Source organism: Phaseolus vulgaris, chromosome 2, assembly GCF_000499845.2.
Source record: "Phaseolus vulgaris cultivar G19833 chromosome 2, P. vulgaris v2.0, whole genome shotgun sequence".
NCBI classification, from domain to species: domain Eukaryota; kingdom Viridiplantae; phylum Streptophyta; class Magnoliopsida; order Fabales; family Fabaceae; genus Phaseolus; species Phaseolus vulgaris.
The window spans coordinates 9,306,295-9,368,547 of record NC_023758.2 but is presented as its reverse complement, the minus strand read 5'-3'; the positions used below and the strand labels follow the sequence as shown (position 1 = coordinate 9,368,547).

Below are 62,253 nucleotides of genomic sequence, written 5' to 3'. Positions count from 1 at the left end.
GAGTAATATTATTTTAACATTAAAAATAAACATAAAAATAAAATCATGATATTTAGGTCTAAGTTTTAACAATAGGAAAAAACATTTTTTTTTCAACTATAACAAGTTTAAATTTAAAGTTTAAATTTAGAATAGAATACAAAAGAAAATGAAAATAATTTAGATATTTTTTTAAAGGAAAAATAAAATAACATTGTATTGAGGATTTTTACCAAAAACGTTTCTAGATTAATATATTTTCCATAGACCCAAATCCTATCTTTTGGGTTGAATAAAAAAGTTTACACTAAATTTTACCAGTAAGTTATTCAATTATTTATTTTATTAAATAAAAAAAATTACGTATTAAAGGATAATATGGCACTAAGGGAGGAAGTTATGAAATGGTGTTCTTTATATGATTGTATAAATAACCATTAATATAAAAAATGTTAAATTATCATGTTGTAATATTTTAATATTATAAATGATAAAATTGAAAACAAAAATTGTGTAAGTTTTTCTTATCTTTATATAGATAAATTTGTCTTAAATTTATATATTTTTAAAAAATTCTTACAATTAACAAATTTATCTCATAAATATTTATTAACACACTCTCCTATTCATATTATTTAGAAACATTATAGGATAAAAACAATTAATGCAAGAGATATTATGAATTAAAACATAAAAACTTATCACTGTATTTGCAAGCTAACTTATCAAAGTGGATAAGTTACCGATCAAGGTTTTGTTCCTGCACCCCATTTTTGAATTTGTACCTCTATAATTTTTAAAATGATTATTCTACTTTTATTTAAAGTTAAAAAAAAAAATAGAACAATCTTTATGAAAATCATGAGTATAAGATTTACAGAATAATTTTTCAAAATAAAATTTCTGAAACATCATAAAATACATTTTAGAATAGGTTTTTTAGAATAATTTTTTCTTCTTCTTTTAACTGCAGCGATTATGGTGCAACAACGGGACCGTGGTGGTGGTGCAATGAGGGAGAAGAGGATAGGACAACTTATTATTTCACTCAATTTTGGGGTGCAAGTTAAAAAAGAGGGGTGTTGTAAGAAGTAAAAGCCATATAATAAAACTATTGTTAAAATTTGTGTTTAGGCATTTTCTTCCTACACCTCCGTACTGTCTTCCTGCACCTTCATATTTTTTTTAATTTCAAAACTATCCTTTGACATAAAGTGTTGGATTTGTCTTTTTTATTTTTGAATTGTATAATTTGTGTAATCTTTCAAATTTTACAATTTGAAATATAATTTTATATTTAATTGTAGAATTGAAAATTTATTTTTGAATTTAGAAATATCTTTCAGACTTTATAATTTAAATATAAAATTCTACAAATCTAGAAAAACAAATTAAAGTTTTCATAAAAAAAATGAAGATAAGATATGAAGATAATGAAAGAAAACACGTGTTTAAATAGGTAAGAGGCAGTAACTTAAAGCCCAATTCAATAGGAGGAGCCCACAACGGGTTTATACTTTTATGTTTTCGCGGTAACCCGAGATTCAAGGAGACAAGCATCACAACACAAAAACCAACATGAATCTATGCAAACATGAATTCAAACTAACTACCTAAATTCATGCTAACGAAGAATGCATGTTCATGACTCTAATCCTTTTGCATTTGCCTTTTGCAGTGCCCACCGATTCTCCATTTTTTTTCTCTTTCGTTTCCGACGCACACCACACACCACTCTCTCTGAACGCGTCGTCGACGCAACGTGCTGCCAATTTCGTTTTCAATTTCAACGATTCGCTGGCCAAGAAGACTTCATCACCCCTATTCAATTCAATTCCATTTTCTAAACAACAACATCCCATGTTGTTGTTTTTACTGCTCTTTCTGCTTTGATGACTGCAACCTCTGCTCTGAGAAACTGGTTCAAGTTATAATCTCATTGGTCCCATAGCCATTCCCTCTTTTTTCTTTTTTTTTAACTTTCTTGCCATTTCTGAGCATCATCAAAGTTCAGATTTTATAGAGAATCAGAAATGGCTGACGAATCCTCGTCAAATGGGTCGTCTGTGTCGGATTCCATTTCGGCTCCGTTATCGTCCTCGTCGCTGCAGGCATCGGACGCAGAGTCTTCGGTACCCTCGAATCCGCCGCCGCCTTCACCGTCATCGCCGTTATCATCACCACCACCCGCGGAAAATTCTTCTCCTCCCCCGACAACACCTCCGCCAGCGTCGGAAAACTCTCCTCCGCCGCCAACTCCGTCTAATTCTCCGCCGCCAACTCCGTCTACTTCTCCACCACCAGCTCCGTCTACTTCTCCACCACCAACTCCGTCTACTTCTCCACCACCTTCCCCTTCTCCGTCGCCACCAGCGCCAGTTGAATTTTCTCCCCCGCCAACACTTTCTCCGCCTCCTCCGTTAACTAACCCGCCATCAGAAGGTTTAAATCCACCACCTTCCCTGTCACCTCCGCCACCTTCAGAACCATTACCATCGTCGCCACCTCCACAAAATTCACCTCCATTACCACAATCTTCCGATCCTCCTCCACAGCCCCTTTCGCCTCCAACTGTAACTACAACCCAACCTTCACCGGCTTCTCTTATTAGTCCGCCGCCGCTGCAGACAGCTTCAGCGTCAAAGCCCCCTTCACAACTGCGATCAACACCAAGATTAACTCCGACTTTCAAACCAAAACAAAAGTCTGCTCCCCCGAAGAGCCACCCTCCGACGGCATCACCAAGCTCCTCCGGTAATAGTAATACAGGAGAAGTTGTTGGTCTTGCTCTCGCCGGGGTTTTCATCGTTGGCTTTATTGCTCTAGTTATTTTCTTTATATTCAGGAATAAGAATAAGCGAGCGAACATCTATGCCGTGCCACCCCCTAGGAAATCTCATATGAGAGGAGCAGGAGCAGCAGGAGGTAGAGCATATATTTTCTGTAATCATCTTTGTTGTTGTTGGTGTTATAACCAGTTCTCTTCTGCACAACCAAAATCAAAAGATGAACATCAAAACTAAAAATAAGAAAATTACTATTCTCTTACAATTACCACTTCAAAATTGATGTTCTTTTGCATGACTTTTTAAATTTTTATTTTTCAACTTGTATATAACAATTTTGAAGTTTTTCTTAGAGAAACTCATTCCATTCTTGTTTTTTATTCTTTTTTTTTTTTCTAGAAATCCTTACGGAGAAGAACCCAAACATACCTGTTGTTATCATGTCTAATGATTTTGGTGTGGCTTTCATCAAGTGCAGATGTACTTTACTATGTAGAGGAGCCTGGTTTTGGGAATGGAGCACAACAAGGTGGCATGCCTATAAAATCTCCTTCAGATCCGGCTCTGAGCGGTGGTCAGTTAGTTTTTAGCTACGAAAAGATTGCGGAGATCACTAACGGGTTTTCCAGCGAAAACATAATAGGGGAGGGGGGATTTGGGTATGTTTACAAGGCTTCCATGCCTGATGGTAGAGTGGGGGCGCTTAAGATTTTGAAGGCTGGTAGTGGCCAGGGAGAAAGGGAGTTCAGGTCTGAGGTTGACATCATCAGCAGAATCCATCATCGACATTTGGTTTCACTAATTGGTTATTGTATATCAGAACAGCAAAGAGTGCTTATCTATGAGTTCGTTCCTAATGGGAATCTCAATCAGCACTTGCATGGTAACGTGAGTTTCTCTTTTTCTTAAGAAATTCATTTCTTGTTTTTCTGTGTTTATTAAATGATTATCATATGTCCTTATTGCTTCTTTGTGCCCTGCTCCTCACAGGAAGTGAATTGCCAATTTTGGATTGGTCCAATAGGTTGAAGATAGCAATTGGTTCTGCAAGGGGCCTGTCATATCTTCATGATGGATGTAAGTTTATCTTGCATTTGTCCTTTGAGATTATCTTCTTACATACAATACATTAAAGCAATTGATAGAAGCCATTTCTCTAGAACATGGTGCCTTTTTACTAGAACAATTGATAGGGAAATGATTTTTCCTTGTGTACAGAAAAACCTAGAATAGTTTTAAGTGGGTCCAATACATCGTAGATTCTGATGTGCATGGCGTTCAAAAGGTTGTGCAAAGGGCATAACTAAGTTGGATATGCTGTTATCCTTGTCAATTCAGTCAAAATTTTCTTTTGGCCCAAGAAACTCCTTTTCTATCCTTTTCTCAACGAAACTCTGGGGCTGACAATTTATTAATTTTTACATTGTTACCCTCTTTGTGCATTATGTTTGACGAAATTTACTTAAAGGGTATCAAAGAAATGGAGAAAAGTTTTCTACGGCAGAGAACTGGCTGAAAGCTTAGGAGATCTTAAAATATGATTTGATTTTAAATCTGTACACTACATTATGAAGTTCATATGAAACTTAAAGAATTTCGTGTTATTTTTTGAGTCTGGTCTCTTTAAGGTTCATTAGTCAAAAGATAAGAGTGATATTGACCGTGGTAGATTTTGTGTACGTTTCTTCAAGCACAAGTAACACTAAGTGATTACTAATCTTGGGCAGTTTTTCCATTTTATCTTTCAATTATTATCTCAGTGGTAATCTTGTATAGATTTGAAAAAACTAAAGTATTTTATTTTTCTAGGTAACCCAAAGATTATTCACCGAGATATTAAATCGGCAAACATTCTTTTGGATAATGCTTATGAGGCACAGGTTGCAGACTTTGGACTTGCAAGGCTAACCGACGATGCTAATACCCATGTATCAACTAGGGTGATGGGGACCTTTGGGTAGGTTTTCTCTGTCTAAAACATAAACAAGTACATTCTAATATATGGACTTTCAAGAAGGCTGACACTTGCTATCAAAGTTGTATTCTGAAAATACTCAGAATTATTCTCAGCTGAAAATTGAAATTTTACTTTGATCAATGTTGTTCTTTATCACTGTTAATTTGGAGGCCAAGTGACCTATATCTTTGAATTAGCCTTTTTAATTTAGGTTTTGAAGCCACACTTTACGGTTTGAGCCATATCAGAGAAAACCTTCAATGGTGCCAAATTCTAAACTGCCAATCTAACTCATTCTAGCTTCAATATGCAGGTACATGGCTCCAGAGTATGCAACAAGTGGAAAATTAACGGATAAATCAGATATTTTCTCTTTTGGAGTTGTCCTCCTTGAGCTTATAACTGGAAGGAAACCTGTTGATCCGATGCAGCCCTTAGGACAGGAGAGTTTGGTTGAGTGGGTATGTCTGAGCATTATTCTTAGTTTATGATCATCTACTTGTTTGTTAATTTTTCTTACCAATTGCCTTAAAAAGCGTTCACCTCAAATGATGTTTTCCTCTCTCCACAGGCTCGTCCACTTCTCCTGCATGCAGTTCAGACAGGAGACTTTGGTCAACTAGTAGACCTTAGGCTTCAACAACAATACAATGAAAATGAAATGTTCAAAATGATTGAGGCAGCAGCAGCATGTGTTCGCCATTCTGCTCCAAAACGACCTAGTATGGTTCAGGTGATAACAATACTAGACACTTTTTACTTATTCTGTGTTCACCGAAACCTCCTTCTACCTATTATTCTTGTTTTATTTATTTTCAAAATAATTTTGGCACAATTATTTGCATTTGTATCATTTCTACCTTAACTTGTTCAAATTATTTGATAACATGTCCATTGGTTTTTATCAGGTGATAAGAGCCTTAGACAACGGTGATCAACTACACGATCTATCAAATGGGGTGAGATATGGTCAGAGCACAATTTATAATTCTGGTCAGTATAATGAAGACATTGCAAGATTCAGAAAGATGGTTAATCCAAGCTTTGATGATTCCGAGTTTGATAACAACAGCTCGGAATTTCGTTCAACTGTTTCAAGAGGAACCACTGAATCCAACCCAGCAAGGATGTTAGATAGTGCAGCAACTAAGTGATTCAGAATTAGTTTTCCACAACCAAAGGAACAATAATACCCAGAACATCTCTTAAGGGAACACACATACTATGAGCATAGGCATAGTGGAGTTTAGAGGCTGCTGGTTTTAATCAAACTAATTTTGCCAAACTTTTCCTCTTGAAACCAAAACTAATTTCACCAAATTCCTCTTCATTATGCCAGCATCATCTTCCAGAGTACCAAGCAAATTTTTCGCTTACAAAGATGGGAATCATGACCTTCCAAACTTCCCATCCTTACCACCATGAAAGTTGTGAAGAATGTTGAGATTGTATTTGTTTGACTTGTGTTGTGCCGCAAAAACATTTTTTCTTTTGTACATCTTAGATTTTCCTTTGTTTTCTTTCCCCCATTTTTTTTTTCTATAGCGGGGGACATTGAAAGCTTGTAAAGTATAAGTTTGTCGAGTTTACTTTTTAATACCGATTGTTGTAGATATTTATTAGCAAGAGTGAGTTTCTTACTACATTTATGTTTTACGGCAGTGACCACCAGTGAACATTTGTGAGTTGCGAATATGGAGCAGTTCTTAAGGAGAGTTCAAGTCAGAGTGTACTATTTATGCTTATAGTCCTTTTTTTTGTGAGTTGTGGGATTTGTAGAACTCAAATGATATTTCAATTTAACAGAACGATGAGTTAGCTGATTACTGTTTCATATACATACAAGTTCTGTAATTCTCATGAGCCAAAATTCAGGGAATTAGATACTGCGTTAAATAAAGAAGCAAATGAATTTTCTCTGTATGACTTTGTTTCAAATGTTTGTAAATGATATGGAAATGATTTACATTATGGTCGGTTTAACCATAGGAGAGTGTTTTTTTTTCCTTTGTGAAAGTCTCAATAGAAGAAAACGATTCCTTTTCAGAAAACATTGGAAAAACGAGAGATTACTCCATTTAAGGATCAGACCAATAATAGAAAAATCAAACCTTACTCCATTTGAAAATCATAACAATAGTGTATTGGTAGCATAAGACTTGCATTTTTTTGGCATATTCAAGAGTGTAAGATGTTGTGAGCCCTGAAAACTACTCCACCTAAAAGGCCTATATCTACAAAGTTATTGGCTTGTCTCAAAAGGCCTATATCAACAAATTTCTTGAAAGGTTTAGAATGAAAGTTTGTCCAATTGTGATAAGTTTAATTTAGAACAATGTCCCAACAATGAGTTTGAAAGAAAACAAATGAAAAACATTTCATATGCTTTCCTTGTAGGAAACTTTATGTACTATCAATTTTGTATAAGACACATGACATTTCTTTTGTGGTTAGAATGTTTAGGAAATAGGAATGGAACACTAGAAAACTAGAAAGAAAGTGTTAAAGTACCTTCAAGGAACCAAAGATTAAAAGCTTATGCATCATAATAGTTTGAAGGTTATTGGTTACTTAAACTCAGATTTTAAGTATTAATTCTGGTAAGTAATACCTTGGAGAAATGAAAAATAACCATTAGTTGCCACTTTTACCGTGGAAGCAAGTTTGTCACAGTATTCGCGGCAACATCACCAAGTATTTGGTTGAAAAGTTTTATTATTGGACTACATGTAATTGATCCATGATTAGATTATTGAAGATATATTATGATAAATCAAGAGTTTGGACAGACACTTGTGAGAAAAACCTTTTTCACCAAGCTATTTGGTTTAATGTTGGATTCTATCTAGAATCATAGAAGCAAAGCCATCTTTGGCAATGCAGCTCCGTTTCAAACACCTGCAAAGTATCATTTAGAACTAGAAGCACAAATGCAGGGCCTAAATGCTTCAAACTTAATTGCTGGATCCTTTCATAAAATTGCTTGAGGTCCGTTGATTCTACATCTCATCAATGTATTGCTGGTTGTCATTGAAACCCTCCTTTCACATGTTGGATTAAGATAAACTTGAATGGCTCTGTTTCAAGCCAACCTCACAGCTAGTGGCGGAACTTTTAAACACCACCATGGCCGATTCATCTCGGTGCTTTCTCCAAGGCTAATATTTTGCATGTGGAAATGTAATATGAAATATAAGCTTTAAAATGGCTTTTGCATTTGACATTAGAAGATATACTAAAGTTAACTCTATGCACATATTTAGTAACGTGAGGAATATATCCACTTATGTCCTATAACTTGACTTTATCGATTAAACTTGACTTTATCTCTAATCGATGTAAGATCTTCAACATTTCTTTCACAACAAAGCATATACATCTTAAGAGTATAAAATAAGATAAAAGTGAGTTCTCTAACACGAGCCCGATAACAGTAGTATAATTAGTTTTTCTGCTATTTCTATTAATTCTTGTTTAAAAGTAAATTGATCATTGATTCAGGTGTACTCGTGTTACTCATTATTTGTCATGTTTTCAATCATACATATGTGTCTCTTATATAAAACCATTGTGTTAATCAATTTGTTGTTCCTGTAGTAGCTATTCATGTTGTTTAACTTTCTCCTACATTTGTACTTAAATAATGTTTTTTTTTATTTCAATTCAATTTTAGTTTGTTGTATGTTAGTGCCTTATTGGCCCAGGGTGATTTTCAATCACCTTTCTTATATAATTTTTATCCAAAAAATGTTTCACTCCAATAAGATTTTCCTTGATAATCTTATTGAAGGATTGTAAGTGTGGTTTCCCTGAGTCTTTTCACATGATAATTGTAATTTTGTTTTCTTTAATACTAGTACAAATATTTCTTTTCATAATACCAATTTTTTAAGAATGCTTGTGTTTGGCATTCAAGATTTGGACATGTCTCACATAAAGTCCTTCGATTTTTTAGTAATAGCATTCCTTTTGATATTTCACATATTTTTTCTACTTCCTATTGTCAAATTTGTCCTTTCGCTAAGTTTATAAGATTTTCTTTCATTTCACTCAACAAGGTATCTCAATCATTATTTGATATATTACACTGGGACATTTAGGAGCCTTTTGATAAACCTACTTATGATGGCAAACGTTTTTCCTAGCCCTGATTAATGATTGTAATAATTTTACTTTGATATTTTTGCACACACATAAATTTGAAACAACTAATACTATAAAACATTTTTTTCAAATGGTTAAAACTCAGCTTGGGACCTAGGTTGAGTGCTTTAGGTCTGACAACCCAAAAAACTTGCTCTTACTAATTTTCTAGCACAATGAGGCACCCTTTATCAATTTTCTTGTGTGGAGAGACCTAAACAAAACTCAATAGTTGAGAGAAAATATCAACATCTATTGAATGTGGCTCGGACTTTATTTTTTCCATCCATGTTGCCAATTCAACTCTAGGGGGAGTGTGTGTCCACTGATGCCTTTCTAATCAACAGGGTTCCCTCTCTAGTGCTACAACAAAAATCACCTTACAAGTTATATATGGATCCAAACCCGATCATTGAAAGCCTTTGGATGTTTGGCTTATGCACCAACTTTTCCATCTTCAAAAAAAAAATTACTCCCCATATCATTTCATCCATTTTTGTTTGTTATCCTAGAGACTACAATGGATACAAATTATACAACTAAAAACCAATCAATTATTTATTTCAAGATGTGTTCTCTTTCATGAAACAATTTTTTCTTTCAAGGATATGACTTATTCTAAATATTATTATTCTTTCATTGTGATGGGAAAAACGCACGCGGAAACAACACACACAATCACGAATCAACTGCAGAAAAATAAAGGACACCATATTTAACGTGGTTCGGTTGCCAACTGCAACCTACATCCACACGGGCAACTATTAGGTTTTCATTATATCCTGTTGCACACCAGTTACAAGTACAATGATCTCTTTAAATAGAGATAAATAAAGATAATAAAGGGACACAATGATTAAGCCCACTCACTAAAACATGGTGTCTACTAAACCCAACCCAATTGGTCCTGACTTCATACCCAACAATCTCCCACTTGAAGTCACGGAACAATGTTCACCTGCGCTTCAACTGTGTACATGGTGTCTTGTCAGCCCAACCCAATTGGTTTTGACTTCATACCCAACAATCTCCAACTTGAAGTCACGAAACAATGTTCACTTGCTCTTCAACTGTGTACATGTACTTCTGTAATATGTCGACGGAACTCAATGTTCCACCTCTAGTTGCCACCAGCCTTCTTAATCATTTTGAAGACTTCGTTAAAACTCCCCTGAGTTTCAACACGTCAGTCACTGACCCATTCTCTGTTCCTACCGACTCCCACTTACAGGAACTGCCGGATCCTGGAACAACCTGAGAACAAACACTCTTCATATTCAACAAGAAGTTTTCTTGAGAAGTTTCAATCGCTGGAATACTGGTTCTCCTAACCCACTATCATCTAGGAACCTTAGCTGAAGCACAACCCGTGTTTCCACTGCCACAAGTACCTCTGACTGGTCTACCTGAACCTTTCCATGCTCGTTCGTCCTGAATCTGACCTGTGGCTCTAGGTTTTCTCTCTTGTAAAGACAACCATCTTCTGCCCACGAGATTCTGTGAACCGGACTTTGTTTATCTTCTGAACTGGGATGGTCACTCCCTCAGACACGGTAATCCGACCATATACAACTAACCTCTCTCTCTTCCGCAGACCATGACAAGATTTCCCTTGACGACATTCCACTGCTGATTTCCGAACTTCACTTCATGTCCCTGTTCGTCCAACTACCTAACAGAAATCAAACTTTTCCTCAAGCTTGGAACAACTCTGACATCCTTCAAAGTCCATAAACCAACTGGTGTCTTCAACACTATGTCACCCATGCCCGTAACATCAAGAGTTCTGTTGTCTGCTAGTCTTACCTTTCCAAAGTATCCAATAACTAGATTCTGCAATGCTTCATAATCCATGACCCAGGAATCCACACTGCTATCCACGCAACAGACTAAAAAGTCCTCGTCCGCGAAGTCTTCTGCAATGTTGACTTATTTATCATTGGGGCATTGATTCATGAAATGTCCCACCTCCTTGTAGTTTCAACATGTTACACTTGAGCAATCCCGAGTCTTTGACTGACTCCTTCTTTTGTTTTTGCTCCCACTATCTCTGATATTTCTCTTACCTCTGATGACATATAACGATTCACTAGATAATTCCCCAAAAATCCTTCTTCGGACATCCTCGCCAAGAATGAGATCACGAATCTTCTCAAAAGTGAATCAATCAGATCTCGTTGAACTGGTATTCCGGACCAATTGTCAGGCAAAGACAATAGCAGTAGTAAAGCTTGAACTTCATCATCGAAATTAATGCCCATTGACGTAAGTCTGGCTAAGATCATATTGATGTGCTCAGTAACTGAACTCGCAAATTCTCAATTTTCATTTTCCCCCAATTGAAATTTGTACCATCGAATTTTCAATTCGGAACCTCCCGTCTTCTACTATCTCAAACAACTAGTCAAGATACTCGGTACAACTAATTTCAGATCTTGGCAATCTTTTTTTTAAAAAAAAAAAATCAAGACCATAAAAATTGAATCACCCAAAATCAGTCGCTAACAGACCTGGTCGCAGTCCCCAATGCACTGGCACTCCGCCGCACTGGACTGCAGCTGCCAAGACGCGCACCGCCGCTATTCGCGCTTCGCACAACCACCGTCGCTGGTCAGCGCTGTCGCACTGCACTCTGTGCCGTCTCAGACCAGCACACCTGCAGAACGCACATGCAACCCTAACTTTGGGATGTCGTTGTCACCCCTGTGAAACCCTAGCTTTAGAATGTTGTTGGCGCCTTTGCGAAACCCTAACTTTAGGAGGCTATTGCAGGCTCTGCGAAACCCTAGCTTTGGGACGCTATTGCAGTCGCTATTTTTAAGTCTCGTTGATTAATTTCTGCTGATCGGATCTCTAGTGTGTAAACGAATCAAGGCTCTTGATACCACTTGATAGGAAAAACGCATGCGGAAGCAACACACATAATCGCGAATCAACTGCAGAAAAATAAACAACACATGATTTAACGTGGTTTGGTCGCCAACTACAACCTACATCCACACGTGAAACTATTAGGTTTTCATTATATCCTGTTGCACACCAGTTACAAGTACAATGATCTCTTTAAATAGAGATAAATAGAGATAATAAAGGGACACGATGATTAAGCCCACTCAGTAAAACATAGTGTCTACTCAGCCCAACCCAATTGGTCTTGACTTCATACCCAACACATTGATGATACGATAGTTCCTTCTCCCGTTACTGATATTTTTCCTTCAAATACTTCTTTTGTTTGTCACTCTTACAAGTCCTATGATGTATCTGAAAAATCAATGTCTAATTTTCACTATGAGTGCTCTAGCACCTCACACCCATATCCCATTCAGAATTTTTATTCTCTAGACAAGCTCAATCTAGAGTACAAAACTTTCATCAATCAAATTTTCACCACTTATGAGTCTCAATTTTATCATCAAGTAGTTTCTTACACACTAAATGGAGAAATGCCACGACTCAAGAAATTAAGACTTTGAAAGATAATGACACTTGATTTTTTCCCTTTACTGGAAGACAAACATTGCATAAGATGCAAATGAGTTTTTAAATTGAAATACAATAATGATGACTTATTTGATAGATACAAAACTTAGTTGGTAGCCAAAGGCTACACACAACAGGATGAAATTGATTTCTCATACACTTTTTCACCACGACTAAACTTACTTCTGTAAGAGTCTTATTAGTCGTTGTTGTTGCAAAAAGTTGGAGGCTATAATAGTTAGATACTCTTAAATAATGGGTTATTTGAGGAATGATACATGGATATTTCCCATGGTTATTGTTCTCGTTGAGCTAAAGGTCATAAGCTTGGAGGTATTTTGTCAAAAGTCCCTTTATAACTAATCCGGTGAGCTGATATGACAAGGTCAAACATCGCTCGGTATTGTGACCGCATGATGAAATTTGCACCAAGCTTCCTTTTGACTTCCCAGTGTGCAATCATTCTTTTTCAGGAACTGTAGTGTATCAATAACATCTTATTTCGTCATTAGTTACTTATGCAACGTGTTGAATTTCGGACGAAGCGAGTCATACTCTGACTGGTCCTTTCTTGCGTTGTCCTTCTTAGCCTCATACGAAATATATCTTTGATCATATTGTCGACCAGATGGAGTCTTATTACTCTTCAGCCAATGTTCTCATCTGTTGTCCTTGTTTCTGCTATTCATTCGCCTTTTTTCTTCGAATCGCCTCCTCTACCTCAATATGGGCTAAGGCTTGTTCTCGTACTTCCGTCATGGACTCTGCTAAATTCTAAAGTAAAGAATCACTGAATTGATTGACTCGTTGTCCTTTCACAAACGCGTCCACCACCATCTCTTCATTTGAGTTTTGGAGGCGTACCGAAACAATGCAAAAATGGTTCAGATATTCTATAAGGGGTTATTTCCCGTTAAGTCAAAAAGGTCGGCCAACCGAGGGGGTTTCACTTTGTCGACCAATAACTGTTCCTTGAATACCCTGAAGAATTCCTGAAATGAGGTAATGTAACCATCTAGGACTCCACTAAACTATTCGAGGGTTGTTCCAGTGAACATGCCCATGAATATTTTATAGCGTACAACATCTGACCCACCAAATGTTATCATTTGAGCTCAGAATGCTTTCAAATGACTCTTGTTGTGACTCTTGTTGTTGTATGTGGACGACACCCTCCTAGTAAATCTTTATTCTTTTTGTGTTGATAAGATACAATTGAATTGAGTTCTTTGTTCAAATTAAAGATTATTGGAAATTGCCAAATTCCAAAAGGGTGTCTCTTTGAGTTAGAGAAAATATATTTTATCTTTGTTTGATGATACTGGGTTTTTAGATAGTAAATCAACTACATTACCTATGGATCCCAATTTAAAACTTAATCCCAATGATAGTGACCTTATCGAGGATCTCTCTTTGTAAAGAAGATGAATTGGAAGACTTATATACTTGATAATGTCCAAACCAGACATTGCTTTAGCAATTCACAAGTCAGTACATGTAGAATCCATTAACCACATATTTAGCTATAGTTAATCACTTTTTATAGTACTTGAATTCCAGTTCAAGGTCTCTTTTTCCATACAACAACAAACTTCATCTTTCAGCATATTTGATTTAGACTAGGGCATTTGTTTAGATACCAAAAAATCAACCACTAGTTTTTGTGTTTTTCTCGGTGATTCTTTAATTTCCTGGTCTATCAAACAAAGTGTTGTGTCCAAGTCTTCAGCAGCAAAATTGGAATATCGTGTTTTATCTTTAGTGTCCAACGAAGTAGTTTGGTTAAACATTTTGAAGTTTCAATTAACACAGCTATATTTTTTTTCGATAATATATTGTCACACATCTTGCTTTTAATCCCTCTTATCATGATAGGTATTGACTTTCATTCTTGAACTTGTTCAAAAGTAACTCTTGGCTATCATTCATGTCAAAACTGAACATCAATAGTTGTTATAAATCAAAGTAAATAAATTTTGTTAAAAATCATGGTAAGAGTACATCGACAAATTTTACACTTTCTCGTTATGTGCACTTGAAGAAGTTTCTTTAATACATAATGAAAGTTTATAAATTCACCTAATATATGGATGAGTATTAACTCTGTTATAGATTAGTTTCTTTTAACCTGTTATAGGTTTGTTTGCAGCACAACTTCTGATTGTGTCTAGTGTAGTTATTGCCTCTCTAAATAGTTGTTTCTTTTGCTTTGTTAATTTTGATCAGTTCAAACTGAATTTCATAAAAAAATTCTAAATCAATTTAATTAGATATAAAATCATTCAAAACCGTCATTATTTTTTATCCAATCAATCCATCATTAAATTGAGTCATTTCTATTTTTACACTCTTTTTACTTACACAAATCCACATTACAGAGAGAACACAAGATTTTGTTTCAAATTTCAAAACAAGGGCATAAAAGAGTTGAGAAGATAATTATACATTTCATCTTGCAGCTGCAGATCTAATAAGAGACAGAAAAAACAGAGAAGATAAATAGAAACACAGTGTATAGAGAAGGAACAGTTTCCAACAAGAAGATGGGCTTGTCTACATAATACTTTTCTCAAATGATTCCCTTCATGGACCTGGTCTTATTTTACCTTGGTGGCCAAGCTTCATTTCAAAGGTTTTCATGTCACCATGAGGAAGTGGCTTCATTCCTCTGCCTGCTCCATGTCCATTAGGCTTGGAAGCTGCAATTCTCTTGTCAAAACCGAATTCAATGTCCACTTCTTTTGGACGGAAGTTGTTGTGGTTCTGCTGCTGCTGCTTTTGAGGTTTTGCATGTTTCTGGCTATGGCTGTGGCTGTGGCTGTGGCTTCGGCTGCGGCGGTTGCAAAGCCTTCCAAGGCAGCAAGCAACTGCAGAAATGACTACTATTATAGCCAAAACAACAAACACTGACCCAAAAGATCCGTTTGAATGGTGGGGTGGTGACTGGTATGTGACACTGGTAGGGTAGACCTGGACAGGTTGCTGTTGCTGCTGCATCAGTGGCTGGGGCTGTGTCTGTGGCTGAACTTGTAAGGACATCTTCAATGGGAGAAATGAGAAGAGAGAATAGTTGTGTTGAGGGGTGTGAGAATTGTGGGGGATAAGAGGATTTGGTATTAAAGCTGCAGCTCTTGTTCTTTGAGTGAAGACCAAGGTAGAGTAGTGTTAACTAACCAAGCACTTAAGGGGATTTGGTGTGAGAAGTGGTTATGTAAATAGGCTCTCTAATAAGTAGGAATTTTTAATTTAAAAAAGGAGGAGAGGGGAACTTTCTTTAATAAAGAAGGCAAACTAAAGATATTCTTTGTGCTCTTTAAACTTATTGGCTCCTATGATTGCTTTGTAAGGAGAGAAAGCAAGATCTTGCAGCATAAGGACACATTACACTCTCAAGGCCCCATGAAACTGCAGCTTTTGTTTACTGAGCTGTTCCCAGTCATAATCATTGAATGACACACTCTGTGACCCTATGTAGCCAAATAGTCATCATATTTTGTTCATAAGTGCGCATTACTTTTCTTCCAACAAATTATAAGGGGAGCGAGGCCAGAAAACAGATCATTATGGTCTTAATTAATCTTTATACATATACTTGGAAAATTTTAAGTATATACCTTACATTAACAAAGATCCTAGACACACTATTTGATGAAAGACATTTTGTAAAGCTTAAAAAACTTGTGTTGTGATACATGTTATGTGCTGCAGTGGTCATGCTGTAGTTTCTAGGCCATAGACAATTCTGTTGTCGTAGACATTACTATACGGTCAGTTATACAGACCTAGGGTCTAAACAAAGTAATTGTCTTTAGGAGCAGGATGATGTTCCAAACGTGATGCATAAAGGAACATCTAGTCAAGAATTTCTCCGAAAACTGTGAAAGGGGGGACACAGGGAGAGACCAGATTTGTTTTATTAATATTGGGATCTGTGCAAAAGTATCAAGCACTAACCATTCCAATAACAATCTTGTAAGCTTGATGGGGTCACCCTGCCCTTATTGTTGTCCCTTTATTCCCCTATGAAATAGGGAATCTCCTTGAGAGTGTTGAGTTGGTAGAGATATTAGTTTTAGATACATTAACTTTGTTATCATTATATCATACACTTCAGTTAGTTAAATCAGTGACTTGATGATTCTTTTCTTAAGTCAAATTCTACACTTGAGTGTTATAGAAAAAAGTAAATTTGTTATCTTCCATTTAGACCCAGATAGTATTGAAAGTACTTTTTGTTGTTCTCTTTTTTGTACATGGAATATGGAGAGTAAAATGTAAAAACAATTGAGTTGGAATTTCATTCTTTTCTTAGCCATAGCACATAGCACATAATAGGATAGCAATATGAAGCAGCAATGAATGCATGGGTGATGAAACCCTGACATCTTTTCAATGGAGAAAGTCACCACCGTTCAATAAAGGGAAAACAGTATATATGAAGCAATGGTTAAACAAATGCATTAAGGAAGCCAGCGAGGGTTGAAGAAAGGCGAATAATTCCACTTCCACGAAACAGAATATAACTGTTCGTGCAAAGTGGGGTTCTGTTTCTTCCAGCGATGCCTCTGGTTGGCATCATGTGAGTTCTTGCAAGGGGAGTACTGCAAGAATACAACTTTAAACTTTCATTTCAATTTACCCATTCAAGTTTATTTAATTTTCATTACATTTAGAGAATGCTAAATAGCCTATAATGAATAATCTCAACAAATGATAAAGCAAAAGATAAAATTACAGGTTCAGAGATGTAGTCAAAGCATGCAGCATCACCATCAACGGCATTTGTCAGCAATAGCATATTTGTCTGCAAAAGGATTTCATACTTGCTTGTCTTTGTGAGTGCAAGAAGTCAGAAATTTCAGTGTAACGTCCAAGTATAAAGCACTTTTTTGGGGACCCAAATGCTTCTATAATTCTATTTTATCTCCTCTTTTATCATAAGAGAATTAGCCTTGCCCCCCATTTATCAATCAATTAAACAACGAAAAGAACCATGTAAAATTGACAAATCACCTTAAATCACTTAAATTCTTCTTCTTTTTTCATATATTTCTAAATTTGGATTTCCAGAACATATCTCTAAATTAAAATTCTTTTTCAAAATACTTTTTCAAATTTTGTGTTTTGGATTTTCTTTCTATGTATTTTTCATTTCGAATTTACTTTTTTAGAATGAGATTTTAATTTTTAAATTTCAGATTTTCAAAATTTATAATAAAAAATATTTTTTAAAAAATTAAAAAAATAATAGAGTGCAGGTTCAAATTGTCACCGCGACAGAATTTGCCTAAAAGAATTCGTGATATATATATATTTTTTTAATTTTACATTTTAAAAAAGTAAAAAATAATCTGTCTTTTTGCACCCCTACATTTTTCTTCCTGCACCCCAAAAGGTTGCGTAAAGACAAAATTATCCCTATATAAACTGTACATTTTTTTTTTGTATTCTGGATTATGAAATCTGGTAAATTTTCAGATTGGCACTTCCGTTTAATTTTCAGATTGGCGCATCCGGTAATCTTCTGGATTGATGCTTCTGGTAGTACATGAATGATAGTGTTAATCCAAAATAAAAAAAATGCAAAACATCCATAATTGAAAAAATCATTCTGGATCTACCAATCCGTAATTCAAAATATGCATTCCAGATTTAGAAATCCATAATTGAAAAAAATCATTCCAGATCCACCAATCCGTAATAGAAATTAAACTTCCAGATTCAGCAATTTGGAAATCAAAATCAATTATTTATGCAAACTTACTTTCGGAACATCCCCTCATCCGGAATGCAACATTATTCACTTCCGGATTGATAAATCTGTAGCACACTCCCAGATCCCGAAATTGTGGGAGTCAATTTCGGAATTTACAAAATTGTGGGGTGCAAGAAGAAAAATATAGGGTGCAGGAAGAAACTGCCAAAGAAATTTTCCATTCATGGGTCACTTCATAATGGACCACCATCCATACGTTAATGGGCCTGATTGTCGGGTTGCACCATGGGTTCACCTTGTTCAGAATGATTTATAATTTTGATTTTCGAAACCGTTGCTTAGTTTTGCGCGCGAATTCCAGAGAGAGTTTTGATTCCGAATGGAGTTTTCTGCGGTTCAGGAATTGTGCTTACATGTGAGTTTCTTCTTCTGCGAAATGTTCTTATATTGTATTCATTTGTTTTTCTATTACTTTCTCTTAGGTTCGTTTATGTAAATTATGTTCACATTGCATGCGAGTTTCGTGATTTGTTCGGTTATGTATGTAACACGATTCTGCGATTATAGTTAATATCTTCAGCGTATCAGAGATGCCGATTATCTGAGCAGATTTGCAGACTCGCAATCATTCTCACTCGCTCTTCATCTTCGCATCCTTCTCTTCGAATTTCAAGTAGGAAAAATGTTTGCTAGCATTTCGACACGATTTCTCTATTGCGCATTTTATTGTTAGATAGAATCTATTCAATTTCCCGGAAATTTTCTAATTAATGGAAAACAAAAAAAAAAGAACCAAAATGATGTCGGTTGGCTCACTTCAGGGATTATAGTTATCAGAAGAATGATGCTAAAAATTAATAAATCTTGTTTGGCTAAAGAGTGCTGAAATTTTTATTTGTAATAATATTTGACTTTCATGTGAGAAGTCTCTGATACTGGCATTGGAAGCTGCTTAGAGGAATTTCAGAACTTGAGATTTTCTTCCACGGATGTTGCTGACAATTGGGGTAACAACAATTCATTATTACCATCTCAGTTAAATAATATTTATTTATTTAATTGTTTATTTAATTTTCCTCTTGTAAAACAGATGGAATGCTTTCTCTCAAAACCACCAGTAAGTGATAATGCTCTCATCTAATGTTAGTTGTGGTTTGATCTTATTGAAAATATAAATATCCCACGTGCACAAAATACAAAAAAGATAACAATTCTTGTATCCGCGTCAACTGTATTGCTCTTGCTTTGATGTGGGAGGCAATATGCCAGGCCAGCTATTTTGTCTAAGGGAGATGGTTTTAAGTTGTCCTCATATTATTTTAATAGGTATAGGTTCTTTTGAATTTTGATATGAAATCATTTTATATTACTATCAACCTGTGGAAATTTGTCAAATGTTTTATATTTCCCAGTTGCTTGTGTAATTATGCTACGTCACTACTGAAGGGTGAAGTCAACTATAGAGTATATTGCCATGTTTAGTTTAGTTATTGTATCATCCCGATTCTTATTGCAATCTATGGAAATTGTAGGCATCAGGGATACCGAGATACATAGTTATCAGATAAATCTGAAAGGAAGTGGTTCCTCTAGAATAACTAAACTACCTTCAAACACCAAAAATGGGGCAAAGTTCAGGTAAAAGAGTTATTTGAGCTACATTTTGAGATTAATTTGTTGGTTAAGTACCTTTTAAATAATTTTTTCACGGTATTATTTTGCAGTGGTAGTGAAGCTTATCTGTCTTCTTTTGTCAGCCGTGATCTCTTACTGGCTGATATTCATACCTTTATACAGAAGGTATGCTAATTTGTCCATTCTTTTTTGTTGTGAAAAATAAATTACTTGAGATACATGAAATGTTTACGAAGCTGATTTTTTCAATCTAAATGTGTTCGATCAAAGAGCTCAATTATCAGTGCCTTGGTCATCTGACAGTCCATCTTAATGACAATCATTGCATTTTACCCTCATAAAATTTAAATCATGAACCAAGATCAAAACTGGTAGGCCATATTTTTTGGTGGGCATTTGGAAATACACTGATTAAGTTAAATGCTATTGAATGAAGTAATTCAAATCTACTGCTTTGAACTAATATGGGTCTGCGGTAATCAAACGTTTCATTATTAGAAAGCACTGGCAACTCTAGACAGTTAGTAAGGCTCTATATCAGAAGTTTGACATTTTTGCACTTCTCCACTGGGGCAGAGTGTCTAAAGCAATTTGGCTTATCACAATTTATTATATTGAGAAATCAAAAGAGTGCTAGTGCTTCTATTTTGTGCAACCCACGCCAAAAAAACAGAAAAGAAAAATCTTCACCTGATATGAAAAAAAAAATAGCAAGCAAAAATTTGGTAGGTTTACCATGCCTGAATGTGCCAAGTTTGCTGTTGTTTTGGTCTTCAATGCATATCAAAATTGATCCTATATTATTTAAATGATTTGAAGTTGTAATATCTGTTTATCTACAAAATACTCTGTTGTTTATATTCATAAATCACACATTTCATGTTCTTTCTATTTATTGATTTTGCAGATACAAATTTTAAAGATTCCTGTAAGTTAAACTGACACAAGTGAAGAATTCTCTGCTGCATTAATTTCTTTCAAACAACTGTAACTTGAAGCGTGTTAATACTGTGCTGGAGACCATTTCCATCTATCTCATATGCCATAAACAGTTAATAAGTCCACCAAATCAGATAGCCAAATGGCACTTTCTTATCATTGACATTGTTTAAAGCAACCTTACAAGTTTAATTCAGTACCCTTGACATGACACAGTTTTAATGATTCTCTTATGTTTTTGTCCAGAATATTGCAATTCAATTGGTAGCAGAAGATTGCGATGTTCCTGAATCACGATATGAAAAGGTTTTTCTTGCAAATGAGTGCAAGCAGTTACCAGTGTCGGCATCAAATCTAGAACTTCTTAAGTCAGGCATAGAAGACTATGTAGTTAAGCATGGAAATAATTTAAGTAACAAGTGTAACACTTGCTTCCCAAGTTGGTACGTTCATAATCTCAAATCAGCTTCCCATTTATCATTTAGAATCTTAATCTTTTTTGTCCTAAACGTAATAGATTGATTGATTTCCTTCAGTTAAGTCTATGGAAGATATCTTTTCTACTTTGACATTCTCTTTCATCATACGTAGGTTTCATCCTTAAAGTTCATGAGATATGTTGACTATCTCTTGAATACGAAAATTCCCTCTTTAACACTTTTTCTATATAGGCAATGAAAGCATAGTAGTTTTGAGTTATTTGTATGTTGTCATATTCAGTTAGGTAGCATAACCTTAAAGTATGATAGTATCCAGACAATTCTTGGTTTCTAATATTGATGTCTGTCGGCAATTGGGCATATGAACTGTAACAGGTTATTGTTAATTGGAGCCATTTTAAAAAAAATTCTATTACATTTTATGACTGACTGGCAGAAAAACATATCACATCTAGAAGCTGATGCAAGAACTTGGTTTGCATGCTTACCTACTTTTTGAACCTTTATTTAGGGAGCAGCTCAAAGTTGGGGTTGGGGTTGCTTGCTGCACTGATAATCGCTTACACACGGAACTGGTGATGGAGGCAGTCATATTGATAAGTAATAATGTATCAATGCAGAACATTACGTGCTTCCGGGAATATGATAATAAAACAGAGGTCCGTCAATAAGTCTTCAATTTTATGCTTTAGCTGTCTTCTTATATTTTAGATTTATCTATCCACTACTTAATCTGGATGATAACAATGTTTAATATCAGGTTTTGTATTTCAAAGACTTTTCACCTTGTACAATCTCCCGATCATCTATGAAGGCGTTGCAAAGCATTGACTGGAAAACATATGGCTTGAATTTAAGGGGTGCAGTAGAGCAAGATGGCGTTACATTACTAGAATGGGAAAACTTGCCTACAGATATACACATTGATGTTGTGCTCCACATATACCATAAACAATATCCAGCATTAGACAGATCCTTTTTATCTTTATCAGAGACAGTTAAAAGTGTTTTGCACACCTTTTTTTATACATTTATTGTATGCTTTGTTGTCAGACCTTTCTTTGGATTTTGTTTATATTTATTTGTTGAACAAGTGACGATCCAATAGTTTCAGGATCTTAAGTATCATAAGCAGTTTGCCTTTTGTTGATAGCCAACATCGTACAACCAAGCTACAAGTCTACATTTCAGTGTTAAAATTACATTTAATATTCTTCTAGGGCGTACATATTTCCCCTATATGTTTATGAACATTTTCTTTTTGGGTATAAATAACTGTTTAAATCTTCTAAATTTTCTGAACTTTCATGTAATTTATACTTCCTTGACACATTGGTAAGACCGTGATACCAGCTCCAAGGAAAATGTCTCCACTTGCCAGAAACCTTGTTAAGAGAGCAGTTAAACTTTCACTAGATGACTTGAAGGCGAATCATTCCCAGGCTTTTTTAAGTTCACGTGCCGTTCAGGTGAACTCTTCTTTATCATTCTCTCTCTTTCCCTCTCTAACACATTTGTGATCTGTGTGCCTCGGTATTTTTACTTTTGAGAGTTTTCCCTCCAACTGAGATTTTGCATTAATGTCTTAATTCAACACCTTGATTTCACATTGAATACGCTGAATGTTTAATGTAAATTTCTGGATTATCTCTTCTGGCCTTATATTTAAAATTGGTTGGCCAACTTTGTGGCCTAACATTTTATAATTCGGTTCCTTCACTTTCAGATTCGCGGTTATGCCCCTGATCTCGCAAAAACAATTGCTGGGCTGATATTGTCTTCCAGTGACTTGGATTTCCAGGGAGAATGCTTTTCTCTTCTTGGATTACAGTCCCAAGAAGTTGGAACTGAAATTGTGGAAAGCTGTATTGAAGAAAGGATTGTTTCAGTTATAGAGATGAACGACAAGAAGCCCCACAATTATCAACAAGTCGCACCTTACCTTTTCGAAGAATTAGAAAACCCTGTCCAGGAATCAGAACTTCAAGAAAACGATTTCAGCCCCTTCGACTTTTAACTGTTATAAGGTTTTCATCCCTACTCCATCTTTCAAAATGGTAGTAGCTGATATAATGGCATATTAAGTTTTGATGGCCTTAGTACATAATATACGTATATTTGTAACAATGTGACGTCTGATATCAATGAAAGCTTCAAACTCAGATTTTTTTGTGTATAGATGACTCAAATTCAATCACGTAAACCATCTTTCAACCTTTATGCATCTTTATAAATTTTACAATTTTAAGGAAAGCATTGTGGACCTCCAACAAAGCCGAACGATCATAAAGGGGAAATGGGAAATCATTGACGGGTTAATGTACCAAACTTTCAGCAGCCTTACTATGGTTTGTTTTTAATTAGGATTATGATTCTTTTCAAGCAGCATTGGGAGCGGGAGTAAAGGTAACAATTATGGGCTCAGGAATAGAAACCATAACTAATAGACTGGAGCGGGGATGAAGGTAATTATGGGCTCAGGAATAGAAATCATGACTGATAACTTCCTTGCCAGTATACATCCACGGTTTTAAAACCTACTTGTGTTCCCGAAATATGAACCTAACTTTTCGAATTACACCTGTTAGAAGCCTGTAGTCTTCCACTCTAGAATTAGACTGTTTCTACCTATGTTCTTCTCTCACTATGAATATACATTTTTATCTTGTTTTGTCTTGTCATCTTCATATTCTAAATTCTAAATTACATAACTTGTTTTGTCATCTTCATATTCTAAATTCTAAATTACATAATGAAGTTAATCTTACGAATTATATTCTAAATTATATAATCCAAAGAATGATTCAAAAATAACTTACGGAATATATTTTTAAAAATTTGAAAGTAGATTATTATGTAATAAAAAAAACTTCCGAATAATGTAATCCATAAACTAAACTATTATGCATCTAACAAAAACTTAAGATTATATGATAGGAATTTAGAAAAAAAACTTTTAGATTATATAATCTAAAATATTACAGATTTTTGAAAATCCAAAAATTTACGGGAGGTGAGAGAGAGGTGGAAGAAAGTCACAGAATCATTATATGTGGTGTCCCTAATTTAAAAACCACTTGACAAGAGATAAAAGGCTTAGGAAGTTTCACAAATAAAATGTCGATAGATGTTATTTTTTCTTTAATAAAAATTAAATAAATCAAAATTTAGAAAAACTTGTTAAGGTCGGTTAGTCCCAGCAATCCTTGTAAAATCGCAATCTCTGTTCTGCTTTTACAAGAAAAGTAGTAATCCTTTCCCATGCCTTACATATAAAAATTTGATGGCGAATCAATAGAATGCAAGCCCAAAAAGCAGAAAATAGACAATAGAGTTTAATTACGAGATTTTATATTAACTGATCTTATGAACAATAAAAAAATTAAAAAATTTAAAGGATAGAATTCGACTTTTAATTAAAAAAATGGGATAATCACTAGAGAGCAAAACATTCATTTAGAAACCCTCTTTTATCATGAATGCCCCGCCCTACTGGTTATGATTTCTATGCAATTTCCTCCTTCACCCATTCTTTCTTCGTGGACATCCATGGAAAGTTAGAAAAAATATAAATTGTCATAGTCAAAATTTGGAAACATATTCTTAAAATACAATCTGATACGTGATTTCCAGGTCTGAAAATACTTTCTAATATGTTTTCATACTATACTATTAAAAAAGTATACCAAATTATACAATTCTAAATATATTTTTTAATTCTAAATCTGAATTACAACAATTTGAACTTTTCCCACCCACACCTAAGAAGGTGCCCGAAGAAGAAAATATGCTGTTGAATGAAATTGGCGGATTCCCAAGTTTAGAGAGAGTAATCTCATAATAGAGATCGGCCAAGAAAATATGATATAAACAGGAATCTAATGAAAAACATTGTAACTACCACCCATTGTATGTTATAGAATAAATAGCAAACCACAAAACTTCTCTTGCATACAAATTCAGCTATATCTTTCAGGTATAATAAGTTCTAATAAGCTCATTCCCCAAACTATCCACGAATCGAACATTATGCCTAAGCCTAATCCACAATGGGTACTTCAATAAACACAAATTTAAGCATGGGCATATCTTTAAAAGTATGAAGTGAATATAGTTTTTAGGGTAACTTACAAAAAAATAAACAAAATCCCCATTTCATACTCATTATATGAAAGATACATAACCAAAATAAAACTATAAATCAGAACCTGGTGACGCATTGAATTAGTATCTCCATTACAGTTATGGACATTGCATCCAAACCCAATAGAAAGCTCAGAGTATTACACATCCCAAGAAACAAATTCCTACAACATTTAGCACCGAGATGTCGATGTCCTAAACCACATTACATGAACACATATTCGAGTTGTCTCGGAAGAGGACCAAGAAACAAAAGCTAGATAATGTTCACCCCTGCATCCAGAATACCAATCCGCAAGACTCCCAAAGGCATTAAGCCTGTGAAGGAAAAAAAGGGAAAAATCAGCCAAGTCATTCAAGTACATCTTTCCATTAATTTTTTAACGAACTGGTAACTTGGAAGGGCAACAAAGAATTACTTCTAATAATGCCGTTTTTAGAAGAAAAAAAAAAGGAAAATATACGAGAGGCATACTTTTGCTACCACTTCTAATGAACTGAACATATACAAACTTTTTATTCACTATGCATTGTTTAAAATATTTTTTTCACACAATAAAAGAGAAAAAAAATCATTAGCTACCTTATTGGCAATGTTGTTGGAAAGCCAGTCCAGACCTTCATAAAGGCCCTCCCCAGAGGTTGCACAGGTGCTCTGAATGTACCTGGAAAACCACAAGTGAGTTATATTAAAGTATGATACCTATCAATATAGAACAAGGGCTTTGTTCTTAAAATCATTGTTACCAGTGGCGCTGTCTGAGAGAGTGGAGACCCAACTTGTCCGTAATCTCAGCAGCATTCATTGCATTTGGAAGATCTTGTTTGTTAGCAAACACAAGCAATACTGCTTCTCTCAGTTCATCCTGAAAATTGTCATTTCATCATGAGAATACATAAAACAGAAAGTAAAAGAACGAGACTAATAATTCTAGTCATGGATAATGATCCTAGTAAATAATGAAGTTGAACAGAAGTCTGTTCAATTAGAAGCACTGAATTTCCCAGGAGATTGACTGAAAATGATCATTCAATTTCCAAAAGATGTCATAGTAACGTCAATATACAGAAATAATGGTCCAGCAAAAAACAGAATATTTAACAGCAGTGATAAATGCTATTTCATTTTATAAGAGTCATATAGATACAGCAAAAATATTTGCATTTCCTGCTTAAAATAAACATTGATATCAGTCCTTCCTCAAAACCACAAATGAAGTCTCAGAACATTTTGAGAATACATTAAAGAATATTATTTATAGGTAAGATATGATTCTAAAACCTTTCTATCTTGACCAATTTACAGGCCCTTTCTTTCGGCCCCTATGTGATCCCAAACATTATGTAGAAGAATGAATTCCTCCCAACGGCAGGTTATCATCTAACGTTAACAAACTTAAAAATTAAGACATAGCATAAAAGGCCAAACTAGATTAACAGAAGTACCTCATTCAACATCCTATGCAACTCATCTCTAGCCTCAACAACTCTGTCCCTATCATTGCTGTCTACAACAAAAATAAGACCCTGAGTGTTCTGGAAGTAGTGCCTCCACAAGGGACGAATCTGCAAAGCAAAACATAAGTATTCAGCCTCTGACTACCAGCAATCTTTGCCAGCTAATGTTGTGTAATTTTCAGGGATGCATAAGAATCAAAATTTTCACCTTGTCCTGACCACCAACATCCCAAACAGTGAAGCTAATGTTCTTGTATTCTACAGTCTCAACATTGAACCCTGAAACAAAAAATCGTCAACACCTATATCCAACATAATCATAGCATTCCAGCGGTCTGACAAACTAAACAGTAAAACGATATCCTCATCACAAAAATGGTTTGCCGTTGAAGATTATTTACAGCGGCTAGAACTTAAGACAAGTTAAATCCAGGATCCCACATTAGGCATCACACAGTCACCAACACAATTTAAGATCTCAGTATTCAATTTTGAAGGTTTCGTCACAGATAGGAACCATGTTGATCACACTCCATCATCACCTCGAAGTCAGACATTATATAAAAAAGAGTATCTAACCAACCGATAAAGAATATATACGCAAGTAATATAGCAACAGGTTAATAACATTTACAAAACAGAACCAAGCGAGGAAAAAAGAGAAACAGAATCCAGAAACTCACCAATGGTAGGAATTGTTGTAACGATTTCTCCGAGCTTGAGCTTGTAGAGGATAGTGGTCTTACCAGCCGCATCAAGACCAACCATCAGAATTCGCATTTCCTTCTTGGCGAAAAGCCGACTGAAAAGCTTCGTGAATGTCAGCCCCATTTCTCCTTCAGCTTATGGATCCCTAATTTCACCGTTGAAACAAATTTTCAATTTACAAAACAAAAACAAATCTCCAAACGGAAAAAGAGCACCAAATCAAACAGTACAGTTCCTTCCGAAAATCAATAGACAGTCACGTCAACAACACCGGATTCAACCAGATCTCAAACTAATCGAGAAAAAACAGCAGCATGCAAATGGTAACAGATCGCACAAAATAATAATATCATCAACAACAGAAGGATCTGGAGATATTGATCCAGAAACTCTCGGATCAAAGCAAAGAGAGAATAACCGCAAATGAAGAGGCGAAAGCGTAACGGAAAACAGTGATTGAATCGGAAATTGAAGTGCGAAGTAAAACTCGGATTCCGTTTGCATGAAACGATTAAGAAAAAGGAAAGAAGAGGATCAGAGGTTTGAGATTGTTACCTTCGGAGATGAAACGTTCGTGTATACAGAAATCGCTGAGAGAGAGAGAGAAAGAGAGAGAAGGAGAGAGACGAAGAATGCTTTGCAGCAACGCGAGATGGGGTGAGTAGCGTCAACGAGAATAGATCTTATAAGAGATTATTTCCATCTTTTTACTTAAAATAAAATTTAAAATAACAAAAGCACTACTTCTGTGGATTCTTAATTCTTTCGAACCTTCCAATCCCTTGTATTCACATTCAAATCAAATCGAATAAATATATATATTGTATTATGCTGTTTTGCTTTTCAAAACAATTATTATTATTTGTTTTCGTATAAAAGTATGTTAGCATGCAATTTTAATATAAGTTTTAGAAGTACAATAGCATAATACAGTTAAATAATTAGAGCCTTTAAATATGTGATTAATTATTTGATATCCACGTTCATGTGTCCATCAAAGAAGATGAACGCAACCACATACATATTTCAAAAATGGTAATGGTTGGTTTTGCTATCTTTTTCTTATTTATGAGTATTAATTGTTAAAATAAATATAAAATAATTTTTAATTTATAAATTTATGAAAAAAAAAATATTTTATTTTATGATTTTACTTTAAATAAGAATGATTTATTTTCAATTTCAAGATTCTAAGAAATAATGAAAAGAATTGAGATAAGTGGACAAAAGGAAAATATACAAAACTAGAAAGAAAAAGTTGGAATATATCCACATTCACCAAAGTAACCAAATTTGCAAAATGTCAACATGTCACTAGTGGATCTCGCTTGAACAAGCTAGCACTTGGGTCTTTTTATGTTTTACTCAGTGAGTCCATTAACACCCAAGCAAAAAGTCACTTAAGTTCACGCAAATTAGGTTAAATAGAGGGTTTGATGTACAACCCTAGTGTGCATGATTGAGAGGAAAACACCATTGAGTGAATTGTAATCCAATTGGGAGAATAAAAGGTGTTAGAAGATGTGTGGCTAATTCTATCATTTAGGATTTGGAGTAATCTATTTAAACTCTTATGTATTGAGGTGATCTCTAAGCATAATATTCGGTTCTTGATTGATTATTAGTATTATTGTTTTACTTCTAATTCTTGATCTAGAATCTTAAATCTGACAAATCTGACTTGAAAGTATTTTTAGGGTTCTGACCTAATCAATAATACTTGACATATTTGAGTGTTAGGAATAGACTTGAAAGGTTAATTGCTATCAACGTTTTATCTTAATACTAAGTTGTTTTTATAAATATGCGGGGAATCGATATTTTAGAAGCATCTTAAGAATTTTATATGCGAACAATCGATATAAATGATTTTTATATGCACATCAATATCAAGGACATAATATTATTAGGCTAATCTAAATACAAAAGAGGAAAAAATATGAAACTCAATCCCTATTTTTCCAATTGAGACAACAACTGTTTTGCATTGTTTTCTAGTTAATCATTGATAATTTTTAAAATATTTGTATTCAAAATAAGTATCGTAATTTATATATGTGTTGTAATTTTATATAGAAGAAAAAAAAAAGATTTGAATGAATTGTATTGTGGTTGAGAAAAGTTAGTAGGTGTACGTCTATTTTAGCATGAAAAGTGAATCCTTTGCATGCCCAATTTTTAGCGTGTCCCTGCAAAGTGAAGTGTAGACAAATTTTAATTGGTAATGTATTGTCTATGTTACCATACTAATAGCATTTCTTGCTTTGTATTTACTTAATACTTTACAAACATTCCTTTTGGGATAGAAAACTGGTAGATCGATCGGTTTTATTCTTTTGTAATGCTATGTGGTCCATCTCATCTTGCTAGTCCCAAGAGCCCTATAAAAATGTCAGAGAAAATCGACTCTAACCATATTACACACTTATAACCACTTAGCCACTACAATTTCAGACCTTTAATGAACATTAAGGTGAATTAACGTTCAAAAAATTCACATCATCACATAAAGGAAGTGAAAAAGGAAGTAAGAATTTGTTAAAACATGGGAAACGAATCATTCTGTCAATTTGTTTTGATTTATAACAATAAATAAATGTGTTTGAATAAGACAGTATATTGTTTTTAATGTTTTTATTTTAAAACAGCAAAATATAATTTCTAATAGGAAAACATACTTATTGTCTAATAGGATATCGTAGGAAAGGAAATATAAGTTAAATATTTTATCTATAATGATGATTAATTGGTGAAGAACCTAAACCCTAAATTTAATCTCTTCAATTTTTCTCTTATGTTATCGAGTGAAAAGTAGGACAGAAGTAATAGGAAGTGTGCATACTCCCATTATAATCATATACATTCATACATAAATCATAGATCCAAAGCAATAGGAAGTGTGCATACTTCCATTATAATCAGATACATTCATACATAAATCATAGATAAGTTATAGGTTAATAGTGGTTATAGGTTCCTATTATAAAATTCATTTATATCTCATAATAACAGTTTAATGTCATTTATATCTCATAATAATAGTTTGATGTTTTTCTTAATGTCCGATCCAAGAATACCTATAAATAGGTGATGACTCTATAAGGAAGTGGATAGTATCATTCTTTATACTCTCTTATCCTTACAAATATTTTATATTCTTACCCGTTAATGATAGAGCTCGGTCCACACAGAAGTCGTACCTTATCAACATGAGTTCTTCACAAAACAACATGATCACCTAACTTGAGGCTATTCTCTGAAGGAACGAGAAAAACATGCAAAAGACAACGGAGAAAGTCCTTGGACAAATGTTGTCCAAGATGGAAAGGGGTATAACATCCTTGAAAGAGTAGCACAAGGTGGAAGCTGAATGTATGAGATACAAGCTTTACAAGATCATACTCAGACTGATAGGAATCCTACCAAGTATACGACAGAGTTCCAACCAGTATTGAACCATCTATTTGGCAAAAACATATCTCTCTTTACACATATACTCTAAGATCATCCTGGAAGGAGAATCGTTATGATCCAACTCCAAGAAAATTATGGAGGAAAACTCGGGGATACAAACAAATATCATTCAAGGCGGTACCCAATCCTCCTCTCAATGAAATGATGAAAGTCAATCTATAAGATTTCCACCCATTTACCTTTGAGGTCATGAAAGCTCAACTACCCCAAAAATGGAAATGGCCGAGCTTGGAAAAATACAATGGGACTTTAGACCCCAGGTTCACATCAAAGCATACATGACCTAGGTGAACCTGTTCTCGGGGAGCATGGTCATACATTGCAGACTCTTTCCAACCATGTTGATGGGGGTGGCCTTGGAATGGTACTATTCTTTGCCCAGGAACTCCATTGTCTCCTTTAACATACTATGTGCATGGTTTTTTGCCAAATTCCTCAATTGCAAACCAATAGTTGTGACGTCAACTCCATTGCATAATGTGGTGCAAGGTGAAGAAGAAGGTATGAGACAATACATGGCACAATTTGTAAAAGCAACATTAAACATTCCTAACCTCCATCCAACGGTAGCCATGCATGCTCTACTGTAGGACTTTGTTTTTAGACACCCTTTACGTGGATCCTCCTGCCAACATGGATGAACTTCGCAGTCGAGTTGCTCAATACATCAACATTGAGGAGAATGTTGATGCAAGAAGAAAAATGATGAAAACCTTAGTAGTCGCCACTTCGAAACAATATCCCAAAAGAAAACGAACTGAGATATTTGAAAATTGCACTTGCAACCTCGGGTTGGTGCAACTTTCGCCTCCAACAACCAATCATCCATCAGCTAACTCAACCAAGAAATGCAATTATCTTCAAAACATGGGTCACACTACGGAAGAATGCTTCAAGGTACGAGATCAAATCGAAGAACATATCCGATAAGGTGCTTTTGGCCACTTCATACAATAGACATAGCCCGATTTCGGAGGACACTCCCCAAACATCTACGGGAGAAACACCCTTTACGATTGGCATAAGGTGCAAACTCTATGATTCCCTTTGAACTTAAATGAATAAGTACTCTTTTTTCTTACCTCAATGTTTTATCTCTAAGGAGGTTTTTTTGGTAAGGTTTTAATGAGGCTTATTCTTTTGAAATAAAAGTTCATTTTTACACATAAGTGTTTACAATGATACTTATTGTAAGTTATTATTCAAGTTCAAACAAAAATTGGAAAACTTTATCAAAATTGAACCAAACCGTTAAGTCACAATCCAAGTTGAAATGAACATCGAGAAACTTTATCAAACTAACCAAACGGTCAAGTCACAATTCAAGTTCAAACGATTGGAAAACTGTCAAACTTGAACCAAACGGTTAAATACTATTGTTCAAGTTCAAACGATTATCAGAAATAATTAATATACATTACTCCAAATTGAAATCAAGGGTTGACATGTGCTAAATCCAAATTGAACTCATTCATCCTTCAAATTGATCCACTTGTGAATCTCCTTGGATTCCGAGCTGAGGGACTTAATGTATATACCCTCAATTACAACTAGATTCAAATCAATAACCGCTCGTTTAGTATAATATTTAAGTCGCATAAATCAAACTGTAACTCGATTATAGGTTACTATTATTAAATTCATTTATATCTCATAATAACTATTTAAAGTTTTTCCGGATTAAGTCCAAGAAGACCTATAAATAGGTGATGACTCTCTAAGAAAGTGAACACTATCACTCTTCATACTGTCTTATCCTTTCTCATATTCTACATTCTTACTAACTTGGATCTCCCTTCTCTCGTTATGATCGGTTCATGTGGCAGAGCTCAGTCCACATAAAAGTCATTCCTTTTCCACCTCAAAGTTCTCCAAATTCATTATGTGTAAGAACATGAGGCATAAGAGACCATGACTATTTGCTTGTGCCTGCCCCCAATATATATTTTCATAGCTTCACAATATAGAAAATTTGATTTTCTAAACTACTATTTTTGAAATTTATAAGCTATCGTATAATTCTTGTGATCAAGGAAATCATGAACTTCATTTGCATATTTGTTTGTTAAAAGGAGAAGGTGGTGAGGTTTCTCCTAACCAATTTATTAGTGAATTTGGTGGAAGTATGGAGACATTTTTATTCAAAGAATATTTAAAGTGATTGAAGAGACCAGCGCAAAAATTATTTGAGACTTTTCAGTGGTTTTCTTAGAGCAAGTGGTTTAAGGAAAAAATTACTTTTTATCTGATTGAGATATAATGAAACTCCGCATAATGATGTGCAAAATACTCAAAGTTACGAGATTTTTTTTATATGAATAACACAAATAAAATAATGCCAAGTTCATAAAAATATCTTTCGATAAGCAACACAAATAAAAGAACATCAAATACCCTTTTTCAAGTTCTATCAAATGCTCTATATCATTTGTTCTTCCTAAACTAGAGTACATCATCTTAATATTCTCTTAACCTCTTCACCCATATTTTTAATTTTATAAGATTCAATTTTATTTTTTTTGAGAAACACCATAATGAACACAAATAAATATCAATAAGTTTGTTCAACAAATTTATATAAAAAAACTAAAATACTATCTCCAACTCAAAATTAAAAAAATATAATTGATGTCTATTTTCTTTGTATATTATAGCAGCTATTGCATTGTGCACCCTCGTGGTTTGAAGGTGTACCAGCATGGGAGTGGCATCAGAAATACCCCAGTTCAGAATTATAAAACAACTATATTCCAAATTTGATTTGATGACAATCCGATAAGTTCTAGATTCATTTCAAAATATATATTCTGAATATATTAATACATTAAAAATATTACATTATACAATCCAATTAGAGATTCAAATTTGATGGTGGAGCAGCATCAAAATATGGGGTAGCGGAATGCAATGGCCTACTATAGCTCTAACTTACGTGAACACAGCGGTTTGGAAGTATAATAGGACAACCGAGGAGAACGGGAGAAGCATGTGAAGAAAGATAATTTTGCCTATCAGTTTATAATTATCCCTTTTGTGTAATGTAGGGTAACAAAATATCCACACTAAATTCAATTAAACTAAAAATTCTTAATCGCTCTTCGCCCAAATACACTTACATGTATGTAGGGTGTTGTTTATCTAGATATACTGTTTACTTGTTGTAAAGAGGTGAGCGGATATTTGTCATTTGAATATAGGGTTTTGTAAATGAAGAGAATGAAATAATATATTTGTGAACAGTAAATATCTATTTCCTGTAAAGTTATGTAGAGAGAAATTAAGTCGATAGGTGTTATTTTTGAATTTATTTTTATTTATTTTATTCTACTGTTTGTAGTATTTTTATTTTTCATTACTGTAAGGTTTTTTAATATTAAAAAATAATATTTTTATTTATTTATATAAGATGTGACTTTTTTCCAATTTTATAGTATATGTTTAATATTTTAAAAAATTCTTTTATATCTATTTTTATATAATTTATTGGTGTGTTTATATTAATATATTTTTTATAATAATTATGTTTATGAGTTATAATTTATTTAATAATATTTCTTTTGAAATTTTTTTCTATTGTTAATTAAATTATACTTTTGTTGTTGTTGTAGTATTTTCTATTTTTCATTACTACATGTTTTTTAATATTAAAAAATAATATATTTTTATTTATATAAAATCTGATTTATTTTTATTTTTCAATTTTATAGTGCATATAATTTTTAAATCTACGAATATGTAAAAATTATTTATTTAAAAAAACCTCATTTTATTATTAAAAAAATTTAATAAACAAAGATAAATTTGAAAAATAATATTTTACACCTTTAAAAATAAAATCTCTCACACTCATCACATTAAATAAAAACTATCATAAATTTTTCTCACATATTCACTCTAATATATTTCAATCCAAACAATCTCCCATTTTTCTCACATCCTCACATATCCCCTCCTTCAGTGTAAGTTCATAGACGTATTAAGATTTGCCCTTGTAAAGTCACATATCTCCTTTATTTTAATAACGTTGTTGGCTTGCCTTCAACATATATCATTCCATTATTTGATTAATTTGATGAACCGATGCCCACTATTTATCCATTTTGCCAATTCTACCACAAAATCTTCTTTCAATTCATTATAAATCCAAAAGGAGTTAGCATTCTTAAGCAGGGAAAATAAGCAAAATTTCACACAACATAGCTAATAGTGAAGCCCTCTTAAAAAACGATGTCCTTTATTGGAAACGCAAATATCAACTCACCTGGGTAAAACCGATTTTATTCCATTCAGTAAAATTAAGGACAAACCTTATTATTTTGTCAGAGATGGCGACAATGACTAGACAAGCAAATTAGGTTAATAGACTAGATAGAAAGGCTCAGCCCTCAGGATTTGTTATTCAAAGTTGATGTTTGAAGAAAAATACCAATAACCATGCATGCTTTAAAATAATGACATGAATTTTTAACTTTTTTGAACGGACTTTGATGGATCTCCAGCTGTTTCCTAACTCACTTCTATTTACGGATCAACCCGTCCCACTCGAGGCCAGTTAAACCCAGGTTTACTAACTCTAAAACCTGGAACAACACTACCACTCCTTCTTATCACAATATTTAAATAAATAAAGTACTAAAAAATATACATGTATTATAATTTACATATCAAATCATTATATTATATCTAAAATTAGAATTTATTTCATTAATATAACTTAAAGTCATAGGAACTGACCAGACCAAAAAAAAGGTAAGTCTATTTTAGAATATGAATCTAACCATACCAAACCAAATTTATCATGTGGCTCGTCAAACCGAGTTGGGGTGACCCATTTGACAACTCTACTCCCAGAAAGTTGTCAAACTTGAAATCTTGTCAATATAATGAGGTTAAAAGAAAAAACTCCTTAAATATGAATTCCCCTCAAACCAAAATTGATAGTGTATATTAATACAGCATAAAACAAGAAGGCATAATTTAATTCATAAATTCCTCCATATTACCAGCATAAAATCATATCGGCATTTAGCCAAAGAAATAAAAGCTAACTTCTAGGAACCAGACCTAATATTAACCACGGATCATCCAGCACTATATTTTGATGTTGAAATAATCTGGGTCGAAGTGATGCAACCGTACATAACCATCTTCACCTCCACTTGAAAAACTACAAAGGATAAAATTTGTATTTACTAAGACCAGTAAACGAAAAACCCAAACAGTTATTCAGAAACATCTAACACTAAAGTGCAGTGTCCAGTCATAATTACTAGGTATTCTGAGACATAATGATAATTGAAGAAAAATGTCAACCAAGGTCATGCAAAATACGCGGAGAACTGCATTTGCAACATATGATTTGAAATAAAAATACAATCACAATAAATGTGCCAACTTACAACATTGTTTAGCCACTACAGAAAACTAATTATGGAATGCAAGAAGTCGTATCTTCAAACTCATTATGACAAGTACAGTTGTATAATACAGAAAACAAATACATAGTGTAGCCTAAATTTAAAAGTTCCTTCTAATTTTAAGGACAAATGACTATCTTATTAGGCAAGAGACAACTGAATATAAATATGTCATCAGTTTATGATCAATCGCAAAATCAGAACCACTTCATGTTATCACCATATTATTCATTCTTCCTACATCTAATGATATCATATTAACTTATGCATACTTCCTACAACTAATGATACCATATGCATTCTTCCTACATGATACATCTAATGATGCAGAATTATGCATTATTCCAACATCTAATGATATCAGATTATGTACTCTGCCTACATCTAATGGTATCAGATTGTGCATTCTTTGTACATCTAATGATATCACCATAACTACTATCGTAAGTTTAGGGATCTTCATTCAAGGCTAAATTTCGTAAATATTGATCACAAATCAAGTCTTGAAGTTTAGACTTTAAGGGATATGAAACAATTACAGAAAATCTGGGGCTTTGATTGAACAATGCTGTGGACAGATACTGAGATTTTAAACAGTAATTTGATAAAGAGAGTGCATATCCATTTTACAAAGTAGTTTAACACAATCATGGTTGTCAATTTCTCTAACAAAACAATGAACGGTAGGTTTAAAGAATAAGTGTAATTCATGATGTAATACAATAGGGAGTTGAAGAACACTGGATATACCTTTTTCCATCAGGGTTAAAGGCCAATGCATTAATTGGTCCAAAATGTCCTTTCACACCCCCAATTTCTTCTTGAAGAATCTAATCAAATGAAAATACAAAATATTAAATAAAAAAGAAAAATGAGTAGACATTCAATATCGTTAGAGAACTAAACATAGTACAGGAAGAAAAAAAACTTACCTTGTCATAGAATTTGGCTTCAAATTTGCCAGCACGATGATCAGTGGTTGTAACTGCTGATGCGTCCTGACCACCTCCAAGTACCACCTACGCAGCATGGAATTCAGAAAATCATACAAGAAGCATAGGACTAAACACAAAATAGAACGAAGCTAAAGCAAATAGAAGATGTACATAGGGTGATAGCAATGATGAAATATATTGGAATTACATTTAGTTCATAATTAAGAGAGCAATGGTAACATGCAAAAATCGGCCTTATGTGGATTGAGGAATAAATCGCTACTAAGAAAGCAAGTTATTGAAAATAAATTCAACCAGGTTGCAAAAATTACAGGACATTGATTTCACGGTTAAAGACCTCAATCTAATAAAGCAGATGAAAAATTACTCGCATTGGTAAATGATAAGAATATCACAACACAAGGTTAACTTATTTACAATGCACAGATACATACATGATCAAGAAGTGGTGACATTGCAACTGCATTGACTGGCCGTTCTGTGACATAAGTCTTGATAAGAGTCAATGTTCTAGTATCCCAAAGCTAGATAACAATTTAAACAAACAAGAAATTGTTAGGTGAAAATAAAATAAAGTCTCAAAGAAAACAAAAACACGAGAATTAACAGGAAAAAGAAATCACGAAAACAAAAAGTTGATACCCTAGCAGACTTGTCCAGAGAGCCAGTGAGGAAGTGCGAACCATCAGCAGACTTGGCAAGTGATGTCACAGTCTTTTTATGGCCAGATTCCTTGTCTGACTCCTTAATCAATTTTCCAGTCTGCAAACAAATGAGAGAAATGATGTAACAATGCTAGCAAATTGTAGAGGAAAGAAGAGGGTCCAGTAAAATGGTAGTGGAGTCACCTCAGAATCCCAAATACGAATAACAGCATCTTCACCAGCACTAATGATGGTTCTGTTGAGTGGTCCCCAAATAGCTCTATTTATTCGTCCCTGAGGTCCCTTAATAAGAACCACAGAGTCCCCAGTCTCTGAGAAACCAAAGCATTAGAATTAACAGAGGCAACAGCTGTGACCAAAGATACTAAAGTCTCGATTGATTTCTTAATCATACACTTACAAGTAAAGAAAATAAGAAGCTAGACAAAAAGTAAATTTTTCCACAGTTTAAAATTAACGTGATGCTCACACAACTTCTCTTAAAAGCTGATTTTAAATAATGCATACTATTTGGGTTTGTTTGGACAAACTTCTTCATTAAGACTTGTAGAAAAGAAAAAGCAGTTCATACGGAAGCTAATACATAAAATTCTTTCATATAGTTTCTTTAATTTTTGTATTTTTTTAATATGTGCACAAGTTGATAAACTCATTTTTTTCCTTCGCATTTTTCACTTCTATAAATCTTTTGGAGAAACCCTAAAGATCTGTAATAACACATTTTTCCATAAGCATTTCTAGAAAAAAAAATCTAAGGAAAATGAAATAAACTTCTCTATAAACCTTAATTTATGCATAAACTAATTTATAACAGTTTTTGGATAACTTCTCTAAAATCTTAATTTTAAGGTATGCATTAGATTAAGAAGAAACTTATTTCATTTTTCTTCTTATTCTGTTTTTCCTAAAAATTCTTATGAAAAACTTGTTTAAATATCTTCATGTTTTCTTTATCTTCTTCTACCCGAGTTTATCAATAAATCTATCCAAATAGACAGTAGATCAGCAAGGGGAAAACATGTTACGTTCGGTGGGATCATTTGCAATGCGCTTGACATGGATTGCAGAGGGCAATTCCATAAAAGGATCAGTGGTGATGACAGCGAGCTTATCCCCGACGGAAAAATCGACAGACCGCGCCGGAGAATCAAAATTGAAGGTGAACAACTGCTGACCAGTTTGCACGTTCCATAGCTTCGCGGTCTGATCCGCACTCCCCGTTATGAGCCGACCAGAATCTCCTGCACCATTTACAATCAGTGTGAGAATCAATTTTGAAAAGCTGAACTGAAAGTGAAATTAATAAGGAACTTGCTTGAGACGTCGCAGCACCAAACGGCGCCGTTGTGGCCGCGATAAGTGCCAAGGCGTTCTCCGTTGTCCGCAAACCAAACGGTAGGGTTGTGGTCCTTGGCGCAGGAGAAGAGGAGATCGCCGTCTCTGTTGTACTTGAGGAACGTGAGTGGCCTCTCGTGGCCCTTCATCAAAATCGGCCTCATATTTGGTTAGGGTTTTTCGATGCCGCGAATTTGAGAACGGTGGTGAAAGGTAAAGCCTCTGGAACGCGAAACCTAAAAGAGGTGTGTTTGGGTAAGAGTTTTGAGATTTGAGAAGCCAATAAGAAAAATAAAGAGAAGCGCGGCAGAGAAAGCCCTACTCACTCACAGAACGCAAGTAAAATAATGAAAAACTATGTGCAAGTTCAATGCATGCTTAATAATGTATTTTTTTTCTTAATAACTAATTAGTTATTTGATTCTTATAATTATACAAAATATATATATATATATATATATATACAAAACTAAAAAAAAACATCTATTTTAGTTTTTCATATATTCTAACTTTTATAAATTAATAGAATAGAAAATAAAAAGGTAAAAATTGTATATATGAAATCAAAAGAAGAATTAAAATGATATTATATATAAATTAAAATAAAGTATATTTTAGCATATGAAATAAGAGATGGAATTTGGAAAACTATATCGATTAGGTGCATGATTAAACCTAATTTTAAAATATTAAAGAAATTAACATACTAGAAACCTAATTTTATATTTTTTTTTCTTTGATAATATATTATTTTAAAATGTTATCTATAAAAACTAGTAATGGTGATTGGATTCTTGTAACGGTTCTTTTACTTTAATTTTTTTGCGTAAATATTTTCTTACCTTTGTATTAGTATATTTTAACCAAATTTTTAGTGTTTATTGTCTAAAGAAACTACTCATGAAGATTCAAAATATCTTATTATATGATTATAATAATTAATAAAAATTAAAATATTTAATAATTATTTTTTATATGTTTTACTATAAAAAAAATTATTTTGATGGAAAATCAAGAAATTTTATAATATAATTATAACATTATAAAACTAATAAGATAATTATTTTTAATATTTTTTATGTACACATTTTTATAGTTTCAATATAAATTTTAAAAATATTTAATTAATTTTATTATTATTGTACTGAACAGAGTGCTTAGTGCTCCGTGATCGGAGCTTTGTGCACGGTGTGGACAGATCAGCTCGGTTGTTGGGCCTATAAAGTGAGCCATGGGTTTGGTCCAGCTATGTTAGTAAGGTCAGTTGGAACATAATTAAAATAATCTCTTTATACACTAATATAAGATTATTAGTAAAGGGTATTTATGAACCTAGGGGCGTATGGTACACGTGATGGTTAAGTCACGTAAATATTTTTTAACCTAAGTGTGTGTGTTTTAGGGCACACGATGGTTAAGTTGCATGCATAGTAAAAGATAACGTTGCACCATGAGTAAGGGTGCCTACGTAAATAAAATATTTCCCTGTTGTTGGCGCTTAAGATGGTGCCCTATTGGTAGGTGGATGTTATGTTATTATGTTATGCTCTCTTTAGAGATAAGATTCCTTTCTGTTGTAACACCTCGAGAGAAGGCGCCCATAAACAGAATGTTCTCCTATTACGTATGCTTTCGGTTGAGATTAGATACTCATGAGAGTTGTTACAAGAGATGAGCTATAAAAGGGGCTTGAGACCCCAGGTAAAAGTACGTTGTTTCAGAGACTGAAATTGAATACTTCTTTGTTTTTTTAGTAAGCTCTTACTGACTTGATCGTCGGAGTGTGATCAATAGGTAGAGCCCCCTTTGTTTCAAATGGAGCCACGTTCTGGTACAACAAGACGCAAAACAGATTCCATAAGAGACAGATCGGAGTTAGAGTTTGTCACTAGAGTCAATCGGCGAGGAAGTCAATCGAAAAGAACATCTGGCGCCCACTGTGGGGCTCGATAAAACTAGATCATATCCACAGTTGTGTTTGAGTTTTCCAATGATATGAGGAATACTAGGCAAGGACCACTGGGATATGAATGGAAGCATCGAGTTTGAGTTTTCGTGGAAGAAAAGACTGGCAAACTCAAAACATATTTGTTGCTTGTGATTTTGACAGGAATTTTACATATGTTCTTGTCGAGTGGGAAGGAACAACCTCTGATTCTAGGATATTGAAGGATTCATTTGTTCAGGAGGATTCATTAGTCATTCCAGAAGTTTAGTTTAGTGCTCCGTTACAAGTGCAATAAATATTCATTTGGTGACATTACTTATAAGTAATAAGTGTTAATGGATGGTTGTAGGCAAATACTACATTGGAGACGCTGGTTTTATGCTTAAAGCCTAAGTTATAACTCCATATCGCGGAGTTCAATACCATTTAAAAGAGTATTCTCGAAGAGGTCCACAAAATGCGCACAAGTTGTTTAAGCATCGTCATTCCTCACTTAGGAATGTTATCGAAAGAACATTTGGTGTCCTCAAAAAATGATTCCCAATTATCACTAGATGAATAGAGCCTCAGTACTCTGTGGACACTATGACCGATATTGTTTTAGCATGTTGTATTCTTCATAACTTTCTTCGCAGAATGGATAATGATAAGTCTTTGTCGAAAGAAGTTGATCGTGACTTGATGCAACTCGCAAAGATGACTACATGCTTAGGTCACAAATTAAGAATACTATAGCAAATGAAATATGGACATGTTATTGTAATAATCATCCGTTAACTTATATTTATATTGTTGTAAGAACAATTTTATAGTTTAATGTTGACATTTCACCTTTATTAATACTTACGTGTGGAACTATTTATTTTATTGCAAAAGTTCAATCTTTTTTATTAGGTTTTATCATGAATCACGGGAAGGGTATTGTTCCAAAGTCATCTGCAACTATCCGTGAACACAAAAAATGGACTACCAATTGTTGATTGCCATGATCGATGAGGCATCTATGGGTAATCGCATTGACGGTAGTTGGACGACCCAGGGCTACACAAACATCGTTAAATCCCTACATCAAAGTGGATTGGTAGGGATTACAAAAAATAATGTGAAGAACAAGTAGAAAAGCCTTAAAGTCATATGGCGTGAGATCGATTATCTATTTAGTGAACAAAGTGGTTTCGCTTGGAATCAAAGCTTGAAAAATTTTTAGGCTGAGGATGAAGTGTTGGATGTGTTGATAAAGGTAACGTACTCAACCTGATGTTGACTTGTCGTATACATTAACCATTAATTAAGAATATCAATGTATTTCTTTTCATTAATGAACAGGCAAAACCCACAGCCTCAAAGTGGCGCGTTAAACCCATTAGACACTATAACTTGATGGAAAATTTATGAGGCTTGATCGTGCTAGAGGCCATAGTGGGAGAATAACACTACAATCATCAACTCGAACTTAGTCTCATCATTTTAATATATTTTAACAATCACAATATGGAGTACATCTCGGAGGAGCTGGATATTGATGTGACCCAATGTGAAACTCCTTGCTCAGTTGACCCTAATGTCGATTCATACAGTCCTAGCCCTAATATGACACCCCATTGATGCCACCACAGTCATCCCAGCCATCAGGTGGTACTTCTTCTTCTAGGGGATAAAAAAGAAAAGCCCCCATGGTGGACATCATTAATATGCAATTGCAAAGGCTTAATACAAGGTTTGAAGAATTAACTGATGTCCTTGGGAGGGGTAGAGATTAGTCAGATAGGTTATGTCATATTGCTGAGTGACAAGCCATTTCATCTGAGGTTATCACTTTGTCATCACTACGAGTGGCTAATGCTACAAAAGAAAATTTGCAATATAACAAAAGTCGTGTTGTTGCAGAAGAAGAACGAAAATCCATATTTCGTGAACTCACGCACACACTTCGTCGTACATCGACTTTCCAGTACTTTGAATCTGATATTTGGGAAATGTTAGTGGAAATGAACATACAAGATGAATATTAATTGGATAACTGTTACGACTTCTTGTGTGGTCATCCTAATGTGATGAAACAACTCTTTGGCATACCTCTCGAGCAACGAATGAAAAAGCTTGTAAAGATAATGACCACAAATTCCTAAACTATGTAAAAATTTGGTTGTCTTTTATTATGCATATATGGTTTCTTTTCATATATGTAATCTTAATTGTGGCATGAATTTTATGCACATTTATAATATTTGTTATGCTCAAACTTTATCCATGAATTTTTCTTTAAATTATAATTTATTGCATAAATATTTTTTGCTTGGTCAAATTATAGCTCCAATAGATTATCGAAAATAATATGCTCCAACTCAATAACAAAAATAGTATTTTAATTGCATACAACTATAATTAAAAAATAATTAAACCATGATTACAACTTTTTTTCTAAATAAAGTTTCTGACAATCGTAAATATGCTACGAAAATTTTACATCATTTATATTTTTTTCGAAGTTAGGTTCCTAGCATGGTGAGCTATTTTTCTCCCCCTTTGGATTCATCAAACAACATTTACGCATAGAGAAAGATAAAACAGAAACATAACCATAACAGTCCAGAAAACAAAGACAAATTGTTCAACATTATAGTAATTAAAAACTGATAAACAAAAGCATGGAAAGCAAGATACTTCTAATCTTTGTAATATAACTCTGCAAGCTGCAATTGAACTCCTTCAAAGCGATAATCAGTTAATCTTTTAGATTTCAGCATATGCTCATTGATGATATACACCCAGTTAACCTTGATCAGATTCATGATGCAGTATAAAAGGATTAAATCCTCTTCAAGTAAAACAACATGATTTGTACCTCTTGGGATGAGTTGTCATGCTATAATGTAGGCAACAAGACGTGGTGTTAGGTTCAGATGACCTGCATGGAATCTGCTTATGCTTTGGGCAGGGTTCCTCATATAGCTTCTGTAATACTGAAGTTTGTTGAACTCCTGAATCCCACTCGTGATCCCTTTTCCAACCTTTAGACCAGAATATTTGATTCCAGCCACTGAATTCCAAACATCATTGGTGACCTTCATTTTGATTCCTTTCACATAGGATACAATGTTCTTTGCATCCAAGGTTAGATTAGTGTAAAACACCTTAACTAAATCAGGATACACATTACCAGTTAATTCCAGCAGCTTTTTCAATTTCTGGTGCTTCAATGCAGACCTTGTTTCAGCCAATTTCTCTGATTTCAGCCAGTTGAAATCCAGTACCTTGGGTATGTTAATATGTTTTCTGCTCATTTCGTGAATGTAGGCATTGATACCCTCTTCAACTCCAGCGAACCAGCCTTCCAGCACACCTTGAAAGGTGCTTTGCTTGTTCTGATTTTTCTTTTTCTGTCTTGAAGAAGAAGCCATGGTTGAACCATATTTTCTTGTGTTTCAAATGGTGAGAATCGAAAATGGACAACCAATGTGGGTAGCAGATTTTTACACATATTTATATTGTAAAATGAATGAGTTGATGGAGCAGTTATGAATGGATATGCCTGAAGATTTTATGCTCTGAAGTTGTGCAGAGAATCTTTGAAAATATGTAGCAAATATTTAGGGTCATGATGCACACATACCATACCTTCATTGAGCAACCAATGCATCAAATTGGTTACATAACCATGACCAAAACCGTCAAAGGTACAGTGGTTAATGCCCACTAAGTCAGTCAATCAGTCAAATATCAGAAATTCTCTTTCCTAGTCATCAAAGCATATCAGTACAAAAAATAAACACATTTAATTGCAAATAAACAGATTTATTTTTTCACTGCGAGGTACAATTGACATTGATAATTCCCAATTCATTCAGCAGAAAATTAAACCTATCTTTAGCCAAAGGTTTTGTGAACAAATATGCAAGTTGTAAATCTGTACCAATGAACTTAATCTCACATGTTCCATTAGATATGTGTTCCCTTAGAAAGTGATGCCTAATTTCAATGTGTTTGGTTCTTGAATGCATGACAAGATTTTTGGTTAAGTTGATTGCACTTGTGTTATCACACAACAGAGGTATATGGTTAAGTAAGATACCAAAGTCATTCAATTGTTGTCTTAGCCATATGGTTTGAGCACAGCAACTCCCTGCTGCAATGTACTCTACTTCAGCAGTGGAGAGAGAAACACATGCCTGTTTTTTGCATTGCCATGAGATCAAGCTTGATCCAAGCAAGTGACAGGTACCACTGGTGCTCTTCCTATCAATTTTGCAACCTGCAAAGTCTGAATCAGAATATCCAGTCAAACTTAATGAAATGTTACCTGGATACCACAAGCCAACTTCTTTAGTTCCTTGCAAATATTTCAAAATCCTTTTGGCAGCATTGTAGTGTGATTATTTAGGAGCAGATTGAAACCGAGCACACATGCACACTGCAAACATTATGTCAGGCCTGCTGGCAGTGAAATACAGTAGTGATCCTATGAGTCCTCTGTATTTGGTTTCATCAACAGGAATTCCAGCTTCATCATGATCCAAGTGATAGCTAGTTGAGAAGGGTGTGTTGATTGGTTTGCACTTGTCCATTTCAAATTTCCTCAGCAGATCTTTGCAATACTTAGCTTGATTTAAGAAAATGTCATCCTTGAGTTGTTTGACCTACAAGCCTAGAAAATAGTTCAACTCACCCATCATTGACATTTCAAACTCAGTCTTCATGATTTCCACAAATGTTTCACACAATTTTCCATTGTTTGATCCAAAAATGATGTCATCCACATACACTTGTACTAGGATTGTGTCATGCCCTTTCTTCTTGATGAATAAGGTCTTATCTGATGTGCCTCTATCATAGCCTTGTGAGGTAAGAAAATCACTTAGCCTCTCATACCATTGCCTAGGAGCTTGCTTGAGCCCATAAAGAGCCTTTTTAAGTTTGAACACGTAATCTGGATGTTGATGGTCTTCAAAACCTGGTGGCTGTGAAACAAATACCTCTTCATTTATATAACCATTCAAGAAGGCACTCTTCACATCCATTTGGAATAGCTTGAACCCTTTGATGCAGGAGAAGGCAAACACCAATCTAACAACTTCTAGCCGAGCCACTGATGCATATGTCTCATAATAGTCTATTCCTTATTCTTGATTATACCCTTTAGCCACTAGCCTAGCCTTATTTCTGGTAATCACCCCATGCTCATCCATCTTGTTTCTGAATACCCATTTTGTTCCAATTATATTCATCTCAGGTATTCTAGGAACAAGAGTCCAGACCTCACTAAGAGCAAATTGATTCAGTTCCTCTTGCATGACAAGAATCCAGTGGTTGTCCTTGAGGGCTTCATTCAGATTTTTGGGTTCCACTTAAGATACAAAGGCCATTGTTTCAGAGAAGTTATTCAAGGATTTTCTAGTCTATACTCCCTTCTCAATGTTCCCAATGACATTATCAAGGGTTAGGTCTCTCGGGGTTTTCCACTCTTTTGGCAAACCTGCATACACAGTAGGTTCTTGCATAGCATGTGTATCAGCAGTATCAATATGAATCAATTCATTTTGATTTAAAACAGATTTAAATTCATTACAATCAAGGTCATCAACAACAGTTGATGGCATTTTCATGAAGTTCTTCTTGAATCATGTAGAAAAAGGGTGCGGAAGCTATGGAGGTGTGTGAGCAAGATCCTCCTAAGAGTGATGGTGATCTTGGAGGTGCATGATGTGTATGAAGCTAGGGAGGTTCGGCCAACCCAAGGAGAGGTGAAGGAGATGAAGTTTAGAGCCTAGAATTCTAGGGAGAAGCAAAGCTTGGCACAAAATGGCAGCATAACTTTACTCACAATAAACTTGAAAATACAAGGTGTAGGCTCCTCCTTTTATAGGATAAGGAGGACCATAATGCAACCCTAATGCTAGCCAAATGAAATGTAAATGTGAAGCACATGGGTGCACATGGCACATGGGTGCACAAATGAGCACATGGGGAGGGGTGTGTCTAGTTTTTATGCTCACCCCCTCCATGGGCTTTCTAGACCGGCCTTGGTAAATTTAGAGGTTTTTTTTAGAAACTCTAAGTTTACCTAGGTTGGTGTTTTAGGTGCCAAAATTAATTCTAAGAAAATTACAAATAAAGTTCCTATGCTAATTTTGACAAATAAACTCTACACTAGAGTTTAAGGCATTTGAACATGTAAAAGAACGTCTTCTTGGATCCTCTTGGCCATAACTCTATGGTTGGCCCAAATCTACCCTTTGGTGGGCTTGCATGTGGGCTTGTGCTTGGGCCTCTTCCATCATCCCCTCCCTCTTGAAAAGGATTTGTCCTCAAATCCAATGCTTTTTCTTCCGAGGGGAATGGTTGTGGCTGGATGGTGTCCGTCATCTCCTCCTTCTTTGAGAAGATCTATCCTCAGATCTTCAGGCTTGATCTCGGATAGCAGCCTCTTGCTTCGCCAAAGCTTGTCCTCCTGGATCAAATGTCCACCTATAGAAATAATCAAATAAGGCATAGGTGTTAGTTTGCAAATTAATTTTACTAGGTTGCCATTTTTGTTTGTCTTTTGGTTTTGGCAACCTTGGACAAAGTTTCTCTTTTAATGGTTGTGTGTGGTCTCTAATCATCTTATGTATTTTAAAATGTTCATTTGTGGTTACCTTCTCTTTAGGAGAAAGATGATTTAGCACACACATAAATTTTAAAGTAGAAATATAAGTAGTTTTGTGAACTACTTGATGGTATGTTTGCTTATCTCTAGAGTTGTGTGTGCACATCATGATTATTCTAGGCATAGTAGAAAGAGCTAGATTTTCAAATGTATTTTGACCATGCGTTTGAGGATTATAAGAATTTAAAGTGTGCAACTTAGTTGCAAGTTTTCCAAAGGAAATCCTCAAATCATGGTTTGCGAAATTTGGAGCTCTATTCAACACTATGCTTGAGGATAAACCATGAAGATGTATCACTTCTCTAGAAAAGAGTTTATCCATAACCATGAAGATTGAATCAAAACCTTTTGTTGTCCTAGGGAGTTTTAATATGAAATCTGTATCTTCCCAAGGATCATTTGCAAAAGGTGAAGGAGTATAGAGTTCATAAGACATTGCCTTGGGTGTAGTTTGAAAACAAGAATTGTACCTAAGGTAATTTCTTTGAACTTCTTTTCTCATGGGGGAAAAAAGTTTTCCTTTTAAAAGCTCTAGAGTTTTATCAACTCTAATTTGTCCCATGAGTTCTCCTTCATGAAGACTTTTTCTCTTATGTGTAAGGATAGTCTCGTTGTGACAACCATTGTTTATAAGGATTTGTACACTTTGCAATGGTTGTCTCAATAAGACATGATATGTTTCTTTAGGCCCTACTTCACATAAAAAATTGTTTTTGTAGATGCTTATAAAAAACTTGACATTCACTTTGTGATATCCTAGCACATATGAGAAATAATCTATTTCATTTTATCTATGCAAGCTTCTTTTAAAGACTCTTCTTTTTCACTTAGGCTTGCAAGTGTTCCTTTACAAAAGGTAAGACATTGAGGTTGTTCAACAAGACACATATTTTCAAAGGTATTTTTAAATCTTTGGTCTTGTTGAATGACCTTGTGGGAAGGAACACTCTTCTCCCACGCCTTTTGTTCTTCAAGGGTCTTCTCATGCTTTTCTTTTTCTTCTTTTTCTTTAGCTTCCCTTTCGACTTCCCCTCTCTTCTTTTGTATTTTTCTTTCCTTTCTTTCTTTATGGGAAGCAAACAATTTTTCTACCCTCATTTCCCAATCTAGGCAAGCTTCTATATTTTCTTTTCCATGGAAATGGGGTTGTTCTACCCTAACCTCTCTTGGGTTTTCTTGTTCTTTTCTATCTCTTTTATGTCTTCTAGGGGGTGCTTGATAATAATCATTTACTCTAATGCTTCCCTCCCCAAAAGAATCATGATCTTTAGAGATATATGCATGAGAAGGCAATTTTTTTAGAATGTGAGACTTTTCATCCTTTGCTTTAGTCAAAACATTAAGTTTAGTCTCACTCTCCAATTGTCTATATGCAATTGATTGCACATTTTGTGAAACTTCTTTCAAAAGAGTTTTTAAAGATTTTAATTCACTTCCAATAGACTTTGTAGAATGAGAAAAAGAAGACATGGCTAAAGCTTTGTGTATACAAGTATTTTACCTTGAGAAAACTTAGGAAAGTCAAAGAAGGTAGTTTTCCAGGTAAGGGAGGTGAGTCACAAAGGACTACTTAAATACCAAGCCTTTGCCTTAGCCAAAAACTATCCCCCAATGTCTTCACACAAAGCTTTCTCTTAGTAAACCACTTAGAACACAATTAAGTTGAGAAAACAAATGCAAGAAAACAATGCAATCTAACTAATTAACAAAGCTAGACGGTTTAACAAAGCTTAAACAAAGCAACCACACATGCAAAGCTTCACTAATTAAGCAAGTAATGTAATTAAAAACAATTAACAATTGCTAATTAAAAACTCTACACTGGTCGGCCCTAGGTGAGGCTTCTTGGACACTTGGAGCCCTTGAAGACACACTCACCATCTAATACGTAATTAAGAGGTAATTAACACAAATTAAGTTGTAAGGAAATTAAGAAAAACTCCCTTTGTTGATCCTCTTTTTGCTAAATGCACTTCCTTGTTGTCTTTGCTTGTTGGCCCTCCAAGTGTTTGTAGTGTTTTTCAAGAAAGCTTGTTTCGGCCTTGGCTTTGTTTCCCCTTAGAATGAAGGTTTTAATTCTCCAATTCCAGCACCTATCAAAAGACTAGACCTTACCCAAGTCAAGTTTCCATTCAATTAGGCACCAAAGGAGAAATAAATTCCAGCACCAAATTAGAGGTCAAAGAACAAAAGCAAGAAACAATTTAATTGAATAAAACAGTACCACCAAAAGGAGTTAGATTATGACAACTACAAAGAGGTCGAAGAAAAATTAAGCAAGCAAATAAAAGGTACCAAAATAAAGGTAGGCACACAAAAGAATCCTAAGAATGGCACTAGAATTAGATGACCAAATAAAAAAACAGCACCACTGGAAAATGTTGTGGGCCAGAAACGTGTTTTTCCCCAATTTATGCTGAGCTTTGTTTTTAAGATATGATTCTGAAATTTGATATGCAAGATATTCAAGATCTTAGCTAAAATCTGGCTTTGGAATCACTCAAAACGCATGCACCAATATTTTTTAATAAATTTTGCAATTTTGGTGTTCAGTTACGCCAACTGTAGCGCCTCAGGTTTGCACACTGATTTTAAAAGATTTATCATTTTTTTTTCTGTTGATTCTTTTGGACTAATTCTTTTTTTGTCCTTTCTATAACACTTCAAAATTGCATATTCCAGAGAATCAAAATTTTCCTATGAGTGAAAATATTTGTCTGGATCAAAACAGCCAGCACAGAAAATCTGAAACAGGGGATTCTGGAAACTGGAAACTGGAAACAAAAACAACAAGATACCAAAATTTAAACACAATAGAATTTGTGAAATAGAATTGTGTAGGATCTAAACACAATATGAACTCAAACTAAAATTAAAAAGGCACCAAAAGATCAAAGAACAGCAGATTCAAAGCAATTAAAGATACCCAAAATCAAGAAACAATCAAGCCAAATAAAGGACTACTAAGAATTGTTGACATTGTGGATGAACATGACTTGACAAAACATATAAGATTCAGAAATTAAAGACTCAAAAGCATAATATGAACCAACTTAAAAGTGCAACAAAGACTCAAAAGCCTAAAAGAAAACAGCAACTCAAAGGTGTATGGAATCCTATCACAATTTGCACAAGAACTTGTTCAAGATCAATTGAACAAAAGTGCTTCGGTTGGATCTTCCACAAAGCACACCAAAAAAAAATTAAAATGCAAAAAACAGCAAGACAATTATGGAAATAAGATAAACAACATGAAATAAAGAAGAACTAGAAATGAAAAGACCAAAAGCAACTCATTTTGAAGAACCCAAGCTCTGATACCAAATGATGGCATTTTCATGAAGTTCTTCTTGAATCATGTAGAAAAAGGGTGCGGAAGCTATGGAGGTGTGTGAGCAAGATCCTCCTAAGAGTGATGGTGATCTTGGAGGTGCATGATGTGTATGAAGCTAGGGAGGTTCGGCCAACCCAAGGAGAGGTGAAGGAGATGAAGTTTAGAGCCTAGAATTCTAGGGAGAAGCAAAGCTTGGCACAAAATGGCAGCATAACTTTACTCACAATAAACTTGAAAATACAAGGTGTAGGCTCCTCCTTTTATAGGATAAGGAGGACCATAATGCAACCCTAATGCTAGCCAAATGAAATGTAAATGTGAAGCACATGGGTGCACATGGCACATGGGTGCACAAATGAGCACATGGGGAGGGGTGTGTCTAGTTTTTATGCTCACCCCCTCCATGGGCTTTCTAGACCGGCCTTGGTAAATTTAGAGGTTTTTTTTAGAAACTCTAAGTTTACCTAGGTTGGTGTTTTAGGTGCCAAAATTAATTCTAAGAAAATTACAAATAAAGTTCCTATGCTAATTTTGACAAATAAACTCTACACTAGAGTTTATGGCATTTGAACATGTAAAAGAACGTCTTCTTGGATCCTCTTGGCCATAACTCTATGGTTGGCCCAAATCTACCCTTTGGTGGGCTTGCATGTGGGCTTGTGCTTGGGCCTCTTCCATCAACAGTTTTAGATATGTTATGATCAACTTCATCAAATACAACATGCATTGATTCTTCTACTATGAGCAACCTTTTATTGAATACTCTATATGCATGACCATTCAAAGCATAACCAATGTGCAGACCTTCATCAGATTTAGCATCAAACTTACCTAGATTTTCTTTGCCATTATTCAATACAAAGCATTTACACCCAAACACTTTAAGGTGGCTCACACTAGGTTTCCTACCCTTATACAATTCATATGGAATTTTCTTAAGAATGAGTCTAATTAAGGTTATGTTTAACACATAAGTTGCAGTATAGAGTGCATATGCCCAAAAATACTTAGGAAGCTTAGATTCATTTAACATAGTTCTAGCTAGATCCTCTAATGATCTGTTTTTCCTTTCAAATACATCGTTTTGTTGGGGAGTCCTAGGGGTTGAAAAGGTATGTGATATCCCATGTTTCTCACAGAACCTCTCAAATCTAGCATTCTGAAACTCTCCCTCATGATCACTTCGAATTGATTTTATGCAACAACCATTTTCATTCTGTAAAATCTTTGCTAATTTCTTAAAGGCATTGTAAGCATCATTTTTATGTGCAAGAAACAAAGTCCATGTAAATCTAGAGTAGTCATCCACAACAACTAAAGCATACAAATTTCCAGCCAAGCTAGCAACTCTAGAGGGTCCAAATAAGTCCATAGGCAATACATCCAATGGATTTTTAGTGGAAACAATGTCCTTTGAATTGAAAGAGGATCTGATTTGTTTACCTTTCACACAAGGATCACAGAGCCTGTTATCCTGAAATTTAATGTTAGGTAAACCAGAAACAAGATCTTTAGATTTCAATTTATTTAAGTGATTAGTGTGTATGTGAGCTAACCTCCTGTGCCATAGCCAAGACTCATCACTTCTAGACAGTAAACACTCATTTGAAGAGATAGTTTCCATGATATCCAACATGTATATGTTATTCACTCTCTTACCAGTAAACAACACTTTACCAGAGGAGTCACTTGAGATTGTGCAACCCTTTAACTTGAAGTTCACCTTGTATCCTTTGTCACAAAGTTGACTGATACTGAGAAGACTATGCTTAAGTCCTTCTACATAAAGCACATTCTCAATAGTGGTTGAATTCCCTATTCCAACAGTGCCTCTGCCCAAAATCCTTCCTCGGTTATTATCACCATAGGTTACATGTCCCTCTGCTTTTAGCTTCAAGCTAGTGAATTTTGTAAGATCTCCAGTCATATGTTTGGAACAGCCACTGTCCAAGTACCATTGATTTTTCTTGCTGCCTTTCGGCAAAACAGAACAAAGATGATATAAATGGTACCCTTTTTCAGTATAGGGTCCAGCACAGATTAAAACCTTCTCTTTGGTAGCCATTTTGCTAAGTTCTTAGGAACAAGATGCTTTCTAGCAATGCATGACCTAGATGTATGACCAGATTTCATGCAGTAAAAACAGGTTACATGAGATGTCTTTTTGCCACTGTTAAAAGCTGAAAAACCTAATTTTGCTGGAACAAAAAAACTTGAAAGCTTTTTGACATTGGTTACATTTCCAGGGTTATAACCAATACCATTCTTATTGAAAATAGCATTTTGTGAGCCAAGGAGATACTCAAGGTTCTCTCCTCCCTTGGTGAAATTGGAAAGGGTTTTTAGCAAATAATCCACTTGTTTTTCCAATTTTTTGCAGTTTTCACAGGTTTTAACAGAGGTATGCAAGCATGTTAGCTCAAGGCTTACCAAATTTGTTTTGGCCTTATGCAGTTCTTCTTCAAGTGTTTTTACTTTAGGTGCAAGCACATTATTTACCTTTTGCAACTTACTGCATATTACAGCTAGCCTATTTGCTTCATCATGTGTTTCCTTGAAAGCAGCAAGCAATTGATCATAGTTATCAGATTCCATAGAGAATTCACTTACTGAATCAGAGATTGACCCTTCAACTTTCACCATGAAGCACAGATTATTTTCCTCACTCTTAGTTGAAGAGCTGCTGGTTGAAGACACTTCATTCTCTTTCCACGAAATGTGTTCTCCCCTTACACCTTTCAACCTTCTTGCTGGCAGATTTGTCCTTTGATTGATTGTTTGGACAATCCATTTTGATGTGCCCTGTTTTTCCATAGCCAAAGCCAGTATAGTTAGAGGAATTTGAGTCACTAGGTTTAGGATACCTTCTTTTCTGCTGGTTCCTATCTCTGCTTTTCTTCTTCAGGAATCTGCTGAATCTCTTTGTAAGTAGGCTGATTGTATCATCATGTTCAGCATCTTCTTTTTCCTTACTGATCTCATTCTGTTCACTTGCTTTCAGTGCAAGTCCTTTGGGTTTTCTTTCCACTGTTTCCTGCTCTTTGAGTCTCTTGAGCTCCAGCTCATGCTCCATTAATTTCCCAAAGAGTGCAACAGTTGACAACTTTGACAGATCACGACTTTCTGATATGGCAGTCACCTTGGGTTGCCAGCTTCTGTCGAGGCACTTCAACACTTTTATGTTGAGTTCCTCTCTGTCAATTTCCTTTCCCAAACCAGTAAGGTGATTCACAATATGAGTGAGCCTTTTATGCACGTCAGCAATGCTCTCCTCGGGTTGCATTCTAAACAATTCATATTCTTGGATGAGAGAATGTTTTCTTGACCTCTTCACATCTTCAGTACCCTCGTGAGTGACTTCCAAAACCTCCCACATCTCCTTAGCTGAACTGCATTGGGATATCCTGAAGAACTCATCCATTGTTAATGAGGAGGTTATGATGTTCTTGGCCACAAGATCATATTGAGCCTTTTTCCTTTCGGTCTCATTCCATTCAGATCTTGGCTTTACCACTTCTTCATCCTTGACAACTTGCATTAGCACATAGGGTCCATGGACCACGGCCTCCCAAATAAACGAGTCAATAGATTCCACGAAAATTTTCATTCTAATTTTCCAAAAGGCATAATTCATTCCATTGAACATAGGTGGTCTACTAACAGAAGATCCCTCAGCAAAAAGCACTTTAAACTCAGACATTATTACAAACAAACTTGATTAAAATACAAGTCCTAGCTCTTGATGTTGAAGCAAGTGGTGTTCAAGCTTTGAAGAATCCAAACCCTTTGAAGGATGTTGAAGCCTTGGTTGTGCTTGTTGTTGCTGTGCTGGTTTAGTCTAGTTCTGGGGTAGTTTGAGTGATGTAATCCACCCCTTGATCGAATCTAAAGCAAAGGCATTCTCAATCTTTGTGAAAGTAAAATGTTTTCAAACTAAGTTAAAACAACCGATTGTTTATACTTAGATGTTTTGAGAAAAGATTGAAAACTATTTTTCAAATGGTTGAACTGTTAAAAACCAAAACAACCGATTGATTCGAGGAAACAACCGATTGTTTGTTTTGGGACCATAACAGAAAAACTGTTTTATCTTTGACTGAGCTTTAAATGATTTAACTGCTTACGCTCCAGCCATTAAATGCTTTGACCAATCTTTTAATGCAATTTAAGAGTTTGTTAAGATTTGATAACAAACTACATCTTTGAATATATTCAAAAAAATAGATTTGAGAATTAATCTTTTACAAGTTTTTGCTAAGAGTTTTTTAGTTTTTCAAAGAGCTGAGATTGCTGAAAGTTTGTGATTGATCAAAGTTTGTGGAATAGGATTCTGCTTGTATTGATTTCAGATTATCTTCTGTAACAAGTGTAATCCTTGTACTCTGTGAAACAAGTTTTCGTTTTTGTGTTTGCTGAGATTGGTTGTGTGTTCTTGAGGGGATCAAGATCAACAATCTTAGTGTTAATGTGTAGGCCAAGAAGAGTGTGTGTCTTGAGGTGTTCAATGTCACTTTCTTGGTTGTGGTGTAAGTGATCAAGTTGTGATTGCTTAGTGGATTTCCTCAGGGTTTATGAGAAGACTAGATGTAGCTCTGGATTTGGAGTGAACCAGTATAAACATTTGTGTGCAATCTCTCTATCCCTAACTCTTTAAATTCAGTTTTGCTTGTTGTTTGCTAGTATAAACAACCGATGGTTTCTGTGAAACAACCGATTGTTTTTCTGGTACTGCTGTTTTTTATTACTACTTTGGCAAACTGAATTTCTTATCAATTGTTTCTTGAGATAATTTTATTCTTGTTTTAAAAGTTTGCGAAAACCCTCTTTAAACAATTCACTTCCCCCCTCTAGTTTAAAGCCATCCATTCTAACACTTGATACCAATTGTTGGGTTCAATAGTGTCAAAGTTCAAGAGGGGGTGAATTGACCTTTTAAAAGTTTCGCGCAGATTCAAGTTTTATCACAGTACACAGAAAATAAATCAATTTATTTAGTAATGAACAAATTTATTTTTACACTGTTAATGTATTAAAGCGTTTCTACCAGTCAAGTAATTCTTGAAATTATATAGATTAGTTTGCAAGCCACACACACTGATTTTAAAGAGAAAACTGTGAACAGCAAAAACAGTGACCTTCAATTTTTAAGCAAGTGATTAAGGTTCAATTATTAACTTGACAATCAATTGGGTAACCTATCACAATCAACCTATTCCAGTTGTATTTAATGGATCATATATCTTCTTCACAGAACCAAACTGATTTTCTAGAAAATAAGAACTGTATGAACAAGCCCAGAAAGAACAAATTTATTTTTAATTCAACAGATTCAATTTCTGGCAGATTAACAGATAAGCAAGAATTTGAGTGCAGGGATGAAGAGAAATGAACACACAACAGTTATACTGGTTCACTCAAATGAGCTACATCCAATCATAGTGAAATCCACTAAACAAAATGTACCAAGCACAGTTACACAGCCACTGTTCTTGAACCCTACAAGAAACTTGGCACACTTGCTGAAAAACACTATTTCAGCACACACACTCTTCAAGAAACCCTATCAAGAAGAGTTTACATTCACACTTTTACAAGAAAAGAAATATGAAACGAATACACCTGATAGAGGATGCAGAAATTTGCCTTAAACCAGTAGAACATATTGCTCAAACAGTAGCAGCACCTCTCACCAAGCTTTAGAACCAAACAAGAACAAGCACACTTTTGATTTTTGAAATCTTTCAAGAACACATGCTAATTCTCTGTAAATCTTTAATTCTCTGATGTAAAACTTGTTTTCTCAAATGTATGATTCTTCTTTTAAACGTAGGAACAAGTTTTCTTTTTATAGAAAAAAAACCTATAACAGATTTTCAAAAAACAGTTAAAGCTGTTATAACAGATTGAAAATAAAAAGAACATATTTATTTTTAAAAGCAGTTAAAGAATTTGTTATGTGAAGGAGACTCAGTCAACCATTCTGGTGCAGGGACAAAACGAAAAATCGTTTAAGATAAATATGACACCAGACTAAAAAGAATCTATTCATTTATAGATGAACATATTTATTTTTCAAAACGATAACAGAAAAGACTTAACTATTGAAACACAACCGTTTTGAAAGAGAGAAGACTTAGTCAAAATACTTGATGCTCAAAACCTGATTTTCAAAAGCCTTAGTCAATGCATCAGTTTAAAAAAGAATATGTTTATTTAGAGAAGAACATATTTATTTTTATGCTGTAAAGGTGTTTTTGCAAAACATGTGAAAAACAATTTCAGAAAATTTGTGTTTGCTCTTATCACATGGTCAGGGGTTAAGATGTGAGTTACCCAGCAAAAAGCCTACTCTTAAACAACCTCTAACCTATATCTAAGACATTCTTAAAGCAAATACAACTATACATGAAATGTACACAAATGGCTTCATCAAACACATGTCTTGAAGGGGCAACAACCATCTTCAACATAATACAATACTAGAAATAATATTTCAATTACCAAAAATAATATTTTATTTCAAAACAATTATAATTCACAAATAATCAATCAAATTATTTTTTCAACAATTTTTAAATATAATGACAAATATGTAAACTTACATTTTTATCAATTAAAAAAAATAAATTTTCAATTATATCCATCACATCACTCACAAACTTTCGTAAACTTCCCTACACTTTCCACTCTATTTACCTTAATCCAAACACTCTAACTTTCTTCATACTTCCCCTTCAAATCATCTCAAACTCACTCTCTCAATAATTGAGGTTTTTTGAATTGGGATATGTTATAGTGGATGTGTGAGGAAAGTTTATTGAAATTAGTGAGTGATGTGTTGGTTGTAAGAATATTATAAATTATTTTGAATAGTAAAAGTTGTAAGATTACAAATTTACCCTTGTATATAAAAGAAGAATAAATAATGATTTTTGTGTGTGTATATTTTAGTTAATTAAAATAATTTAAAGTTTCATTTATAAATAAAACGAAAAAAATGTAAAAATTGAAAGAAATAATGAATTATAATTTAAAATTTAAGTATAATTTTATTATTTTTTTTACTTAAGTTAATTTATTTACATAATTTTAATATTATTTATGATTCATTAAATTATGTTATGTATATATATATATAAAAAAAATTATTTTTAATGATGATTTCTATTATTATCAATAAAAAATGAATAGGTATATAGGTATTTTTATTTTATTAAAAATATATTTAATATTTTTATTTTTATTATGAATATATTAAATATTTCTTGGATATTTACAGTTTATTTGGAATAAAATTAAATAAAATTAAATAATTTTAATTAATATTTATTATCATTATTTAAATATATTTGGAATAAAATATATTTAATATTTTTATGTTTTATTATATGTGCAGTATAGATTAAAAAAATGTGGAATTTGAATAATTTATAATAAATATTGTGATAGAATGAAGGTATATAAGTCATTTTATATATTTATGAATTACTTTCAAACAGGGGGTGCACCCTCACTTCCGTCTACAGGAACAATGCACCTCCTGATCCAAACAGAAGAGTTAGAAGCTTACAAGATAAAGAATTAGGAAAAACAATTAAGAAAAACAAGAAGAAAATTAAAATAAGATGTTTCAAACCTTTTCTAACTTGTTGTTTTGCCATGTGTGTGTTATGGAGAATAGACAACTCTTTAAGGAGAAACAACACTAGAGGACCCTTATGTAGCAAATTTCACTAATACAGTAGGTCATTTTAACAATAGTTATAAATAGGTTGCATCAACTATTTCAAAGTGTCATATATAGGAACGTGACAAAAAGAAATCATATTTGACAACGGTTTATATCATCGTCATATATTCAATAATGACGACGATTAGTTAAAAGTCGTAATCATATAGTTTCAAAACAACGACAATTAGTTCAAAAATTGTCACCTTATGTGACGTAAACATGTAATAAAAGGGGTTTTCGGAGTGATATATGGCAATGATTTTGTAATAAATTGTTGTTTTTGTGGGACCTACGATGACAATTAAGGTAAGAATCGATGTTGTTTTGCATTTTTTTAATTCTTTTTTTTTATATTTTTCCTCTCCTGATAATTAATCAACCTATATATAATATATATTTTACAACCAGCCAAAATGAATAATATACTAAAAATTCATTAAAATAAAGTATGACAAATGTCAAGCATGAGAATTCAAAACATGAAATCCAAAATTGAAAGGTAAATTTACAAAGACATGTTTACAAAGTTTTGTAATATTATTTAGCTTAATGTGTTGTAAAAGTTGATGAAATATGTTGTCCATGTGGATCTAAGTCAGTTTATGAATTTAAAATTGAATGATTAAACATCCATGAAATACTACAACAAATAATAACTTGAATTATTACATAAAATAAACATAGGTTGTTTAATTATGAATTAGTTAAATAATTACCTAGTCACAACATCTTTTAATATCAATTCCGACAATAGTTGTAATCCATTGCATTACATAATATCCACACTCATACCATCCAGTTTGTTTATTACACTACAATTCAATACCAACGTAATTAACATGTTTAATTAACAAGCAAACATCTATATTTGGACAAAAATTTATAACCTTGAGTTGCAACCATGTCAACTTTTGCAATCTTCAACTTGGCCTGCCCTTCAAAATATTATATTTGGAGTACACACTAATAAGAAAAAAATACTAGTTAGGGGAGACTAGTATAATGGAAATACATAAATTGATGTTAATTACCAATCTACTATCTATTTGAGATACGTGAGAGGCTTCTTGTGTAATAAGCATGGTTATGTAGCAATGTGATCAATTAGGGATATGACAAATAACTGTTAATGACGCCTGCGCTAAAAATAACTATCATTACAACTATAAATGATGGACTATAATTTGACGATGGAAATGCTACACTTACTTATAAACATATGGTGCAAAATATATTTGTCAGTTACTTTCCCTGTTATTAGCGAAATACATGATAACTACATAAAGTTAATATACACGATTGCAACTAGTTACCAAATATATTGTGTGTTTCAGTACCAACTAATAAAATTTTAATTTAATATATTTTGTTCATCATAACGTGATTGTCAATAATTGAAATGTCATCTTACTTCACTATTTTTTTACATTATCTTCAAAGTTGAAAATTTAATTTAATTGAAACTATAAAAATGGGAATTGTTAGTGTTTTGGTCAAAAAATTATCAAGAAAACCACTTTCTATAGCAATAAAGGAATTTCCAATTTCCCTTAATTTGTCTCAATCTATTTAACAAAAGAAAAAAAAAACTTCCTTTCTATTTCTCTCTTTCCCCTTTTATCCTATATCTCAAGGCTAAAAGATATAGGTTGTTAAAATATTTTTTCCTAAAATAGGGGAATTATCTCAATTTCCCTTAACTTCTTGAGATTTTCTCCTTAAAATTAGGGGAGATTATTCTAACTTCTTGGAATTCTAGGTTTGAATTCAATAATGATTAAATTAAACGAGAGTTTCGAGGGTGATCGTGGTCACTCAATCTTTATGTCTCTAAGTCACACAGATATGTCTATGTAACGATTGAAGGCCATTAAAAATTGTTTCTTAGATTGACTACCATAGTTCGTGGATCGTTCATAAGTTGAACACATGAGTCGTTTACTTACCGACCATGTCGAGGTCATTCCTAGTCCAACCACTTCACTTACCAATCATGTAAAGGTCATTCCAAGGCCGACCACCAGGAATGTTCACTTACCGATCATGTAGAGGTCGTTTCTAGGTCGATCATCAAGAATACTCCCCTTTGAGAGGATATGTGTCGAACATCCAAATATCAATATTCTCTTAAACTTTATCATTGTATATTTTAACACCACAACTAGCAAGAGAAATTTTTCATTTATTAGATTATTATTATTTTTAATAAATTTTAAAAGTGCTAATACTATAATTTTTATTGCACTTTTTATAATCCATTGTAAATCATTAGTTAAAATATGTTTAAAATTATAAAATTGAACCAGTCTAGTCCTGTGTGTAATGAATATTACTTCTGATATTTTAATTCTTAATAAACTTTAATTATAGAATATGGTTCTTGTACTCCTCTGTGATCCTATATACTCTTCAGTATTTACTAAAACTTATTTAAAATCATAAAACTATGTAATCTTACTATAATGAACATTGAGTCATAATTTAGTATTTTTAATAATTTTTAAGTAGTAATGAAAAAGTAGCAGTGCCCAATTAACATTTTTTATCAAATATTTTAAGAAAAAAACATAATTTTTTTTTCTCAAATACATTTTTTATTATTCAATAAAATTTATTAAAAATCAAATAATTTACAACGTCATATTTCTAAATTCTTTTTAATGAGATTTACTCATAATTTTTAACTAAAAGAAATGTAAGTAGCACTCTTACACACACATAATATATATATATTCTATTAGGCCAAATTTAGATGTAATATCACTGTATAACTAGTGCGATTTTGCAGAGTCAAATTTAAATTTAAATGCTAATCTTAATTTCTTAGACGAAATTCTACGACAAATATATCTAGTACTATATTGCATATTCCGACGTAGTTTTGCAGTTTTTAATAAATTTTAGAAAATGTGAGATGTGATATTAATGAATGTAACAGAGTGTGTAAGAAAGAATGTGTAAAATCTTGTAGTGAAAATGGGTATTTTTTTGGAGTGACTCTTCGTTTCTGTTGCTGTGTTCCTTAAAAGCAAAACCAATTCAGTTTCTTCTGTTTCAACTCACAAACAACAAATCCAAAACATGTTTCTCATTTGATCTTGTCTTTCTCACGCTCCCTTCAGTTTCACGGTTACTTGGTTAGCAGCATTTCTTTCTTAGTTGTTCTTCTTTGTTTTCTTGAGTTCCTTAAGTTTTAATGCCAATGGAATAGTGTAGTTTCCTTGACATTATACTGTTTAACGAATCTTTCTTCTTTTACTTGGGTTCTTCAGTTTTATATCAATGGAACAGTGTAGTTTTCGTAACCTTATTGTTTTGTGTGCCTCAAAGTTTTAGTCTTTTACTACTAATCGTTAATG

At 33.9% G+C, this 62,253-nt stretch overlaps 6 protein-coding genes across 6 annotated transcripts in view; 3 read left to right on the top strand and 3 right to left on the bottom strand.

Moving 5' to 3' along the window:
- The first annotated feature begins 1,530 nt into the window (after positions 1-1,530).
- LOC137810608 (proline-rich receptor-like protein kinase PERK12) lies at positions 1,531-6,348 on the top strand. Its single transcript, XM_068611967.1, has 7 exons — positions 1,531-2,904; positions 3,244-3,648; positions 3,756-3,842; positions 4,575-4,722; positions 5,036-5,183; positions 5,294-5,455; positions 5,631-6,348. The coding sequence occupies exons 1-7, from the start codon at positions 2,013-2,015 to the stop codon at positions 5,874-5,876; spliced, it is 2,088 nt and encodes a 695-aa protein (XP_068468068.1). The 5' UTR covers positions 1,531-2,012; the 3' UTR covers positions 5,877-6,348.
- Positions 6,349-14,720: 8,372 nt separating this feature from the next.
- Positions 14,721-15,558, bottom strand: LOC137810604 (uncharacterized). The gene has a single exon (XM_068611963.1). The coding sequence runs from the start codon at positions 15,385-15,387 to the stop codon at positions 14,932-14,934; it is 456 nt and encodes a 151-aa protein (XP_068468064.1). The 5' UTR covers positions 15,388-15,558; the 3' UTR covers positions 14,721-14,931.
- A 2,851-nt stretch (positions 15,559-18,409) lies between these two features.
- Positions 18,410-23,231, top strand: LOC137810607 (type 2 DNA topoisomerase 6 subunit B-like). The gene is made up of 12 exons (XM_068611966.1): positions 18,410-18,479; positions 18,632-18,737; positions 18,991-19,071; positions 19,155-19,181; positions 19,597-19,702; positions 19,789-19,864; positions 20,607-20,627; positions 20,885-21,081; positions 21,590-21,737; positions 21,839-22,039; positions 22,419-22,547; positions 22,805-23,231. Exons 1-12 carry the CDS (start codon positions 18,444-18,446, stop codon positions 23,093-23,095), a joined length of 1,419 nt encoding a protein of 472 aa, XP_068468067.1. The 5' UTR covers positions 18,410-18,443; the 3' UTR covers positions 23,096-23,231.
- A 1,985-nt stretch (positions 23,232-25,216) lies between these two features.
- Positions 25,217-28,420, bottom strand: LOC137810606 (ADP-ribosylation factor 2-like). The gene is made up of 7 exons (XM_068611965.1): positions 27,943-28,420; positions 27,363-27,532; positions 26,888-26,958; positions 26,668-26,787; positions 25,969-26,087; positions 25,805-25,886; positions 25,217-25,539 (listed from the first exon to the last, which is right to left on the bottom strand). The coding sequence occupies exons 2-7, from the start codon at positions 27,508-27,510 to the stop codon at positions 25,534-25,536; spliced, it is 546 nt and encodes a 181-aa protein (XP_068468066.1). The 5' UTR covers positions 27,511-27,532; positions 27,943-28,420; the 3' UTR covers positions 25,217-25,533.
- Positions 28,421-35,750: 7,330 nt separating this feature from the next.
- Positions 35,751-39,591, bottom strand: LOC137810605 (eukaryotic translation initiation factor 3 subunit I-like). Its single transcript, XM_068611964.1, has 8 exons — positions 39,215-39,591; positions 38,925-39,140; positions 38,083-38,210; positions 37,877-37,996; positions 37,669-37,758; positions 37,211-37,297; positions 37,029-37,108; positions 35,751-36,028 (listed from the first exon to the last, which is right to left on the bottom strand). Exons 1-8 carry the CDS (start codon positions 39,396-39,398, stop codon positions 35,953-35,955), a joined length of 981 nt encoding a protein of 326 aa, XP_068468065.1. The 5' UTR covers positions 39,399-39,591; the 3' UTR covers positions 35,751-35,952.
- Positions 39,592-59,188: 19,597 nt separating this feature from the next.
- LOC137809016 (DNA (cytosine-5)-methyltransferase DRM2-like) overlaps positions 59,189-62,253 on the top strand; it is a 7,431-nt gene continuing 4,366 nt past the window's right edge. The window contains exon 1 of the mRNA XM_068610157.1: positions 59,189-59,200. Coding sequence (XP_068466258.1) covers positions 59,189-59,200 — 12 coding nt within the window. The remainder of the gene's footprint in view (positions 59,201-62,253) is intronic.

Bases quoted from the DNA above. Each gene is read 5' to 3' on its own strand.
- LOC137810605 (XM_068611964.1), bottom strand. From the start codon at position 39,398: ATGAGGCCGATTTTGATGAAGGGCCACGAGAGGCCACTCACGTTCCTC. The intron at 37,759-37,876 runs GTATCAACTTTT...ATTGTTATCTAG, and splicing joins CTCTGGACAAGTCTGCTAGG to CTTTGGGATACTAGAACATT. The intron at 37,298-37,668 runs GTATGTATCTGT...CATGCTGCGTAG, and splicing joins TGTCACCACTTCTTGATCAT to GTGGTACTTGGAGGTGGTCA.
- LOC137810608 (XM_068611967.1), top strand. From the start codon at position 2,013: ATGGCTGACGAATCCTCGTCAAATGGGTCGTCTGTGTCGGATTCCATT. The intron at 3,649-3,755 runs GTAACGTGAGTT...TGCTCCTCACAG, and splicing joins TCTCAATCAGCACTTGCATG to GAAGTGAATTGCCAATTTTG. The intron at 4,723-5,035 runs GTAGGTTTTCTC...TTCAATATGCAG, and splicing joins AGGGTGATGGGGACCTTTGG to GTACATGGCTCCAGAGTATG.
- LOC137810607 (XM_068611966.1), top strand. From the start codon at position 18,444: ATGGAGTTTTCTGCGGTTCAGGAATTGTGCTTACAT. The intron at 19,072-19,154 runs GTAACAACAATT...CTTGTAAAACAG, and splicing joins GGATGTTGCTGACAATTGGG to ATGGAATGCTTTCTCTCAAA. The intron at 19,182-19,596 runs GTAAGTGATAAT...TGGAAATTGTAG, and splicing joins GCTTTCTCTCAAAACCACCA to GCATCAGGGATACCGAGATA.
- LOC137810604 (XM_068611963.1), bottom strand. From the start codon at position 15,387: ATGTCCTTACAAGTTCAGCCACAGACACAGCCCCAGCCACTGATGCAG.
- LOC137810606 (XM_068611965.1), bottom strand. From the start codon at position 27,510: ATGGGGCTGACATTCACGAAGCTTTTCAGTCGGCTTTTCGCCAAGAAG. The intron at 26,088-26,667 runs GTACTTCTGTTA...GACAATTTTCAG, and splicing joins TGCATAGGATGTTGAATGAG to GATGAACTGAGAGAAGCAGT. The intron at 25,887-25,968 runs GTAACAATGATT...GTGGTTTTCCAG, and splicing joins TCTCTCAGACAGCGCCACTG to GTACATTCAGAGCACCTGTG.